The 67,971-nt window shown below is 56.3% G+C and overlaps 7 protein-coding genes across 7 annotated transcripts in view; 2 read left to right on the forward strand and 5 right to left on the reverse strand.

Annotated features, from left to right (window-relative positions):
- The window catches only part of VOLCADRAFT_77684 (uncharacterized protein), a gene marked incomplete at its 5' end in the record, with an annotated part of 8,392 nt that extends 3,733 nt beyond the window's left edge, over positions 1 to 4,659 (reverse strand). The window contains 11 exons of the mRNA XM_002957775.1: positions 1 to 92; positions 313 to 672; positions 808 to 1,005; positions 1,160 to 1,282; positions 1,477 to 1,642; positions 1,919 to 2,070; positions 2,598 to 2,674; positions 3,077 to 3,230; positions 3,897 to 4,346; positions 4,425 to 4,464; positions 4,598 to 4,659. The exon at positions 1 to 92 is cut by the window's left edge and continues 167 nt beyond it. Of these exons, the coding sequence (XP_002957821.1) occupies positions 1 to 92; positions 313 to 672; positions 808 to 1,005; positions 1,160 to 1,282; positions 1,477 to 1,642; positions 1,919 to 2,070; positions 2,598 to 2,674; positions 3,077 to 3,230; positions 3,897 to 4,346; positions 4,425 to 4,464; positions 4,598 to 4,659 (1,874 nt within the window). The remainder of the gene's footprint in view (positions 93 to 312; positions 673 to 807; positions 1,006 to 1,159; positions 1,283 to 1,476; positions 1,643 to 1,918; positions 2,071 to 2,597; positions 2,675 to 3,076; positions 3,231 to 3,896; positions 4,347 to 4,424; positions 4,465 to 4,597) is intronic.
- Positions 4,660 to 6,040: 1,381 nt separating this feature from the next.
- On the reverse strand, positions 6,041 to 11,341 carry efg4 (elongation factor-like protein; the record flags this gene model as incomplete). Its single annotated transcript, XM_002957776.1, has 11 exons — positions 6,041 to 6,208; positions 6,671 to 6,818; positions 7,115 to 7,293; positions 7,931 to 8,037; positions 8,265 to 8,388; positions 8,694 to 8,819; positions 9,235 to 9,364; positions 9,723 to 9,781; positions 10,246 to 10,318; positions 10,853 to 10,950; positions 11,210 to 11,341. Coding segments are annotated over 11 exons (1,344 nt in total), but the record flags the coding sequence as incomplete, so codon positions are not given.
- Positions 11,342 to 16,547: 5,206 nt separating this feature from the next.
- VOLCADRAFT_107818 (uncharacterized protein) lies at positions 16,548 to 19,748 on the forward strand. The gene is made up of 5 exons (XM_002957756.1): positions 16,548 to 16,692; positions 16,760 to 17,234; positions 17,507 to 17,610; positions 17,723 to 17,936; positions 18,091 to 19,748. The coding sequence occupies exons 1-5, from the start codon at positions 16,643 to 16,645 to the stop codon at positions 18,280 to 18,282; spliced, it is 1,035 nt and encodes a 344-aa protein (XP_002957802.1). The 5' UTR covers positions 16,548 to 16,642; the 3' UTR covers positions 18,283 to 19,748.
- A 4,781-nt stretch (positions 19,749 to 24,529) lies between these two features.
- VOLCADRAFT_121656 (uncharacterized protein) lies at positions 24,530 to 31,354 on the forward strand (the record flags this gene model as incomplete). Its single annotated transcript, XM_002957757.1, has 10 exons — positions 24,530 to 24,730; positions 25,001 to 25,420; positions 25,810 to 25,999; positions 26,528 to 26,673; positions 27,212 to 27,259; positions 27,604 to 27,762; positions 28,030 to 28,119; positions 28,498 to 29,683; positions 29,910 to 30,142; positions 30,413 to 31,354. The coding sequence occupies 10 exons, from the start codon at positions 24,530 to 24,532 to the stop codon at positions 31,352 to 31,354; spliced, it is 3,615 nt and encodes a 1,204-aa protein (XP_002957803.1).
- A 2,811-nt stretch (positions 31,355 to 34,165) lies between these two features.
- VOLCADRAFT_98939 (uncharacterized protein) lies at positions 34,166 to 41,152 on the reverse strand (the record flags this gene model as incomplete). Its single annotated transcript, XM_002957777.1, has 3 exons — positions 34,166 to 37,662; positions 37,805 to 40,666; positions 41,086 to 41,152. 3 exons carry the CDS (start codon positions 41,150 to 41,152, stop codon positions 34,166 to 34,168), a joined length of 6,426 nt encoding a protein of 2,141 aa, XP_002957823.1.
- Positions 41,153 to 46,653: 5,501 nt separating this feature from the next.
- On the reverse strand, positions 46,654 to 60,572 carry VOLCADRAFT_98940 (uncharacterized protein; the record flags this gene model as incomplete). Its single annotated transcript, XM_002957778.1, has 20 exons — positions 46,654 to 47,481; positions 47,947 to 48,104; positions 49,246 to 49,276; positions 49,743 to 49,801; positions 50,375 to 50,416; positions 50,842 to 50,941; positions 51,521 to 51,583; positions 53,372 to 53,428; positions 53,635 to 53,709; positions 54,048 to 54,389; positions 54,594 to 54,721; positions 54,758 to 54,964; positions 55,278 to 55,351; positions 55,892 to 56,039; positions 56,392 to 56,686; positions 57,333 to 57,594; positions 58,075 to 58,154; positions 58,420 to 58,524; positions 58,881 to 58,884; positions 60,370 to 60,572. 20 exons carry the CDS (start codon positions 60,570 to 60,572, stop codon positions 46,654 to 46,656), a joined length of 3,261 nt encoding a protein of 1,086 aa, XP_002957824.1.
- A 4,623-nt stretch (positions 60,573 to 65,195) lies between these two features.
- Positions 65,196 to 67,971, reverse strand: part of VOLCADRAFT_98941 (uncharacterized protein) — a gene marked incomplete at both ends in the record, with an annotated part of 3,963 nt that continues 1,187 nt past the window's right edge. The window contains 2 exons of the mRNA XM_002957779.1: positions 65,196 to 65,314; positions 67,510 to 67,918. Of these exons, the coding sequence (XP_002957825.1) occupies positions 65,196 to 65,314; positions 67,510 to 67,918 (528 nt within the window). The remainder of the gene's footprint in view (positions 65,315 to 67,509; positions 67,919 to 67,971) is intronic.

Consider the following 67,971-nt stretch of genomic DNA (forward strand, 5'->3'; position numbering starts at 1 on the left):
CCGCACAAGCCACCGCCGCGGACCATGTTAACCACGGCGTCGTAGCGGCCCTGCAGCAGCGCCAGCTTGAACATGTACTCGGTGGGATCCACCTGGACGTGTCGCAGGAGTGAAACCAGAGGCAGGATTAAGGAAAAGGCTGGTCAGGGAGGTGAAACATAAGAATTATGCGGAAAGCATGTGGGAGATGGCCAGAGTCAAGAAGCTGCGATACAAATAGTGATGATCAGCTTGACCAAGAACCAGCCGGCAGCTCTGGGCCCTATGGCTGGTGCAGTTACCGCTGGGCTGCTACCAGGGGACCCACCACACCTGAATGGTCCGGTTCTTTCCCTCGCGGTCCAGGGCATGCACCACACCGCCGGCGACGCGCGTCACGTAAAGCGGCGAGTCCAGGGTGCGGATGATTCCCGAGTCCCCGTTGGGCAAGCAATATTTGAGATGGTTGAGAGTGGTGTACAGCAGCACGCCGCTGTCGTCCCAAGCTGCACTCTTGACGCGAATGGTCTCATGAACAGTCTGAGCGCCACCCAGCCGCTTATCTGCGATGATGATGGCGTGCTTGGACAGCAGCGCCACCATCGACATGTCGCTGTTCCACACTACATACTTAATAAAGGGTGTGGCCAGCTCCGTGAGAGAGGTGCGCTGCTGCATGTCGTACAGTGTCACCTGACAAGGGAAGGGACAAAAAGAGGGGCTTTTCCTATTAGCTTGACCGACAGCGGCAATAAGGAAAAGCCGAGATAAGCTGATGGATTGGCGGCAAAAAAAGACAACTGTGCTGCGAGAACGCTGACACCGCACCTTGTCCTCCGAACGGCACAGCAGCATGCCGGTGCCCGCGTAGAAGATGGCATCGGTGGTGGCGCATGGAGTGGGCACCTTTTTGGTGATCTCATTCTGCAGGTTGCGGATCTGAATTGTGTTGGTGGACTTGTCCAGCACGGCGAAGCGGTTGCGGGCGATGAACACAGCCGAGGTTCCCAGGCCGCGCTTGGCCTCCTGCAGGGTCAATGTGCAAATAGCCGCACGTGAAGAAATAGGCGCGGTTCATGACACCATTTCACGAGAACATATAGCCATTAAGGATCTATGGCCCGAGCGCAGGAAACAACGACTCGGCGCGGCGTCATCACATTAGCACTGCTTCACTCACCGGCGCCGTGTCGCCACGAGCAGCTTCCTTGGGAATAGCGTACAGCTCGTACGAGCCGCCTTCCACGTCCGAGGTGATGAGCAGAGCGTTCTCCGCTGGATTGTATGCCAGTGTCTTGGGACCCTGTGGTAGGGCAGATCCGGCCTGTGATACACCTTGTCTAATACATATGAACAAGATGATGTTTCCCAAGGTGTCCAGGTTGGATGTCAGAGCTGCACCCATGTGACTTTAGAGGGGCTTTTGCGAGGGGTTCGGAACACCGCGCAACATTTTAACCAGATTCCAATCCCACGATGCAGCTGTGACACACGGACCTGGTTGGCGCCAGCGCTGCCGGCCCGGCGGATGGACATGAGCGGATTATCCCTCTGCGTCGCGAAGTCGTAGGTGCGCAAATAGCGGTCCTTCACGTAGTAAAGCGTGTTTCCGTGGGTGGCGCAGGCGGGGCGCTCACGCTCCAGCTTGAACACAATCATGCCGCTGCGGGTAAAGAAAGATGCGAAGAAAATGGAGCCAAGCGACAAGAAAATCCGGTGAACGAATAATGTTGGCTATGCGTATTCTTCCTGTGCATGGAAGTACTCACACCCTCAAGAGACCTGGGCGAACACAAAAAATATTTTGTTCCAACCGAACCACGACAGCCTCTAACAGCGTCACTCAGTGCGAGGGACGCACTCGACCCGCATTGATTGGAACCACACAGCAGAACCCCAAAATGCGCCTGCGGACCTTGACCAGCTTTCCACCACCTACCCATCGTGGCCAGCGGCAAGCAAGTTGATCTCCGGATGGCTGGCCAAAATCCAGAACCGATCGTGCTCGCGACGGAATGTCTGGACACCCGTACGCTTCGACATGTCCCAAACCCGGATGCTCTTGTCTTCCGAGTTGGAGATGATAAGGTCCTGGGGCTAGGAAAGGCAGGACCGACGTTTTGCCACAGGATAAACAACGCGCTACACCGCAAACAACCCTTTTCCACTTGGGGGAATGCGCACAGTGTTACGGTGCGCCGTAAGTATTCACAGTCTCCCATAGGCGATATGACCTAAGGGCTGAGCTCTAGGCGTGCCAAACTAGACCCAACACCAGACCCAGCACCGCATTGCCTAACCAATTTTTCACCCTTATCATTAATGATTTACAGATAAACACGTGCGGCACTCAGGAAATGGCAATTAATGCAAGCTCTGTTGTCGATAACGGGAGGAATCCATCTGGAGGGGCATACACGGATTTACATGCGGAGTGCATTTCCTAGGTGGATAGCATTCGCGATTGTTCCCAAGCGTCCCATCTGTTGCGCTGAGCCCAGTACGAGCGGTGGGGACTTGCGCGGGGGTCAAGTAGCCATGGAAAGGCTACATGCAAGCTGGGCCAAAGCACAGGCCCCAAGGGCTAATCCGGTCGTGGCAGAACATCGCAAACTCACCTGGCGTGCATGGAACATGACGCAGGAAACGTTGTTGGTGTGGCCCCGCAACGTGTCTACCTCCCACGCCTTGCTCTCTGCACACAACACAAAACCCACTATCGTCATGATGTCGTTTGCTTGAGCATAAAGCTGTGTTAAGTGATGCGCCTACGACCCGCAAAACCCGGCGCATGGAAACATAAGTTTGCGTGGAAGTGACGCACCGAGATCCATCGGCCAACTTCAATCATACGGTTGACTTGTTAAGGCCGCTGTGGCAACCTAAGAATGCTTCGAAACCAGCCTTCCAGTGTGCATACCGCAACGCCCGCCTGGCCCATCCCGTCAACATGTGTAGACACATGAGACCAAGCCTTCCTTGGCTGAGACCAAGCATCTGCTCGCCTCCCTGAGTCATTCACGTCTCCATACGCAAAGACGGTTCCCCATATGCTTCTCCCTTTCACTAGCCCCCTCCCATCCTCCTTAAGTCGCACCATTATAGCGCCAGAGCTTAACCTGGCGGTCATCCGCGCCGGACACAATGAGGGGCAGAGTGGGATGGAACGCCGCCCAATTGACGCCCCTGTCATGTCCCTCTAGCACGTACTTGACGACTGCATCGCCGCCGCCAAAGAGGTCCGCGTTCATCTGCGGAACACAATGACGCGCCAGTTAAGTTTTGTGCCGGTCCTCAAAGCATGTCTGATTCTAGAAATCGTGACGGGAATGGGGAGCCCAGCCGCCTGTCCTTCAAGGGAGACATATCCCACAGCACGCCGCCTGTCCTTTAAAGTCGGCCAGCCTCCCCGAGTTGCAACCCCCTGCGAATGGCCTCTACGCCGGATGCTAAAACTGCTGTCGCAAGTACGATCACTAATCCAAGCAATTGTTCATGTTCATTGCATATGCGTTACAGACGAGACACCACCCAACCTCATGCAATGTGGTAAGAAAAAATGTACTGTGGCCTCAACCGTTACCGGTGAACTGATGGCGGTTCTGTGATGTGGCGGAAAATGATATGCGACGAACAGCCCACAATAATTGACGACAAAAAAGGGGGAAAACATGGGACCAAGTCCAATAGACCAATCGTTCTATGGAGCTTTGACGGCCATACATGGGATCCCCGAAACTCCCTAAGATCCCTTACTGCATACCATCACGACTATCACTACCATTGCCGCCACTATCACTATCGTTGGCCCCACAGGTTAACCACGTTCATATCCCCGAATTAGCTCCCTGTGCCATGCCGGCACATGGCGCCCTCCAAATTTGCGGTAGTAAATCCGGCCAACCTTCCAAGCCTACCTGGGGGAGACGTAAGACGTCCTCTCCGCCCGGTGCCACAGTCTTCTTGCGGAGGCCACTGATATCCCAAACGCGGACCGTCTGATCGAGTGAGGCTGACACCACCAGGTCCTCTTTGGGGTGGAACACCGCGCACATGACGTAGTGGTTATGCCCCGTAAGCACCGAAATGCAGGTGCGCGACTGCCAGTTCCAAATTCGAATGGTCTGATCATCGCTGGCGCTGACAATCCATGGGTACTCGTGGTGAAACTGGACCGTGCGAATGTAGTCCAGATGACCCAGCAGTGTGAACAGGCAACGCCGCAGCTTGTAATTCCAAATCTTAATTTTATAGTCATCTCCACCTGACACAAACAAGGGCTGTGACTTGTGGAAATGTACGCCGCGCACAGGACCATCGTGCTCGTCAAAGCGGTCGATCAAGGTCCCCATGCGGTAGTCCCAGAGCTGCGAGGAATGATTTCGCAAGGCCCGTTAGCACAAGCTTTGCGGAAACGATGTGAAAGGTAAGAATATCTGTCTCACCTGGACGACGCCGCTGTGGAGCGACGCAAGGATCCATGGCCTGCAACAGCATTTGATAGCAGCCCCGCAATCAGCAAACCTCCATGTCTTTGCTATCCATGCGCTCAAACACAAAACCGCCCACATGGACGGCCAGTTGTCCAGACCATGTTCCCGAGCCGAAGTGTACGCACCGCTTCGGGTGGAAGGACAATCCCTTCACACGATTGCTCTTTGTCTCAAATTTTGTCAGCATTTTTGAAAGTGGCTAGTTCGGAGCGCAGCTGCAACTAGCGCACACCGAATAAGGCAGGTTGGATGTCAAGGCAACCGTCAAATAAAGATCTGCGTTTTATCGAGGTTAGTGGAAAGCCACTAGCGGCCCCGCAGGGCACAAAACTTCTCTACTCGACCGAAGATCGCTAGTTAGCAGGGCGTCACTGCACAAGCATCATACGTCCGCCCCAAATGTTGGGCCGGTACAGCAACCTTTTAGCTCTGCAATGGTCATGAGTACTATACCTAGCAACTGTTAGAAATTGTCGGGTTGCCGTACGCCTTTGTCAGTTACCGCCATAAAAGGAAGACGGGGATTAAAAGGGTATTCAGGGATTCTTAATTCATTGCCTCAAAGGAGAGGTCGCCGAGCTTTTCCATGAGATTTTGCGGACGGCTTAGGGTTTTACCGAGTCCTTTCCATTAGATGAGTACGGCTGTAACCACCCTTCCGTTACCCTGGAATTAGGGTCTTACAGCAGAGAGGAGGCTCTCAATGTTAGAGTAATCCAAAGTCTTCCATGTAATGAGTCCGCTTGTTTCGGACATAACTCAAGCGTAAGATCCGATGAGTGAATTTCTTGTGCACTTTCTCGTACGAGATAAAGCACGGAAGAGTGGTAAGCAAGGCCACGGGACGCGCTGTAGGAGAGCACCTGCGCTATCCGTACATTGCTCGTCCGTTCTGGTACCAACCACGGGTCGTTCGACAACCGCCACAGCATATACGCAATCGGGTGACCCGATTCGGGTCGGACCCGCAGATGCGCCGCCTTGACAGTGACTTGCGCTGTAGCAAGGGCGATATAACACAGAAGCTGTGGATGGTCAAACCAACTAAAAGTCGCGGGGCCCGGTAATTGTGGATCCCGCAACGCTACCGCGGCTTCGCAAATACCGTGCCGCCCATTATCCCTTCACCGCTTTACGTACTTTCAACCTACCCACTATAGCAACCCCCCCAGCAAGACGTGCACAACTCCAGCTGTTCTGTTACATAAACAATCACCCCACGCGTTCGACCTCCACGGGGCCCCTCATCCCAGCACCCTCGTGCCTGCACCTGCCGTAGTCCCCAACCCCTTCCCTTCGCCCGTGTTCATTCCTTATTCCCCCTGACCACTTCCATTGCCTAGGTTCAACTTCCTTGCCTAGGTCCAACTCCTGCTGCTTTGAAAACGTGGTGCCAACCACCGTGCAACCCAAGCCGGGTCGCCCACTCTAGCCGTCACAACATTACATTCGTTATCATCATGCGCAAAATGTAAGGGACCTCCGCGTAACGCCATTGCTATCCCTACTGCGTTAACACCGCCATGTCATGCTTCCTGGCCGGGCACCCCATACCAAGGGCACACTCTTCACTGCAGCAGCCGTGTCACAATGCCCACTGCCAGTGTACGGCCTCCCTCCCGCAGCGCCACTCGCCCGAGAGCTCGATACTCCGAGTACTCCTCCAGCACCAAACCGCGAGCCGCAGTCACCTCCAGCAGCGCTATCTGGCCCTTAGTCAGGCAGCGGGGACGGGACTGCAAGGGGGTGGGGGGAAGGAGGCCGACGCGGGAAAGCGGACCGGTCAGAGGTAGTGGAAGCGGAGGGGGGAGCCGGGGGTAGAAAGGTTTAAACACCTAAGAACGCGGTAGGGGAAGAGGAGGGCAATGCTGTGGAAGTGGGAATATAAACCAACCTCGAGGAAAGCTAGCAGTGGCGTCTTAAGAACCTCACCTCCCCGTTTTCTCCTTATTCCCACAAGGGAACTCCGCTACCCCGCAAACCCCGGACTCCCAACACGTAACCCAAGCCATGCATGGCACCTGGTTCCCAGCGCCAAGCCAATCACCTCTCGCGTTTGGCGTTTGGCTCTTATCACCGAACAAAAACTTCGCGCAAAAACCTAGCTCATGCCTGGCTCATTCACCGGAAAGCCCATCTTGCCGATCTTCCCGCTCCGTAAATCCTTGGCCCCTTTTAGGGCCCCCCATTCCGCCTACCTTGACCACCTCGCCGGTTCGCGGATCCAAAGTGGCGGTCAGGGCGGTGATGTGACCCTCCTCCCGGGCGGCATGTGCGTGCAATGTCACCACGTGGCCACGCAGCAGGGGAACAGGCGTGTCGAGAACCACCACTCGCAGTTCAAACCTGGGGGACAAGGACACGGCGGAGCGAAAAAAGTGCGAAAAAGCGCGGCGGATTCGTGCGATAAGGGTGTTTGGTGATCCCTGGCTACTGTTCTCGCCATGCGTTGCCCGGAAACGGAAGGTGCTGGAAGGGAAGGAAAATCAGCAGGGATGCAAATTATAATTTCTGTCGGGTTAGGTGTGTGCAATGCAGGGCCAAGAGAGAGGACGCGGGAGGCGGCCAGTTCGAGTGCCAGTGCCCTTGCACGGGGGAAGGGGCGGGGGAGGGCGCGTGCCGTGTGTGGATGAACGGCTCACCGGGTTACAAGCACGGCGGGGAAGTCTGGGTGGCACAGCACCGCCCCCGGAGCCACGGAGGCGGGGTCGAAAGCGCCTCCGCCTCCACCTCCTCCCCCCGCCCCGTGGTGATGGCCCCCCACCAGCGCAACCTCGCAGCTGTCGCTCGCGCGAGCTAGGTGAGAGGGAGACCCGCTGACCTGCACATACATACACACATACACATACGCATACACATACACGCTCTCTCCCACAAATGCCACAAAAGTAAGATTTGAAATAAGACGGGACCAGACGACAAGGTTAGGAAAGTGGTCACCTTTGCGACCCATCCACGCGGATGTGCGTTTAGAAGGCACACGGGGTGGGGTTGGTAAGGGGTCTTGGTGCGGCGTGAGGGGGAAACCGCGTCCAAGAGGGAACAGCGGCGATAAGAAAGGATGGCTGACAACCTACGGAGCAACCGCGCAGAGAAAACACGCAGGCCGTCGCGCAAAAAACGTGTGATTGCAGGTTATTACGTGGTGCTCCATACAACCACTTTCCTCCTTCCCCGCACGCACAGGCAGGCCCTGGCTGGTCTGTGTTAGCTCACACCCTTTGCGAAATTAAAATTATCTTCCCTTCCCGGCGGCCTTCCCCCTGCGACTGGAGCCCCCGCCAAACTACCCTCTCCTAGGCTGGCACCGACTCACCTCTATGGAGACCGGGGCTTTTCTCCTCCCTCCTACACATGCATCTATAGCATAGATATACACATGCGTCTTGCCCCCTTCTTGCGTTCTGCGTATGATCCCTCCCTCCGCAGCTCCTGGAGAACCCCATCTCGACGCGTACCTCGAGGCTTCTGACGGTAAATGGCTGGCCTGGTCCCGGCACCAGAACCACCTTGCTACCGGGCCGCAGTGCCCCCCCCTCCACCTTGCCGCCAAGCACCACCGCACCTAAGGGAGTTGGGAGTTGGACGTCGTTAGGGCGGAAAGGGCAAGGACCAGGCAAACCGATGATGAGGAGACTCAATGAGCATGATACACGAAACCAAAACGCGGCGCACACGTGGGACAGACGCAGAGAGGAAGGTTCTTTCGAGATTTTTAGCTTGGGAGGCATGTACGCTGCAAAGGAGTGTCTGGCGTGTTGGACATGTCTTTTCTTGACGTGCCTGTCCGACTCTTGAAGACGTCAGTGATGGGCATTCTCAGCGGTCGTGATGTCGCTCTCTCCCGGGGGATGAAGTTGTCGATGGCCGCTACCACACTCAGCCCGGAGCTCCACCAGGCAGCCAGTGCAGGGTCCTGAACCAGGGAAGAGGGGAAATGCTTTTTTGGTGTGTGTTTGTGTGAGAAGGAATCAGGTGCAAAAGGCAAAAAGACAACTATCGACGCCCGGGGAAATGGAGGGGTTGGGAAAGGAGGAGGACAGATTGGATCTGCACGATTTGTAAAAACGGGGCGGAAGGAAAAATGAACGACGGAGGGAATGGGCCCTCCGCCTTTTAGCTATCCGACGTAGGTTCCCCTGCTTGCCTTCCTCCTTACACCGTCGTCTTGAGTATCCCCCCCGACCCTCGATCCCCGCTGCGGCCCCCGCGCCTCCCCACCTGCGGGGGACCCACGAGGTTCTCCCCCAGGGGCCCCGATGCGGGCAGCCACTGCAGCGACGACTCCTTAAACCCCACGGACTTGAGGTACGGCAACAGCATTGTGCGAATGGCGTCGAAGCGGGCCTGTGCGCAAAGAGTAGTCAGCGGTCAAGCAACAAGCAAGGCTTACGAATAAATCAAACAAGCGAGCAAAGGAAGTGGAACAAAGTATGGAGGAGTAGAATGGCGTGAAGACTTCGGCGAGGGCAGTACTGGCGTGCGCATTGGGGAACGGGAGGATTTCAATCTGTGTGAGAGGACTGCGGAGCTGCGGGCGCCCCTATGGAGGGCAACTTGAACATGAAAGTCGGGGTAGTGCGGGTGGTAGGGCGATGTTGCCCTGGATGGGATGCTCCCAAACTCACTATCCCCTCCGTACACGGTCAACCCCTTGACCTCACAGTCGAACTTCTCCAACAACCACAACAACAACAACCAAAGGACCGTATCGCCCACGCACCCAATCCTAACCTGCACTACCCGCTGTTCGCAGTCGTACCTTGTCGTACCCCACGGTGTCGAGCTTGCTGACCACAATGGCCATCTGCTCTATCCCCAAGCTACGTGCCAGAGCGGCGTGCTCGCGGGTCTGGCCCCCCGGAGTGCCGTGCAGCCCGCCAGTGCCCTCACTAGGCACCAGGAGTGGGTTTGGGGGGAAGAGGTCGTCAGCAGGGCAACCGGTTGACAGGTCCGTAGTACAGTACATGTTGCAGGCCCGTCAGGTGGTGCCGAAAGTCGGCAGGACCGCAGGTCGACAGGGTGGTGGGGGTTGCAGGTCGTTGGAAGGTCAGGTCGTGTGGGTGAGAGGGAGGGTGGGACGGCGAGGGATGGAGGAGGGGCGTTTGTGTAAATACAGGCGACGTAAAAAAATTGTGAGGAAAGAGACGTGGAAGGGCAGGACGATGCAGCCGTGCTAGAAGAGGACTGCCCACGGTGCCCCATCAACCCCTGTACAAACCCTCACCCCGCCCCCCGGCTCCAACGCACCTGAAGCCCGCTTCGAAGCCTCCAGGTGAGCCATCCACGAGGAGGAGCGCTGCATCAGCCTGGGGGACGGGGGGAGGGAACGGCCGCATGTTGATGCCATGTCATGTACAAGTCAGAAAGAAGCAACTGCTCCGACGTGCAAAGCACCAACTGCTGTGGGAGTCCCCAAGCAGCGACGGGGCACGGAACCAGATGCAAGAAGTGTAATATAAAGATACTTTCGGTGATGGGCGTGATGGTGGTGGTGGTGGTGGTGGTGGCGGCGTCGGTGATGGTGATGATACTGACGTCGGTGGCCATTGTGAGAAAAGAAGCCTTGCGAGGAGCGGAACCCACTGACGTGTGGACTGCTAGTGATGTATGGGTGGGTGGAAGAGGAAACAGCCCGACAATCTTCGACAAATTTGAGTTAGGTACGTGTCTAGCAGATCTACATGCAAACGAACATGCAAAAGCCATAGAAGCAGACGAAAGCATGCACACACATATTCGCGCATTTGCGCGGCTGCACACACAAACGTACCTGTGCAGCTCCCGCAATCATGTTGGGCACAAAGTCACGGTGGCCAGGGGCGTCCAGCAAAGTCACGGAGAACCTGAATCCAGATCCACAAAACCGAAAGCCTCTCCTGTTCGTAATCGGGCTGTAGTGAGTCACATGCGAGCGCGACGGCAGGCGCACGAGCTCTCCTAGTCGAGCTGCAAAACCCAGATCCAATACCCGAATCATGGATCCAGAATCCGCACCTGAGCCAAGTACTGGGCAAGCCGTCTCCGCACTTCCCCGTGTAACACAGTGCGACAGCGGACTGGAGGACGAGGAGGACCCTCGAGCACTGGGCCGTGGCAGGCCCGAGAGAAAACGCTAGGTAACGTACCTAATCCTAATCAGGACCGCTGCGCTGTGTGTTTCATCTCCGCAACTCCGGCGTTATAAGTTGCCAGGGTGGATAGCTCCCCAGCGCACAACTGGTTGCAGCCCTCTACTCAACCGCCACCAGGACATACATATGCGCACACACAAGTGCATGTTTCCCAAACCGCCCCATCCCGTTTCCAGCCGCTCCTTTCCAGAAGCCCGCTACTTCCCTTAGTCCCCTGGCCAGGAGGGTCAGGACGACCGCACACACCTCCTTGTGGTGAATCGCGTCATGGCCACATCCACAGTCACACCGCGCTCCCGCTCCTCCGGCCGCTCGTCCAGCACCCAGGCCCAGGCAAATGAGCCCTGCAGGCAGAGGGGGGTCGCCAAGAGTCCACACGCCCAGCATGCAAGTTGGCCATCAGGACTGGCAGGCCAATCCGTTGCACACACATTTCACCACATATCCCACCAATGCACCATTTTCCCCCCGCATCCATGCGTGGCAAGGTTGCTTATTAAACCCCCTGACTACAGCCGCAACCTTTTCTTTTCCCACCGCATCCTTCCACCAGTGCACTCATCTTCCCCCCACTCACACATCACGGACAGCACGCCGCCGCACCTTGCCCGCTGCCGCGGCGTCTCGCTGGTACTTGTGCGCGTCGCGCGCCGAAACCAGCCCCAGCTCGTGCAATAAGCGGCCCATGAGAGATGACTTGCCCGCGTCAACATGACCCAATACCACTAAATGGAGAGGCGGCCGGGGGCCTGAGGGGGAGGAGGACGAGTCTGCTGCGGTGGGAGCGGCTGCTGCTGCTGCTGCAGCGGCCTCGGCAGCTGCCACGGCTTCAACCTCCCTGCCATGGGTCCCTCATCCGGGGACGAACAAAGCCGAAGGGCGGGGAGGGGCGGGGGAAAGACATGGACAGTCATTACGGGCCAGGTGCAAGAAGGTTCCCACACCAATTTTATGGGACATTATCAATGCCAGTCCTGCCGGGCACGTGGTGGCTGCGGTTAAGGAGAGGATGATTTGCAAGAGGCAAGGATCAACTGCCGACTCCAAACCGCGACTAGGGAGGGAGTGGGGTGGAGCATGGGCATTGGGTTGGTGCATGTGGCAGCCGGAGGACTTGAGGGCCGTAGGAGCAGCGCAGCTAACCAGGCCTACTCCTCGCGAGGGTTTGGGAGGGTAAACATGCAGCACGTGAAACCAGACACCGCACCTGGCCAGGTCGGATTCCATGACATAGTCCTTCACCGGCCGCCGTGTGTGCAATCCGTGGAAGCCGCCCGTCACCCCCACCACCGTTGGTTGCTCCCCCGTGCTGTTGTGACTGCCCACGCCGCCGGCGGCGGCGTGTTCCTGTCCGTTCGCGTGTTGGTTGTGATGATGATGACGGGAGGAGCCGTGTGCGGGCGTGGAAGTGCCTGCGGCCACAATCCGTACAAAAGTTGAGGGGCGGGCCCTCCACTAGTTGGCAAAGGCCCGTACAACCATGCCGGAGCCAAATCGGGTAGGGCAGCAGCACTAGGATGGCGCGGGGGACACGCTTCGACAGCACACGGGACGGACACCGGACACAATGACGCAGGGCACGAGTTCAGGTTCTGCTACAACTGCGCACGTACCAGCTCCCACAGAGGGCCCTAAGCTGAGGGCAGCAACACCGGCGGTTGCTGTCATCATTCCCACGGCCACCTCGCTGTGCTGCTGCTGCTGGCGCTGCTGTTGCATCATCGGACTGGGCCGAAGGAACGTCTTGTTCTGGGAAAGCGACGGCGCGGAGGACGCGGCTGGGGTGGACTGCGGTGGCGGAATGGCTCCTGTGATCAGCGCGCAGGCGGATGGGAACAGGAGGAGTGGAGCTGGTCGCGGTGTAAAAGTAGTTGTGCATGTATGTACATAGGCACGAGGAACCGGGAGACGAGGTCCGGACGGCTGCCGGAGCGCAGGGAGGGGTCACGCCGCGGCAAGGGGACGGGGATGCGGCTAAAAAAGTGCATTCTGTGGGAAGCCCTACAAAGGCAATTACAGTTGTCTTCGCCGCTTAGCGTCATCCCGTACCCTTGCCCCTACGGCTACAGCCCTTCGTACGACCACCATAATGTGAAGAGACGCTCTCTCCTCACCTCCGCGCCGCTCCTGCGCCTCGCGTACTGCATCGTCGGGGGACGGCGTGTCAAACCGGAAAGTCGCCACGACGCCGCTGCCGCTACTGCCGTCCGACGCAGCAGCAGCCGGAGATCCTGGTGCTACTGCCTGCGCCGTCGCCAACTGCTGCTGCTGTTGTGTTTTTGGCGCTAAATGGGGAGCCACGGGAAATGCAGGCTGTTGCAGTGCCTTGGCAACAGGATCGGGTTTGGCTGCAAGGAGTAATATTCCGGGTTGGGCAAGGTCGCCGAGTTAGAGGGTCGATCTGAAAAAGTGCGTGGAAAGAAACACGACACCGTTTGCCGTGTGCATGGGTGTGCATTGAAAAATGTTCTGTGGGAGCGTGGCTCTTATGATGGGAAAAGCAGGCGCAGGGGACGTTTCATGCGCAATTTGCAACCGTGTATGGTTGTCGTACAAGAGAGTACGGCATCGTGCAAGAGGAAAGCGGCAATTGCGCATGCGGCACCACAGCAGTAGCCGGCTGTAGGGGTAGCGAGCAATGGCAGCGGGTAGGAGACGTAAATACGGGGACATCAAGGAAATAAAAGCGCCTCTGTGGCAACAACACAATCCTAAGGCGTCAACGTCATGCAATTCGTAAGGAATAATCGCGATAATGCAATGGGTTTAGTCACGAAGCGAACTCAGGTGCACAACCCCCATGACTGCTTCGGCGTACCCCCCCTCTGAGTCTTGCCGCCCGGGCCCGGCGGCGGCGGATCGCACAGAAACTGCGCCAGCTTGGAGGCACCTGCTGCACGAGCTGGCGCGTGTACCACGGGCGGCGCCTTGACCTGCTGCATCTGCTGCTGCTGGCGGGGTGGGGCACCCCAGCCTGCCGGAGCAGCTGGGGGTGCCTGCGATGCGTCAGCACAACACAAAACCCGGTTGTTGCAGTTGATCGCTGGAAACTGATTTGCCATGGCTATGCGACAGCCAGCTGATTGATGTGATGAGCAGTATTCAAAATATGACATCCCGCTCATGCGTTCACCTGTTTGCTACGGGTTGAAGCAACATGGTCATCGTAGCCGCCGTAGTCATCTTGCTCATAGAAATCATCATCACCGTCGTCGTATCCATCATCAAGGTCATCATCATCGTAGAACTGACCACGTTTCCCTTTCGTCATTGTCACTGCAAACTGCAATAAAGGTACACGTGGCAATCCTTTGGTGGCAAATGATCCGCATTCGAGGTAGATGCTTCTACAATTGGCGAACGGAAACTTTGTTCGCGAGGGTTGTAGCCCCGGTCCGGAAGTGGTTTCAACTGATTGTTTCGTACGATTCCCGGGACCTGTTATGCCGAAGGCCTATGCTGAACGAGATCTCAACTTGAATATCTCTTGCAATTAGGTCTGGCTTTCTCACAGACTAACCGGCGCAGTTAGCCATGTTAGTATGGGCTTTGGGGCGCTGTCCCTAAAGGATTGCCAGCTTGGCAGGAATACCCCATGCTGTCCATGAAGTACCAAGCCCCATGCTTTGTACAAGAACCCATGCTTTGTGCAAGATGATCGCCGACCTTATCTTGCATCAGTGTTTACTCATATACAGCAGCTCCTGGTCGGACAGAGGCGAATTGCAGTAGCTCGGAGGGTAGGGTCCCGTCGCTGGAGTAGATAGGGTAACGGGATGTCCTGGGTAAGCTAGGTATGTTTGTCCAGTGCGTAGTCCAGATCACCAGAGGCGAGGAAGACCCGCCTCAGGTTACGCTGTCGAATACCCAGATTACCCAACCGGATTGGCCACAGAAAGCCAAGAGACACTATCCGGTAAGAAAAGTCATAGTAATGCGCAATCCACATACTATATCCAGATTCGACTGCCGCGTCAAAGCTCACAAAGCTGGAAGGGGCTGTATGTGTGGTGCCTCAGAAAGGAATCCCACGTTATCTGCATTACAGCGCAACTCCGTGCACGCGGTTGGGGGACGGAATCACCGTGCAACACTGCATCTGCTCGCATACGCCTATCTTTAAACAGCAGACAGTTGCAATGCTGGGGGCGTGGGTTCAGTAAGATAGGGCTCTGGGATGCTGGAGGTACCTTGGAGGAATGTATTAAACCCCTCTGGATCTCAGCTTGTGCATCCAGGTCGTGCACTTGATAGCTGCATAAAATTTGTAAGGTTTTACTGGGGTAACCCAGGAGACATTGAGGAAACGGGTTCTTTTGATTTCGGGTACCGCACTTCCCTTTCTGGGCGGGGCCCCAGCGCGAAGCGCCCAGGGGGGCCCCGCCCTGTAGGATTGTCCATGTCCGTGTGGCAGTGTGTGTATGTGTGTGTAACGGACCAAACATAATATCTTGCCCGGCTGAAATGCGGTAATATATTGCATTCTCTATTGCAAGGTATCTCGCCGTAGCCAACAAAAATCGTATGAGCACAAACAAGTTTGGTTGCCTCCATTGACCGAGGCCAAAGTCACATCAACGCCTCTCGGGCTAAATATAACCTCAAAAGGTGCCGCGTATCTCATAATTGAATTCTGAGATGATAGCGTATGATAACTCGAACACCCAGCTCGAACACCCAGCACGGGCATTCCGACTTGCCACCAGCAGGCCGACAAATTTGCTTTCAATTCTCTATGAAATACGCAAGCTGCTCGTTTATACATTTACTTTGGCCAATGCTCGGGGCCTCCAAAGAGTTGCAGTGTGCCGCGATGAAGCTCGCGGCTGTGGGGCGGATTCCTGAAGCCGCTGGCGCTTCGGGGATAAAGATCACAGATAGCACCGGACTTCACCCAGCTTGCGTTACCATTTGCCCGCACGCGCATTCTGACTTGCGGTCTGCCGCACTGTCCGTGCGGCATGCACCCGGGATGGATGCGATTCGCGTGGCGCCCGCAGGCGGTGCTGACGATTCCGCCGGTACAAGCATAGCTCCCACAGCATCTGCACTGCTGCAACAAATACACCTCCCACCACGTTGACACTACCCATCAATTGTCACACGTGCCGCCGTAGCTACCGGCCTGTACGGATGCAGGGGTCCCCGCCCTTTTTCCGGCTTCGAGGAAGCCGACACCCGGCTTATCAAGATACATAACCTTGAGCGCGATGCTGAGAGAACTGAGAATGTAGAACGTCCTTCCGCTCTTTTCCGGTCGATGCGGGGCTGGCGCCGTGCCTTGATTCTCCAGAACCCTTTCTGCAGGACATCTTCATCAAACGGGGCCAAGCGGGCCATGACGCAATGCTGCCTCAAACCGACGCAGCATGCGGTACGGTGTAGCATTGTGTGGAGCACATTGCTCGACATGGCTTTACCCACGGCGGTTGCCCTACCCTGTGGCTACCTCAAACGTAACGGTGTGTATATGGCCAGCGCCAAGATCAAGCACTATGCCATTTGAAACTTTGCCACCTTTCGAGACCTCGCTGTATGTTTGCTCTCGCCGGCTGTGTGCAGCATAGGCTGGCGTAGTGTCTGAGCCTCGCTATGTCCTACGATGATTTGCGATCTAAAAGGGCGCTACTATTGCATAAAAAGATGAAGGATAGAAGCGATAAGCAACTTGGAGTTAGGAATTAGCTTCTTAACTCGCACGAGCCTGGTCAACTGCAGCGCCGCGTTCAGCGCGCCCAAACCTCAAGCAATAAGAGCATATGCCCAGCAACAACATGGGTCATAAAACTAGCTTCCCCTTCGTCAACACAAAGCAAGAGGTTCTCACTATTGCAGGTATCGTAACGAATGGCTGTACATGGGTATATCGTGTCCGGACGGTCGCACGACACCGGCAAAGGAGCTACAAAAAAGCGGGATGCTTCCAGTTAAATTGCTGTTGCCAATCATCGTTTTCACATTTAATATTTGCGTATCAGCTCCACGCTTCATATATTGGTTACTTTGCGATCGCACGCAACTGCCGCACCCAGAACAATGTCTGCCCCACTTGCTGATCAGCTGGACATTGTGATCCCAACCATCAGGTTAGACCTTTGCCGCAAGGCTGTGGCAGTCGTAGGCTTCACACCGGCTGAGTTGCTGGTCATGCAGGAACCTGGACTTCCTTGAGGAATGGCGTCCTTTCTTCCAGCCTTACCACTTGATCATCGTCCAGGATGGTGATCCAACCAAGAAGATTCACGTCCCGGAGGGCTTTGATTATGAGCTCTACAACCGCAATGACATCGAACGCATCCTTGGCGACAAGGCGTGGGCTATTTCGTTCAAGGACTCTGCGTGCCGCTGCTTTGGGTTCATGGTGTCGAAGAAGAAGTACATCTACACCATCGACGACGATTGTTTCGTTGCAAAGGACCCCTCGGGCAAGCCTATCAACGTCCTGGAACAGCACATCGAGAACCTGCTGACGCCCTCGACGCCATTCTTCTTCAACACGTTGTACGACCCCTACCGTGAAGGCGCCGACTTCGTGCGTGGCTATCCCTTCAGCCTCAGGGAGGGCGTGCCTACGGCCACTTCCCACGGCCTATGGCTGAACATCCCTGACTACGATGCCCCCACGCAGGCAAGCGCCATTTTTTTGAGGAGTATGCAGAATGTTCGGACGGGGGGTTAGCGGGAGGGCAACAATGGTTTGAGAGGAATAGCGTAATACCCTCAGCTTTGGTTACAACGGTGTAGGTGCTGCCTACACAGCTTACTTGTCAGTGCATGTCGGCAGAGCGTTAGCGAAATGCCCATTGGAACCCCAATGGATGTGGTTATTTCAAACGAAGCCCTGGTGTGGCTCTGCTTTCCTGTACAGCAGCATTAACAACGTGAAAATCCGCCTTGCAGATGGTGAAGCCGAAGGAGCGTAACCAACGCTTCGTGGATGCCGTTATGACAATTCCCAAGGGCACGCTTTACCCCATGTGCGGCATGAACCTCGCTTTCGACAGGTAAGCTTGGACTGCGACCCAAGTTTTGGCGTCCATGCGGCTGGAGGTTTAGCTCGGCATTCAGAAATCGGATAAGCTAACTGCTAACTGGTTTGCAAATTTTCACATGCAGGGAACTGATTGGTGCAGCCATGTACTTCGGTCTGATGGGCGAGGGCCAACCCATTGGCCGGTACGATGACATGTGGGCTGGCTGGTGCACAAAGGTTATTTGCGACCATCTTGGTATTGGCTGCAAGACGGGCCTACCATATGTCTGGCACAGCAAGGCCAGCAACCCCTTCACGAATCTCCGGAAGGAATACAAGGGCATCTTCTGGCAGGAGGTGCGTTGGGTGGGGCGTGAAAACGTCTTCACAAATGACGACATACGTTGATTTGCGACCACGATGGCCTGTATCTTCTTGTCACCTCTTTGCTGGCTTCTGCACAAAGCAGGTAGAATTTATAACGTTGAATGTGCCACATCCGGTCGCGCAGGAAATTATCCCATTCTTCCAGAACGTGACGCTTAGCAAGACCTCCACGGGTGTGGAGGACCTGTATCTGGAGCTGGCGGATAAGGTTCGCAAGGGCCTTGGACACATTGATCCCTACTTCTCTAAGCTGGCGGACGGCATGGTGGCATGGATCGAGGGCTGGCGCTTGCTCAACCCACCCAAGGCTGCCTAGATTTGTGGGCAGGAGTGTCAGCTGGCTTATTCTGTGGCGGCTTATTCATGTTCGCAGCCATTTGCAGCAGTTGTGATGCGGTGCCGGAGCGTTAATATACACGACCGCTTAGCGGGCTGCACATCCCCACCGCGTGATTACTGCCTAATCGATAGGTTATTTTGCGAGTAACGCGGGTGATGGTGTCGTGTTGGCCTAGTTGCATCTGTGTATGTCTAGCAAAGGACGTGACCTTGAAGCGCGTGACACGACTCACATGTGTACGTTGACCCGCTCGTCTTAGCATTGTCATTAAATCGTAGGCTACAGACACGAAGCTAGTTGGCTTTTGTGAGTTACGTGACGCGAAGTGTCTTTTCATGATAATAGTGCGTACAACGAAAATCTAAACACATATGATCATGGGTGTTCTCACGAATAGACTGAGATTAATGTCTAATATTCTGAAACTGCCATGCGTCCTAGATTCTCTTGTAAGCACAATTGTCATGAAAAGATAGTCTTGAGTCATGTAACTCACAAAAGCCAACTAATTTCGTGAATTAGCCTACGATTTAATGACGATGTTAAGCCGAGCAGGTCAATGCACACATGTGAATCGTGTCACATGCTTGAAGGTTACATCCTTCGCTAGGCATACACAGATGTAACTAGGCCAACACGACACCATAACGAGCAAGGACGTTTGGGCCCAGGATACAGGGTATAAGAGCATTTCAAAATAGTCCTTGCAGCAGCTTGCAAATTTGCTGGCAGGGTTAGCTACACCCCGATCATTAGCAATCACAAGGGTAGGGCCGCAAGGGTTGGGCCGCATTTATGAACATCGTAAACGTTTGGGGCATCGTACGCCATGTGTTGGCAAACCCAAGCTGATTTTGCAACAAGTATGTTCAAACAGCACAGCATCTGCAAAATACGCTTCCACGTCGAATGCTGCAGCACGTTTACGCAGCTGATGTTGAATTTTCTTCGCCTCAAGCCGCAAAGTTGCAACATGACTCCACCATACATCTTCGCACGCTGAACGAATTGGCCCTTCCCCGACGTGCTTCAGAAGTAGCCACCGGCCACACACAGAAGTGGCCACACCACACAACCACAGAAGCGGCCTTAGGACCCAGCCGCGCATGAGTGCCGTCCGGTGGCAAGTTCACAGCGACAGTCTGGTTATGGCCTTTTCACAGGTATCCACTCAAGTGACCCCGGCAAGGCGCGTGCAAGGCATAAAAGTTCGCCTTACCAGGGCTGGTGGGCTAAATATAGCGTGCAGACGTGATTTGTGGAGCATGGCGGGTAAACATCAAAAACCACCAAACAATATCGTATGAGTCACATGTCACAGCCCGACAGCAAACTCAGTCTCAACTGACGGCAACGCTCTGTGCAAAGACGGGAGACAAGCAAACGAGCCATGCACAGTGTCTATACCCGGCAGTCCCCCGCTCACACGCTATCGCCATCCTACAAACACCGGCAAGCCACAAAACGGGCACCTTGCCCCGCCATTTACGGCGGCATGGTGGCTGCACGGCTCCACAGAATGGATTCGAACGTGCGCTAGGGGGAAATGTACTTTGGACTCGGGCCCATAGCCACTCATACAGCCAAAGCACCAGGCAGCGAAGTACGGCATGAATAAGAGCCACCAATGTTTAAAGCGGGCCACCAGTTCATACACAGTCACGGCCAAAAATAAGGCCCTGTGCTGAGTTCTGCCGATAGTCCCGCCGTAACTACTGCTGACCATGCCTCAGCCTGCAAGTCTGAGGATCTCAGAATTGCAAGCTGCCACGCATTCACTTCATCATCGATTTGTCCAACATATCGTACAACACGCACGAAAGGCGCTAGAATCTGAAATTCCTCATCACGGCTAGCAACATGGGCAGGGCGCCCTGTGGGGTGCACTCTGCAGCAACCAACATTGAGCCGGGTGGTCAACTCCCTAGCGACAACAAGCATGGAAGCCCGGTCGCTCAGCCCAATTCGCGGTTCCGGTACAGCGCATTGCCCCATTCCCTAGGTCGCTTGCCAGGGACTGTAATGGCATCCGCCAAGCCTCGGTATCCACAACCCTGCCATGTACAACATCTCTGTACACACCTGCAACACGCCAACCAACCTTGGCGCGCTTATTCTCACAACCTACAAGGACCTGACCCAGTGAAAGCTACGAATGTGCTCTTTGTCGCACGACAGATTCATACTCACTATCACTGCTGCCGGTTGTCTTGGGCCTTATCGGCCAAAAGCGGTCTGCGCCTCATCAGAGCACCACAGCACGCTGAAGTGCCGGCAGCCTCGCAAACAAATCATGCGTGCGAGAAGCAGCAAACTGCGTAGCATGTGGCACAAGTATGTGGTATGGAAGGTGACGAGACGAGAGCATAATTCAGGTCTATTCCCCTCTTTTAGGGGAATGTGCTTCCAAAAATCCTCTCGTCACTTCCCTTCAACCGTTCGTTGCAACCGCTCTTTGCAACGGCCGGACGTCATGTGCTCCCATATCTCGGGGGCGCAGTTCAAGTTTCAAAGGTCAAGAGAAGCGCTCGCCTTAAAGGCAAGCTTATCGAAGCATGCAGTTGACATGCCTCAGAGCCCTACTCCAATGCTTTACGCCGCTATCACACGCCGCCTACGCCCAATCGACCGGCGGCCCCGCGTCTCAGCGGGATCGTACCAGCCGAGCGTGAAGCACAGGGTGGCGGGAGGAATCCATGTGTCCGGAGCGCCCGTTGCCACTGCTCCCGATGGCGCCGGCTGAGCCGACGATGGCCCTGGTTGTTCTGCGGATGCCGAAGTCGCTGCTGGCGGGGACCGGGGCATCGGTCGCGTCCTCTGCCGAGACAAGACCCATCGCGAGACGTGCTGCGCAGATGACGACGCATGCGCCGTTTCGCTCGATGGCGACGCGTGACGCACAGTCGTGCTCCGCTGGGACGACTCGGCCTGTTGACGGGCAACCTCGGCATCCAGTACCTGCTTCCTTTCCTGGACTTCCACACGGCGCCTCTTGACCTCCTCAGGAAAAAAACGCTGAATAGTCTCCCGCAGCCTTAAGCACACGCCTGTTGAGGATAAGTGCAGTGCGCATCGTCAGAAACGCCTAGGCTAAGAGCAGCTTGACATAATTCGCACGACGTACCAAGTTCGCCCGGTATTGGCTCACGGCACAAGGGGCAGGCTACGGTCGTGCTCCTGGCGGACTTGGACGTGGTCCGCCAGCGCCAAAGGCAAAACTGACAGTAATCGTGGCCGCAAGGCCCAACAACCGGGTCCAGGAGCAGGTTCTGGCATATGGCGCACTCATATTCGCTGGGGTCCATGCTTTAGGCCTAGGCCCGGGTTTCGTGAAGTCGCCGGTTTACTTTGGACGCCTTCCGAGGCAACCGGGAGGCGCAAATGCCCAATGAGTCACAAAGGTTGCAAAAATACCATTACTGTCCGTAAGTGCAAGACAATGACCGACGCCATTGGGAGCATGGCAGTTATCAAGCGTACGACGGTAGTCCCTTTTCAACGCCTTCTCGCAAGAAGCTCACTACCTAGCTTCAATTCATTATTACAATAGCACTATAACAACCTCAGGTATTTCGCAGGTCATGCCTTATAAAGACGTTTCTTGCAATCGCTGGCGAAGCACTTCGCCTGATGAGAGGTTTAGACAAGTTCAAATGTTCCTGAATGCAAAAATTGCTTTACTTCAGGATTTGAGCGGATATGGCGTTTTGGGGGCTTGTGGGTGGGCAGAGGTGCTCAATATTTTTCACTTGTTGCACTGGGCCACCACATGCACCGGAAACCGCATTCCATACGTGGGTTGGCCCAGTCAACCAGCCAGTAGAATCCCTGGTCTCGTTCCCAGGGAATGCTTGCGGCGGGCGCTACCCCGACGCCCCGATATGGACAAAAGCTCTTTCTCTGGAAGGACGTGTTTGCCGGTTCTTCGGAGTTGGCGGGGGCTAACGGCTTTGGAGAGGAAAAAACATGGACAGCGGATTTGGCAGGAAGGCGGATGGTACAAAGCTTTACGAAGGAGTTATGCGACAGAGCAGCGTGCCTAGCTACGACAACCAGCTGAGCTGAGCTAGTTGCCGGACGGTTGCGTGATGAAGAAGTCATGTTGGCTCGACTTTTGAATGCGATTGTTACAGTGGACCCCGAACGGGTCGAGTGCAGCGCCCCTAGGAACGCCTCCCGCACAACACTGACTTTTGTCTGTAACGCCGTTAGTCAGCCTGGTCTTCTATGCCGTAAAGGACGAAGGTCGTACTACGTCCCATGCACATAACGCTCTGGGGGAAAGGAAATACATTCAACCACCAGCCAGCAGCTATCCATTTTATTACATGATGGAGCTTTTGAACATAAATATCCAGGACATCTCCCAGCTGTGAAATCGGTCACTTACAAAGCCAAAGACACAAAAGATGGTTCGCACAAATGTGTGTACGAATGGATGAGAATTACGCACGGCAATTGCATTTGAGAACCATGACAGGTATTATGAAAGGGGAATCGCTCACCTCGATCTGCTCCCAACGGTACTGCCCGCGTCAACACAGAGCATAAGCTAGCAGAGGCCCCAGGCGGTACGATAAACCCCCAGATCCCCTTTCAATCTAAATTTGCGGGACTCCACCTGGCCTTGCTATGGTGGTGAAGGACACGTGTCTGACGAGAGGCATGTGGTGTGAAAGTTCTGGGCCCAGCCGTCCGTGGTTCTCTGGATATTTGGTCTGGCTGTGTCCCACTGCCCACCGCACTTATTCCCTCACACTTCCCGAAGCGGAAGTAAATGGATTGCGATGACCTACGTCCCATGTCACCACAAGGTTACAGGCGTCCAACTTTGACCGGAGCCCATTTCCGCGTCCCCAGACACCTCCTGCCACTGACCGCTAATACCTGTTTCAGCCCTGCTACCTCTGATACCCATCTTAACATCCAAATATCCAGAGTTCGCGTGCATGCGCTTACATGCATTCATGCTACTGTGTGGCAGCTCCGGCTCGCGTTACCCCAGGTGTTGGCTGAGGGCTATTTGAGGCTATAATGCTTCTGCTTGTCGACATCTGTAGGCATGTCTCCGTCCAGGAGATGCGATCAAATACGCTGCGGTGCTGTTATACATGGCTTGAGATGGCGCTGAAGGCCTGCGGTGGCAAGACCGTCCCTGCCTTCCGGCCAGAGGTGTTTGTCTGGCATTATAGCACGTGATAGGATAAGCAGGCGCATTCTGTGGGAATGGTCAGTAGTACGTCTCCACGCTCCACCAGCCGTGGCTTGCGTGCTGTGTGCACTAGGTCACACTACATGCACCTCCTCGTGCCTTGCTCTTATTTCCTCGTATCTCATAAAACCAGGCAGGAGAGCATTCACTGACAAGGAGCATGGGTTAACTTGTATCCAACCTTCTTCCTAGTCTCCAAGTTGCAGTTAACTAAAGGCCCCATGTCAGGGTGCACAGGTCATGAGCGTAAAACTGGTTTCGTTTCCGTCTATGCATGCGGCAATACGTCAAGCATGGAAGGACCGTACAGCGCCGTTTCTGCTTGCCAACTGCTGACCGGGCCATCGGGCTGCTGGAGTTGAGCTGTTATCCTGTCAGAGTTATGCACACCTTTTCTTTTACAGCTAAGATAGTTAGCAATATGGGCATAGAGAAGCTTGGCTGCGGTCGCTAGCTCCCTATCCAGATTCTCAGTTTTCCAGTCAAGTCCTTTGTGCATTTCACATGATTTATTTGGCGTAGGTATCCTTTATCCACTTACACGCTAGCAGGTCGCTCTTTCAACATCTAGTCCGACCTCTGCTGCATAAAGCCCAGTAATTCGGACTGATTCTGATGGACCTGCTTCGGACTGAGTTATGCTTTGGTTAATACATTCTTAGCGTTTGTGCTTCAGGGTGAGTTTTGAAACTAGTATTATTGCCAGGTCCCTGTCCTTGACTGCGTACTGTGCATAAATACGTGCCATCGAAGCCCTCGAGCTCGAGCCCTTTAGCCCTGGAATAACGTCTTCGCTCTCAGTCGCGCAATATGCGTCCTAAACTTGCATGGCTCCCCAACGTCCCTTCTGCTGGGCCACCACCGGCGGCGTTACCTCCATTATTGAGTTATGCACAAAGCAATGTTTTGCAGGTGGAACCTTGAACCTGGCTACCGCGGGATATCATAAGGACGCTGGCCCTTAAGCTTGGGTCCGCCGACGGTCCAAACAATACTTTCAATGCAACCAATATGATTGGTCGCACTATTCGGCCAAGGCCCCTGTCTTACACCGAGCGCATTCCGGTGATCTTCTTACACCGTCCCAAGGGCCCCGACGACGACGACAGCCCGCCGATAGACCCGGCCCTCGAACAGTTCCTACGGAACTGCGAAGATGAGCGGGAGCAAAACGGCCTGCTTAGCGGCTTGGAAACAAGCCGGAGACGCCGGGTAGGGCATGTTGACTGTGCCCAGTCCCCTCAGGGAACAGGCTTGCCTATGTCAGCTCTATACTGACTTCAGCTTGTTGGACTGGTAGCAACTCTTTTAAAGCAGGATTTCCACTGTCGGTCAAATTGTTGCCTGGGTACGCTTTTCGTTGAAGAGCAGCAAGCCCCGGTGGGGTCCGTCTCTCTCGCCCCTTAAGTGCCCCTCGTGCTGCGTCTGGCAGTTGATCGCCTGGCACTTGGTCCTAAACCATATACTTCTACCTGCTCGTAGAAAAATCGACACCACCGGGCGGCACAGCAGCAGCAAACGCAACAACACCAGATACCACAACAGCAGACCCAGACTCAACAGCCGGCTGTGCTAGGTACGGGCGACGGAGCTGCAGATGCCTCTGCCATTGCCGTCCCAACCTGGCGGGAGATTTCCAACTATGCCAGCAACGAGGAGGCTATGGCGCGCGCGGACTCACGGAAGACGGCTGAGGCAGGACCCAGCGTGCCGCCGCTGCTGGCCGGGATTTTGCCAGATGTGTCACCTTGCCTGACGACGCAGAGTGGTCTGGGTTTGGACGCCGCCGCATACATCATATACCAGGATCTTGTTCGGGACCGGCAAGCGGAACCGGCGCTGCTGCAGTATGACATGGATGACGTGGACGAGAAGGCGCTGACGGCGATAAACGCACCGCGGGTGCGTACGCTTGCGGCGGCAATACTGAAGGGGGGACGCATGTGATGAGCGCATGAATGCAACAAGGACTAATATGACGGGGGCGGGCGGACGAACTAGGTTGTGGAGTTGGTGGGTGAGGGACTGGATGCGTGGGGACCCGTACTTTCCAATTCTGGCCTAAGGGACCCTAACGTCCTCCAAAGGTTTAAGGTGATGCTTCAGTTGCACATCATTCCAAGACTGGTTTTGGAGCGGACTGGCTTAAGGAGTTTTCAGGGCTTTGCGGCAAAAGCAAGAGGTATCGCGCCCGGATCATGCTGGTCTTTGGATCGCTCGCCGCTGGCATGTCCCCATCGTCTTGCCCGCTGATCCGTATTGCTGCCCTCCGCCGGACCCCACCCGCGCAGCCACCTCTTCCCAAGCCAGGGCACACTGGCGCTTCCAGGACACCGCCGGCGACACGCGCCGCTGCGGCGGCAGCCGCGGCAGCTGCAGCAGCGATTCTTAACGAGGATGGCTTTGAGGCTCTTATGGGCGCTCTGGAAAGGGCCCACTTCGAAGTGCTACAGCAGCGGCGGGAGCTCTGGCAGGCGGATGGTGGGTGGGTGGGTTGGATTAGCTGCGGGAGAAGCGAAGGGGTGAGGGTGTTCCATATGTGGGTCAGGAGCAGGAGGAGAGGAGACTGCGTGGGTCATGCCTAATGTGGATCTTGAGTGGCAAGAGATGCGGGATGGGGACCTGGTGGGTCAGCAACAGGACGGGCAGGGTATTTCAGGACACGTGCAAAGTGATTCCCCGGAGGTGGCTCTGTTTTCCACCTCAAACCCGCTCGTTGGGGTCGTTCGGGTTCTTTGTGGGAAATTTTAAGGAATTTGTCGGACTTCCGAAAGCAGGCCGACAGCACACGCTTTGGGTTTGGTACTGTTGCCATCCTGGGTCGTAGTCTGCATGTGTCCTACTTGATGTGGGCACACGTAAACACGAGATGTGATGCGACTGAATGCCTCTCCCCCTGTCTGTCACATTCGCTTTCACCCTCTCCTCCCTTCCCCGCGCTGCTCCTCTCATCTCGTCCGGCACATGGCATCATCCCACACGCATCCATCCACCCATCCACACGTGCAGTGAAAGCGGGCAAGGTGCCCAAGCTGCCGGCTACGGAGAAGGTCCTGTCTTGGGAGGCCGCGGTGGCGGCACTGAAGCAGCACCAGCCGCCGCTGCCGCAACTGCCGCGCGCGCTGTATAACCACTGGCTCAAGCGACGGAAGCAGGTGAGCCCCGCGGGAGCGCTTTGGTTGGTAGGGCTGATCAAGGACCATACAGCTCGGGCGACGGGAGCCACCTTGCACGGTAGCGGAGGGTGGAGCACTGAGCGGTCTCACATCAGTGTATTGATGCGCTGACACGCACACTGCTGCTTGGACTTGTGTAGGGGCAGACGACCGAGTCTGGGGCAAACGTGCGGGGTCCCTCTGGGATTGCGGGGACGATCGTTGTGTTGGCCGGGCGACGGTAATGGTACACGCAACTCGGGGCATTAAATGGGGAATGACGCATACGAGTTTGCCGAGGTGGTGTCGGGCTCGATTTCGGGAGCGGAAATCTTTACGCTTGGTGCTATTGCGCTGTTGGGTGTCTAGGATGAGCTAGTCCAGAGACACCAGCGAGCATGAGCGCACCAAAGCAAAGACACACCATGACACGGCTTGTGGTAGACCACTCTGTGCCTTCATCAGCCATTGCCGTTATTTTACCCCCTCGTCGTCTTGCCCTCACCCAACTCCCATGAATGCCTGTTCGACGTTCCAGGAGGGCGGGCCCCTGCTGGAGTACCTGTGGTACGAGCAGCCTTGGAAGGTGTGCAGCGGATTTGTTTGGTCCACGTTTTGATGGGCATTGCTCGTAGCAGCGCTCGTTTATGCCGCACACAAGCCTCCTCTTTGATCGTTGCTTTCCCAGGCTGGACTTTCCAAACGCCTAACCCATTGGGATGGAAGCTCAATGTGTGCTGGCTGCTAGGTCTGCCTGCGTAGAAGGAATATTGCCTTGCGTGAAAACGAAGCGCAAGTAATATGATATGCAAGGAATGTAAGAAAGTGTGACATCAAGTGGTCCGTCTATGCCGCTTCTTTCCCTGCTTACAACAATTGCCTTCCTTTCATGGTTCTCTCCACCTTTCTTTCACACCACATCACACTCAGGCGATCTGCTTCCAGGACCGTGAGCATGAGGGCGAGCAAGGCGACATGCCTTTTATGGCCACGGAGACGAAAAATAGCGCACGAGGTGGCTGGAATCGGATCCGGATTGACAAACGGGAGGCATATGAGCGGCTGATGGAGGTTCGAAATGAGTTTGAGGTAGGTAGATTGGTCTGACAAGCGTGATAGTGGAGAATGGCTGCAGGGAATGGCTTCGGGTGTGGATGTATACGGGGATTTGCAGTTGTAAGGAGCTGAACCCTGCGCAGGTCTGTCCTTGCTAGATGGATGGATGGATGGATGAAAAGGAAGGTGTGGGTGGCTGGGATTGGGGGCCCATGCCTGGTTTGGGCATGGGCAGCCTGCCTTTTACCTCTGCGATTTCCTATCTTTACCCCTGGCCCTCACATCGTCCTCTGCCTCCAGTTACTGCGCACGACGGCGGACCAGGTTAGGAAACGAGAGCGGCTCAAGAAGCAGCTGCTGAAGCTGTATCGGGCGGAAATGGCGGCCAAGGTGGGTGGACGGATTATGTATGATGGAAAGGGGAGAGCGCGTGCATGAACTCATTCCCAAGTGGCTTCGTCTCAAATTCCAACGGGCTGGGAAGCGGGTAGGTAGCAGATGTATGAGTGGAGTCCTAGCGGGATACTTAGGACGAGGCTGCGGCGTCATTGTTAGGGGCCTCACGTTTGCGGTTGTGATGTGCCTGTACACCGTTATCATCGGAAGTCTTGAACTGGGCGCTGTATTGTGGCTTGCCGTTGGACTTCCCATTAGTCAGTTTCCCATCTGGACTCTCCAAAGTACACACACGCCGCGGCTGCTGCTGCTGCTGCTGCTGCTGCCACTGCTGCTGACTGGCCCTCTTCTCGTCCCGCGTGTGCTATACAGCTGGGTTTGAACCTTCACCACAGCAAGCATGCCACCGCCGCAGCACCGGCATCAGCGACTGGGGCGGCAGGGACGCAGTGTGCCGGATCCGCGCAGATCCCGGCAGGTCCCAACAGCGCAGTTGCCAGGGCAGGCACCGGCAACGGAGCGGTGGGTGCTGACGGCGCAGTTACGGCCCGTGGGCCCCGTTCAGCCGCAGTAAAGGCTCCGGCTGCAGCAGCGGTTCCAGCTCGGGATCGTTCCGCAGGTGAGCCGCCGCCCAACAAACGTCGCCGGGTTGCTGCCGAAGCAGACGTGCTGACAGGGACTGCGGCGGCATCAGCAGCAGCCGCGGCGGCCCCGGAGCGAAAAGAGTCCAAGAAAGCAGCAGGTGCAGTCCTGGCGCCGGCCAAGGAGATCGAGCCGAGGAGATTGCGATCGGCAGCCGCGCAGCCGCGGCTGCCCGCGGTGGGAGCTCCTGTACGGGGTACACAGGCGGGAAGGGAGGCGGATGATGGGGGGAAGAAGGCTGGCCGTCCACCGCCGCCGCTGCCCTCGCCATCGTCCACCTCATCCTCCGCATTCGCCTCGGGCTCTTCCAGTTCGGATGGCGAATCCGATGGTGGTAGCACCTCAGATTCTGATAAGTCCAAAGAGTTTATGGGCGTCACGGCGGCAGGGCGGGGCAGAAAGCCTCCAGCTGCTGTGGGAACGGGTGTCCGTGGGAGGGCGCGAACTAGAGCAGCAGAGCGGTCTCAGTTAGCTGAGGAGCGCAAAGCACCACCGGCGGCGCGTGCTGCCACTCATGGTGGCGCAGGGAGCGGTGACTCATCCTCCAGTGGGGGTACATCTTCCTCCTCCACAGCGGATGACGAGGAAAGGGAGGAGGGGGGGAAAAGTGACGACCATGGAAAGGTGTCCTCGTTATCACCATCGACATCGTCGCCGTCGCCGCAACGGCAGTCTTCCTCAGCATCGTCGTTCCTTTCCGAAGAAGGCAGTGAGGCAGAGGTGGAGGACTCCGGGTCGCCGGACGCGTCGTCAGGAAGCAGTAGCAGCGACGATGAGAGTGACGCTCAGAGCCAGGGTGAGAGCAAGGAGGCAGAGGCGGAATTACCCCCCACGTCATCGGATGGAACGGACAGCGACGACGAGGAGGAGGAGATTGGAGAAGGGGAGGAGGAACATGAAAAAATGGCTGGCGGAGGTGAGTTTCACAACGACGATTGAGTCTATTCACCAAGTTGAAATATGTGACGCTCTTGCGTCGCCCGGTCGCATCCAGGTCCTCTTGGCGGTGTGCCTGCTTGGTTAAGATGCCGTGCGATACCGTAGATTGTTCCTCATGTAATGTGCCGCGTCCGATTCCCATCTGGCTGCCGATCTAACGGACTGCCAACCGCGCCATCCTGCATACCTGGTCCTGGCTGCAGGTGGCGGTCGTGGCCGGCAAGTCAGAGGGCGCAGCCGACTGTGGGGCACCGGGCACGGAAAGGCGGCCCGGCGTGGTGCCGGCGGCGCCTCCGGCTCCTCGGACGGCGACAAGGAGGAACGGGGAGAAGAAAAGGATGGCGTTGCGCGCTCTGGGAACGGCAACAGCCAAAGGGCCCGACGCGGCGAAGGCGTCAGAGCGAAGGGTGGCGTGAGGAGGGCGCGTAGCGCATGGGTGGGTCGAGCTCAGCAACAACAGCAGCGACCTAGGGGCCCAGTGCGAGAGCGCTCTTGTCCAGCTTCCCAGCCGATTGGAAGAGTGGAAATGGAAGCGGCGGCCGCCTCTTCCCCACGCTCTGTCAGCTTATCCCCCGTGCAATCGTCGCCCAAGACGCACTCGTCCTCACCAACCCGTTCCAGCCGCAGTCGGCCAGAGAACTCGCCGGCCTCGTCGTCGTCACCGGAGCCATCACGTTCCACGTCGCGGTCGCCGCCACTACGGCAGGGCCGCAGTATTTTTGCAGAGTCTGCTGGCACGGTTGGAGGCTGCGGTACCAAGCGTCGCGGTGCGCTATCACAAGAAGCACGTCGTCGTCCGTTGCCTGCTGGGATAATACACAACAGCCGCCACGCGGTGCGGCAGAAGGCGCGGATTCCGGTCAAGCTGGCGAATGGTGGGGCCCCTGGTGGCGGCGCTACCGCTGCTGCTGGAATTCCCATGCCGCCCCGTCCGAATCGGGAATTGGTGGCCTTACTTAAGATGCAGCGCGGTGGCGACAGTCTTGCAGCTGGTGGCGGCGCTACCGCTGCTGCTGGAATTCCTAAGCCGCCCCGTCCGAATCGGGAATTGGTGGCCTTACTTAAGATGCAGCGCGGTGGCGATAGTCTTGGTATTGCTGCGTTTGGCGGCCGTGCCAACCCGGGTGCGGTCGTGGAGAAGTCGAATCGAGACGACGCATCGGGATCCCGAGCTGTGCCGCGGACGGAACACAAAATTAGTATCGGCGAACATGTTGCCGCACCGATGGCCGCTGCAGTGGCGGGACAGCGTACCGAAAACGCGGTACGCAAACCCCTTAACAACTGGAGCGCCGCTGGATCTGTCCCGTCGCCCCGGTCACCACTAGCTGGCTCCAAGCGGCCGATTGAGGTGGCCAACGGCACCGCGGCTGGTACAGCGAATGCAAGCGCGAACGGGTGCTCGCCCAGCTCTAGCCACAAGAAGACCAGGGTCGGCTGGCGCAAGGAGCTGGCTGCCCTGCTGGGCAAGCCCTTGGCCGCCACGTCGCGGTTCCTGCTGCAGCGAAAGCAGGTCCAACCACCACGTGCGGTGGCAGTAACGGCTGCGGACCCTGTAAAGGCAAGCGGTGGTGGCGGCGACGCGGCCCGCGGGTCTGCCCAGCGGATTTCCATGCTCCGGGAGCGGAACGGAACAGTGATTTGTTGAGACATTGGCCGCCGCTGGCGCTTGCGTTGGGCTCAACAGCCGAACGCGTGCCTGGTATTGATATGATGGCTTTTCGCATTGCCTAACCCATAAGCATATATGGCTGCCACGGCTGCGGCGCCTGGCAGCGCCTTGGCCGTCCTCGGGAGGATTGCGTTTGAAGAATGCAGTGTGCAGCGTGCGCCGAGCTGCCGGCTAACCAATTTTCAATTAACATGGTTGGACATACTTGACGCCGAGCGGTGTACGAGCCGTAGCTTGTCGAACCCTTTTCAGGCAGTTGTTCAGGCTGCGAAGTGGCCGTGCCTCTTCTAGGGCCACTACGCCAGCTCTTTTACCTTAAACCCTTTCTGTATGTGACATGGCGTCGCCCTCGGATGTTCAGCGAAGCACTAAGGCATAGGCATGTACCCCAGCATTCGTAAGCACTGCCGTCCTGGCAGCAGCTGCATTGTGCCGATGTTCTAGTCCATGAAGCCAAGAGACTCCTGCCATCACGTGTGGAAGCATTTAGCGCTTATGTAGAAGGCTACGTACGGGCTTGGACTTCAGGGCGTTTAATTGATGTATGGGGTAGGCTAAGCACAGGGCCCGCAAACCCTGTTTCAGGCGGGACACTGTCTTGGCGTGGGCCGGGTAGGCTGGCTGTCTGCGGTGGGTGTGGAAGGCGGTGGGACGGTGGAGGAACTGCGGGCTGGACGCACGCACAGCCGTGACACTGGTATGAAGTAACCTGAGGCATATCATAAGGGCAATATGCTGATGCACGCGACTGGCCTTGGAGGCGCTTTAGGGTCCAGTTCGGCGCTTTGCCTGGGGCGTAATATGGGCCTGCTGCTGAGCAACTGCTGTCGCCGACCCATTTTCGCGCTCAGGCCGTACGGCGTTATGTCAATCGTTCCGCGGCTCGCCGGACGACGTCCTTAGGGTCCATCCTGGAGCTGCTGACGGGATGCGGTGGCGGAGCCGCTGCAGTGCCGGTGTAGCTGCCATCAGGAAAGGCAGCAGCGGCAGCAGCAGCAGGCCTGATAGAAGTTGGGGTGGGGTGGAGTGTGTCCTGTGCCTGGACGTGTTCACCACACCTGTGTTGGGAGTGCAGCTGGACCTCTGATCACATTCTCAGATTAACACAAGATAATGGCTGTACCATACTTCGTTCAGTCTCCGTCCGAGACGCACCTCTTGCATACTCGCTGACAATGACAAAGGCCAGAGCGCTGCACTCGTGCTGGCGTATGTGTGCAAATAAGAGGTCATGTAGGCTGCCTTGAAGGACCTTAATTTTTTCCCACCTGACCAGGTGTGTGCCGGTGTTCGCCCTAACCAATTGGGATGCTGGCCAGGTGGCCATGGTGTCCGGATCAGTGTAAATACGAAGGTAAGGGTATTCTGTCCGCTGTAAGGCCAAAAGATCATGTCATCTTTTACCTCTACTCCAGTTGGGGAGGACCCTACCAAGTAACTCCACACCAAGTAGCTCCTCCACACGATCTCCGCCGCAGGTTTAGGTCAAGAAATTGTCGTTGCCAAGACGCAGCACCCACCCGTGCAATAGATACGAGAGGGTTGGGCACATTGCCACCAACATCAACTGTACAAATCTAGCCTCGGTACTTCAACCTTAAGATTTTAGATCTCAGCAGCTTTTTCGCCATTGCCTCATGCTGCCCAAAAATGTTTTTATCTCCAATGGAATCAACCCCCTCCTCGAAGCGGCTCAGGAGGGTTGGTGCCCGTCTGTCTGCATCCGTCTCTACCTACCTGCCAGCGTATATCAGCAAAACGTAGTACGCCACACCGGATTCTAATTGTTAAGAATTGCTTTATTAAAAGCCTTAACATAGAACGATTAAGTTTTCAAGGCAGGCCGGTTGGTAGTCGTACGGCTCAACCCAGCTCGGTCGCCTATCGCAGCAAACACGCAACCTGAAGTTTAGCGCCGACTCGGCAAGCATTCTTCGAATGGCCATGCGAAATGTAAACACGTTCAGTTTGCCTGGGGCTTCGCGCCGCATGGCCACATCAACGGCTTCCCCGCTTCTATCCAACCCCTTATGCCTCCTTCAACAGACGGAGCCCCGACACAGCAACGGGCGCCGTACACACCGGAATCGGGAGTCCCGTGTGCATATTCCTGCCAGCGCCCTACCAGCAGCCGCTCAACATGCATTACTACAACTTCCGCCGACATGCGTTGCCTGAATCCATCGCATAGCTTTCTGTTCCTTCCTTTAATATCTCCTTATTACCGCTATGCAGGAACTGGTGCCCCGACCGTGTGCATCGGCCAGCGGGTTACCGTCCCAGCACTGATCGCAACCGTTCAGATGGGGACCGTCGCGCCAGCATCCTGGGGCGTGAGCATATGCAACTGGGCTATTACCAACCATGTCGCGTATTACCGCCGTCCAACCGTCGTCAGTCACGCGCAGTCACGTTGCAGCGCGTGGCCCTGGGGTTACTGGGTGCAACTGCCTGCGCCCCGTGCGGCCAGCACTGAAGGGGAAAACATGCTTGCTGGAGCCTCGCGAAGCCGAGCCGTGCAGCGCCCCGCGTCGCAGCGGCCAGCACCCACACTTGTGCAGAACCAAATTTCATCTCACCTCCACGAACCCGCCCGCGCGGCTCCCTCCTCAGGCAGGAGGATAAACCTAATCGGCAGCAGTCCCCCTCAGTCCCCAGTCCCAGCACCGTAGGACGTCTCGCTCCACCCGCACCTGCTTCTACCATACTACAAGTATATGGCACTCCTGCATCCCTGAATCCTTACCTATTGCCGTACGGCTGTACACGCTCCCTGCGGCTCTACCCTCAACACAACACATTGGAGCATGGGCTCCCCGAACATGACCTCAAACCGACGGCCTCACATGCGCCCACAATTTCCGCTCGCATCTCCCGCAAGTCATCCTCAGAAGCCGGTCGGCCCTCCGTCACCAGCCTCGTCAGAACCGCCAGAAGCCGGGGCGACGGAAGTAACCCCGACGGGCCCAGCAACACCTCGACGGCGCCGTATTCCAGCAACGGTGGTGTAGATGCTGCCGTCGCTGCTGACCTCGTACGATGCTCAGGGAAGGAAGTTGCCTGCACTTCCTTCCTGTCGGGTTGTACGGCAGGTCTGGCCCGGAAGGCCTCTCGCGTCTCATACGTCAGTGCGCGGGTCAGGTTCATTAGCACCCATTGGACCTGCGCCGCGGCATACAGCTCCCAAGGGGGCGCTCTCACCGCTACAGGCAGCGACTGCTGAACGTTAGCTGCCGCGCTGCTGCCCGTGCCTTCCGAAGCTGATGCAGCCGGTGTTCCATGCCGGTGCTCCTGGAGTGGGTTCTCGCGCTTGGCCTTGGTGTTTGTCGCCGGCGCCGCTGCCTCTACAGCTGCCTGGCTCTGCTCCAGGCCTTGCAAACCCTGCACTTCTTCCTCACATCCCCTTTTCCTCCCTTCTGCCGCATCCAATACTACACCCATCCTCGCCTCTGCCTCCGCCTTTGGCGTTGCTTCCGCCTCCACCGCCCCTGACTCCGCTGTCGTATCCGCCAGGCTCTTCGGCTCTGCATCCACCTCCATCTCCGCGCCCTGCGAGGCCCCCTCCCTCTTTGCTCCCGGCAACCTGCCCACACCAGCCCCAACCCCTGGCCCTTGCTCCCGGCCAATCACTGAAGCCCTATCCTCATAGACACCTCCACCCACGTGCGCCTGCTCCGAAACACGTGACATGTGCCGGAGGCTTAACCGCCGTATCAGCAGGCCCAGCAGCGACAGGAGATCGGCCTTCATGGCCTGAAGATGCCGTACACCTTCCCGCCCAGATGCATGCGGTGAGCCAAACGGAAGGTTTGGGAGGGAAGGTTTGCGGGAGGATCCTTCGTGCTGCCGTACTGGCGTGCCGCTGCTATCCATTGATCGGAGGAGCTCAGCGCATGCCGCCGGGGCCCCCTCGCCCTCGTGGACATGGACTGCCGCCACCGTGTCTGTCGTGTAAGTCGACGCATTCGTCACTGGCGCTGGTGATGCTGATGCGGCAGCGTGGGCCACTGTGCCGGCAGGTGCCCTTGCGGTTGTGGCGGCAGCAGCAGATACCGGCTGCGGGGCAGCAGCAGCAACAGCGGCGGTGGTCGCAGCCGCATTCCAGCTCTCGCCCACATCGGGCGGGATGTACCGCAGCCATCCCACGGCTGTCGTAGCCGCCGTGAAGAACAATTCGTCAGGCGCCCAGCCAACGCTCGGCACCGTCGCCTCCGCCTCCGCCAACTCCGATGCGCTGTCTCCGCCTTCGCCCCGGCAGCGCTCCTCAACGGCTACAGCCGCACGCATCAACGAGCCACTACTGCCGGCACTGCAGCCCCTGCCGAGTTCTGCGTCACCGCGATGCCAATCACCACCCTCGCTCCCCGCCGCCGCCGTCGCCGCCGCTGGCATCACCATCGCCCTGCCGGCTGTGACATCACCATCATCATCGTACGGCAATAGGCGTACAGCTTGCAAAAAGACCGGCAGTAATTCCCTCAAGATATGGCTGACCGCCTCGAACAATTGAACCTGCGCGACCCTCCTCGGGTGAGGCTTTGCAGCAGCGGTGGGAACAGGGACCGCCGGGACTACATTGTGTGCTCCGGGGCCGTCCTCCGTCGTCGGGACACCAGGGCAGCTGGTCAGGTGCACATTGGCGTCGGCGGCGTCAGTACGGATACCGACGGCTCCGCCAGTGACGTCAGCACTGGTGCAGGCGGACCCCCTGTTGGTGGTCATAACACCGCTTTCCGCCGGCATGTTAATGCTGTTGCCGCCGCAGTACGTCTCCTCTGTACGACAGCTTTCTCCGCACACTGCATTTGTGTTGACAGCATTCGGTCCTTGTCTCTGCCCTAGCTCGTGCCCATGCCCTTGCTGCTGTTGATGCTGCTGCCAGGGCTGCTGCTGCTGAAGGAATGATCGCGGCTGCAGTCTATGGCCATCTCCAGCACGTCCGCCAATGCCACCCTGCAACGACGACACGCGGGTGCGGGCCTCTTGCCCCTCCTCCGCCTCCGCCTGCTCCTCCCGCGCCATGCGCGACGTCTCGTCACCATCCGACCTCGAACCCGCCTCTGGCCCTCTGCCCTCCGCTGCCACCAAATGCGCACGCCAATGCAACGTAGGGCCCACGAGACGTGACGCCACCGCCACCGCAGCCGCCAAACGCTGCTCCTCCCACGTCTGCTGCCGCCGTGCGCCGCCAGCGCGTCCTCCACCCCCCTCTCCGCCTCTCCGCCCGCTTTGCTTCCTGCCCTGCGTTGTGGATACCCCCCCCTCCCGGCAGGCCTCCGGTGGCTCTTCCCTGCTGCGGTTACAACACGATGATAACTCGCTGACGTCGGTGCTTCCGTTACCGTTACCATTACCGTTACCGCAGCTGCCATTTGCTCCAGCTACGCCACCGCCACAACAATCCAGGAGCGGCACCGCCGCCGCTGCCGCCGCCGCTACGTCACTAGTTGCTGCGGAAAGGCCACCCATGCTCCGGAGCAGCAGCATTCGCACCACCTCCACCAGCTCGGTAACATCCCGTGGGTCGGTTGCATACGCCATGACCTGAGTCCACGTTTGGGACCATGCTCGTTGCCTGGGAACGACGCCACTACCATTACCACCACTACCACCGTCGCTACCACAGGCGGCCACATCGGCCCACTTCTGAGTCAGAGGCAGCATGCGCCACAGCGAAACAGAATTAGATGCTGCGGCAGGGCAGGCGCCAGCGGCGGCGGCGGGAGTGGGACCAGCGCCGGGTGCGGCTGCTCGCGCTGCATCACCGCCAATATGCGCAGCCGCGGCAGCGTCGGTACCGGCGGCGACGAAGACTTCCGTATCTAATCGAGGCATCTGCGGTAGCGGCGGTTCCGCCACCACCACCGTCAGCAGCATACGCCGTACGGCACGCAGCCAGTTTGCACTCAGTGCTGCGGCGACGTCAAGGCTAGGACTGCAAGGCAGGCTGCAGTGCTCAGCTGGCCGGGGGTTCACGCCATCGGGGCTTTGGCCCGCAACAGCAACGGTAGCCGCAGCAGGAGCCTCCCAAGTTCCGTCCTCCACTCCACCGCGGCACCTATCTGCCGCCGGTCTGGCTTCTGCCGTTGCTACCGCACATCCCGCCGGCAGCCGGTGGGGTGGGGGAAAGGGCAGGTGGCACGACAGGGAAAGGAGGGCGGAAGGACGGCAAAGAGCAAGCGAGTACAGTTGCATGCGCACATGTCGTCTACCAGTTAGAGCGGGTGCACACGGGAAGGTGGTGTGAGTGTGACGATGTTGATCATGAAGCGGCCAAATGTGAGCTGGAGCCGTCCGGGGTGGGCAGCGTTAGCACTGCGGGTCCCGGCTCGTCCCAGATTACGACAGTAATAGCAGCAATGGAGCTGGTGCCTAGCCGGCCGTACGCCCTCACCAGCCTCCTGTCTTCATCTCCCAGACGCTCACCGGGTAACCCGCTGGCCGCACCGCCACCGCCACAACCAGATGCAGCACCGCCACCGCCAGCACCAGATGCGCCACCGCCGCCGCCGCCACCGGCGCTACCGCCGTCAGCACCAGACGCATCTCCGTCGCCACAGTTGATGTCCAACAGACTCGAGGTTACCATCCCTACGACCTCCTGTGCGGCCGCAACCCCCGCCCCCTCCACAAATCCGCCACTCCTCATTCCGGCGGCGCAGCCTGGGTGTCCGGCAGCCGCTGATGTTACCCGGCGGAGCGCCTCCCCCCGCGCCGCGCCCTCGACTACAAGCTCCGCAGCCTGCAGAAGCAGCCCCCACCACTCCCGCAGACGCCGCATCGTGCCCAGCGGTGGGGGCGGCGGCGTCCGGCTAGGCCCGCGGCCGTCGCCCAGATGGCTCGGATCACCCGCCCCGGCTGCTGACCCGGCCGGCCCCGCCAGTGCCGCCGCTGAGCCCTCTGCTGGCTCGTGTACTTGCCGAGGCAGCCCCTGCTGCGCATACGGCTTAGTGCGGTGATACGCCTCATGGACCCACAGTGCAATCCTAAGGACAGCACGTGCGCAGCGCAAGCTGGATGCCACCACCAGTGGGGCCTCCGCAGCTGATAAGACCGCTTGCGGCGGCGTCAGCGGTGGCGGCTGCTGCCCGGCCGCTGCGGCTGCCGCCTCTGCTGGCGCCGCATCCCCCGTCGCGGCGGCAGTGATGGTCGTGTCCGCCAAGGGTGCCCTCGGCAGTGAGGATGGCTGCCCCGGGGCATCGGGACTGGGAACTGTTCCGACTGAACCCACGTCCTGACGCTGTCCCGACGCAATGGCGCCTGTGGCAGCGGCGCCCTGGGGTTCCGAAACCGGCGCCTGAGGCGGTGCAGGAATGGCGGTGGCGGCGGCAGCCAGTGTCGCCACTGGGCCCTGCGAATGGGACAGATCCGCGGGTCGGCACCCCGCGCGCCAGGAAGCCAGGGCCGCGCGGCAGAGGCGCATGCACAGCGCATGCGTGGGCTTGTAGGCGAAGGGCGGCACGTACATCCACAGAACGGATTGGATCAAGGCCCGCTGCTTCTCCCAGTCTGCCACGCTCTTTTCGATTTCGGGCTCCCTTGCGGCCAGGTTCTCCCAGGCTCGATCAAGTGAAGCTTCCATCTTGTCAAGCTTGTAGCCGTAAGGCGGCTTCGGCGGCGAGGCGGCGCCAAACCTCATTTCCACCAGTCGAATGCGCGACTCTGAGATCTGCATTCGCATGGCGGCAAGGTCTCGCCAAACGTCCTTGTGGCACTTGCCCTGCTCGCCCAGCGCCCGAGCAACCTCCAAGCTCGGTGCCAAGAGCTTTGCCCTTATGTCCGCGGGCCCCTTAGGTTCCTGGAGAAAGACTGCGTCGCCTGCACCGCTACCACCGCCACTGACTGCTCCGCCGCCGTTGATCGCAGCCAGCTGGGACGCAGTGGCCCTTAGGGCCGAGAACCCAAATAGTTGAGCTGAGCCCGCTGGCTCCGCGGCCAAGTCTCCGGCAACCGCAGGGTGCGACGACGCGTGTGCGTTCCAGACGGCGAGGGCGGCGAGGGCCAGTTGCGCGGATAGGACTTCTGGAGGCTTCTCGGCTTCCGGAGGTTCACCGCTGCCGGAGTGCTGGGAGTGGCTTTGCGGGGGTGGAGGAGTCCCCGGCGGACAGGCTTGCTGAGCCCCCGCGCTGAGTCGGATTTCGGTGTGTGCTAATGGCTCTAATGGCCTTGGGTCCCCTTTGTTCGAGTGAAGCTTGGCACAACGCCCCTTCGGGTCGCTGTCATTTGGGTCGCCAACCGCCTGGGTGTCCTGGTGGATTTGACAGGTAGTGTGGGCCGGGCTGCCGCCCTTCTTACGGTTCCGGTCCCGCTTCGAACTGCGAGCGATTTGGGTCAGGGCCAGGGCAGTGGTTTCTGCCGGCTGCTCCTTTCCCGCCTCAAGACCACCCTGGACATGCTCAGAGGCCGTGGCCTGGTTTTGACACGCCGGAGGGGTGCCCCAACAACTGACGTGCCGGCTGGGTTTGCCGTCGGGTCCGAACAGAGGCAGCACGCTCGCTGCGGTGCCGGATGCCGGCGCCCAGCTCCACGCCGCCGCGACGGCGGCACTGTGCGGCGGCGTCGCTTCCCCCAGTAACGGCGGCAACCCGTACGATTGGCGCTTGCCGTCCAGCGCCGTGCAGAGCAGCACGACGTTGCTGCAGAGCAGGTAGTTCATACAGGGTTTAGGGGAGAGGCCCAGCCAACTGCTGCGGTGCGCGGGTATGGCGCTTTGCTGTTGTTGTCCCTGCTGATCCTGGTGACCTCGTTGCAAATGTTGTTTTCGGTGCTCAAACTTGCGCGACGGAACGCGGGTTGCCGCTTCGTAAAGAACCCCCAAAGCACGTCCAAACTGCAGCATCTGGGTCGCGAGCCGCGGACGAGCCTCCTGAAAGTGCGAAAGTTGCTGCACCAGGACTGACACATGTTCAAGAAAAGGACTGTTATTCAGCTCGGCTTCCACATCGGCAAGCTGGCCAGCTGGCGTGGCCTGGATCGTATTGCTAAGCGCACTGAGGATCGACACGCACTCCGCTAACAGCCCCAGCGCGGAAGCCAGCGTGCCGGCACGAACTCGCGCATCCCTGGAATTTTGAGCGCCACGCGCGGCTTCGGTGGCAGACGTCAGCAGCGCACAAAAGCATGCCAAGGTGTCCGAGGCTGTCAGAGCGCGCATGACGCGGGCTGCCAAGTCCACCACAGGGGGGGCTGCTCCAGAGAAGCTCCCGGAAATAGATACGACAGCGGCACGAATACTCAAGTCATGGAACGCAGCTACGAGGCGGCGGCGGAGGAGGACCGCAAAATCTTCTGCGGGGTAGCGTAATGCCACGGCGAAGAGAGCGAGCAGCCCGCGCTGAGATGTTTCACCCTTCACAACTTCCCCGAAAAGCAGTTTTGATGCTGCTGCTGCTGCGCCACTGTTGTCGGGGTTCCGAGGGTTCAGGCGGGCCAAAATTTCTGCTGTCGTTCGAATTTCTGAGATCGGAATACCGTCCCCGCTAGTACAGCTTAGCACGGCTTTACTAGCAAGGAGCTCAAGCCTTAGCGCGTCCTCTGCTGGGTTGTAAGTTGCGCCGGCACTTGGGAATCCAGTTACGGTATTCATGGCGGCCACAAGGTGTGGTGTACCTACATGGCTATGAAGGTTGCAGGCCATAGCCTCTAATACCTCTCCTGATGGTACGTTACATGGTCACCAGTTTGATACATATCACCGAGTTTCTAACCGACAGTTGGCGGTTGAAACTTGTAATAAAAGCTAAACTGAAGCTCTAGACTGTTATAAGTGCACATAAATGCACAACAAGGCACCATCAACAACGAACATCAGGCTTTTATTATTTTTGCGATTTCCATTTGCCCGGGCTACACGGCCGCCTGAACGTCAAGCATCTCCCCAGCGCCACGGAACGTGCCCTCGCCGCCCAATCTCCCACGCATGCGCAAAACGCTATTGCTCGGCCTCCGCATTAGGAGCAAGGTATGCATCCCGTGGTCTCGGGTTTCTGAGACTTCCCTTTGGGTTCGCTTTCTGCTGTCTAGGTGACTTGCGTTGCCTGGTCTTGGTAGGCGTCTGCTGCCCTGGTCCTCTCAGGTGCAGTGCACGGCCAGCTGGCCCCCTGGCTCTCCTCTTCACGAGTCTGGAGCTCACTGCTCCCCCGCAACGGAGAATCGGGTGAGACCGAGCTTTCTAACAGGGCTTCATGCCTAATAAGGAGGGGTAGGGTATCTACAGGGTGTCCGGGTTTTCTCTGTCTTAGTGAGCCTTCACCCCAAGAGCCGGATCAGGCTGGGATTGGAGAATAGTCTTCCCTGGGGTTCTCTGGGAGCTGGTGTCTACCTTGGGGGCTTGGGGCTTACCTGGACATCTAGGCGAGCGCTGGACATCTGCACGGAAAAAACATGACTCTGTGCAGCCGACCCTTTAACATGCACCATGATAAGGACTCATCAACAGCCGCTGCAGAAGAACAAACAGGGGAGAGCGAACAAGTGGTGCATGAAGGAATGCCGCATTGAGTTACTGCGCAGACAAATACAGACGAACACAGAGGCGTGATACAAAACATTCAAATACTCTCCCACTGCAAATACGTACTACGCCTGTCGCTGTCAAGCCTTGCACACATCCCATCCTTCTTGTAAGATGGAGACTCTTTTAAGAAATATCACAAGCGACGATCGATTGAGCTTCTGGTCTCGGAGAACAGATGACACGACTTACGGAGCGCATAGGATCTTTCTTTACTTTCCACACTCATCGCTCTTGAAGTGCATGAAGCACACATGACTGGAACCCCACCAAGAAAGCGTCTTCAGGGCTCACTTCCTGCACTTGGGGAGGCCTAGGGAAGGCAGTCACCCAAACCCCCCACAATAACCCAAAACTTCAATCTCCCCCGACCGGACTTTATTGTTCAAGCTGCTTCCAACTGCACCTCATCTAAAAAGGCCTCCGACCCTGAGAAGAACCCTACTTAGACATACATACACCAAGACTCGCGCCATAGGCCGCGACCGCGATCACATTTCCAAGTCAGTCCGAGCTTCGGTACATGGGCTGCCGTACACGACAACAACTACAATAACCGCTGCAACAACGGCAGCTACAAGTGCCACGCCTATAACCACACTGCACCTGCATGGTCCTCAACTCGGGTTTGTTTAACTGATGACCAGGAACGTGTCTCCTCCGTCAGAAAGAGGAAGCATGCTGATGGCAGCTCAAAGCAAGTTTGTAGTTTAGCAAGGAAAATGTGCCGCGTGTTTTGGGTTGCGCACAAGAGTATTGATGACAAGGATGAGCCTCACAGGGCGCACGCGTGCATACATATAGCGTTACTTAGGAAATGGACGTAGAGCCGGAACCCCCTTTCAGCAGTCTCTTCAACGGAGGACGTAAGCGAGGTTCCCTCCTAACATGCCTGTGCAAGGACATACGTACACACGTACAGACAGACATGTGGGGCCAGTGATGCAAGGAGACCTCCCAGCCGCCGGAGAACTTTGAAACTGCATTTCTATAATTGCCGCCAAACTTCCCCTTCAAATACACAACGAATAATGGAAATACGTAGGAAGTATTCCTGTCGTGAGCAGCACACTCTAGGGATAAAGCCAAGCCAAACCAAGGAAAGGAGAGGAAAAGGCAAGCGCCTAGAACAGGAAACCAGCCGGTAAAGCGGCGCGACCCCAACCATTAACGAAGGTCTACCTCCCTTCACAAGCACACACTTGCGGTTTGTTGAGGCTGAGCACCGGTGTGTGTATAGGGGGCCCGCCTATATGCGTGTGAGTGTGTTTTCATATATATAAATGCGTGTATGTGCATCTGTATGTGGATGTGTGTCTCATGTCGGACAGGGCCTGACGCCGTGCGTGTGTATATATGTATGTCTGTATGTGAGTGTGTGTGTTGTGCGAAAAAAATAACCCACAAAGTCATCGCCGCCGTCACGATTACCAACAGCACTAGAAGGAACACGTGCAAAAATGCCATCTCAAGTTGAACGACTGGATTGGACACCTCGTTATGTTGTGACCCGGGGCCCAGCTTTGACAGCTTCGGAATGGCAAACGGATGGACAATCTGAGGAGCGAAGACGCCGCCCCTTTGCAGGCACTAAGTACAGTAGGTAAGGTGCAGCCAACACGACCACATCGACAGCCGCAACGTCATGTGCTATCTGATATGGCAACGATTACCAATGAACACCAATCACCGAGGAGCTGCGTTGCTGAGGGGAATCCCCTGTACTACAACTGTTATTGCCCTTACGTCACTCGGCTTTTCGGCTTCCCCCCTAACCTGACTCAACATAGGCACATGAACAAGCGGGACTTCCCGAGGGGGCCGCAAGGAAAACATTCCAAGTCTCTCTCTGTCCCAAACACATCATTTATAGCGCGGATAACGCAAGAGATGTTCCAAATTATCCAAAAATATTGGATCAGACAAACCAACCTTGCTTAGACGTTTCTAGGTATATAGTTCATACTGCGCAATAAGAGAAACCGGCCAAACTGCTAGCTGCTATACTAGCCTCTTGCTCAAGCAAAACTAAAACTCCCTGCCCCTGTAGACACGTAAAGGAGAAGAGAAGACTGCAAGCCAAGGCTGGCCCGCTCGCCCTGTGCCCGACGTTGCGCTGTCGTACAGGATATAATAGCCGTAGTACAGGATTAAACTCCCCCAATCCCAACCGGAGTCCCCAGCAGGATTAAACTCCTCCGTTTGTCTCGCCTATGGATGAGAAAATAGTGCGGTCTTCGTCATGTACCATAATCGATAATTCCCTGCCTTGTTTATTAACGTCGGCCGCACTGAGCGGTGCAGTTCAGCATCAAGGAATTCCGCCCCAAACGTTCCACGAAAAAGCAACAATGCAGCCAAATCATTACGCTACCCGCATCCTGATTTTTTATTGCGTTAAACGGACAAGAGCTCAAGATGTGTTAAACCAGCAAAGGTCCAAGAAGACATCCCGCGAAGCAGATCATTGCAAAGAATACCCGTCGTCATGACAACCATTTAGGCTTTTCCCCATGCCCAGCACTTTCCGGTCCCCTCCACTAAAGTTAAAATGCTCCGACCTGCGGCCCAAGCATCCGTGCTTTTGGGAGCCATGGAGCCTCTAGTTCCCTCCAATAATCGCCCAGTCGCCATCCAGTTCTCCCTCCGCCATTGATGCTGCTCCAGGAGCAGGCACGCCAACGCATTCCCCAACCGAATCTACAGCACCGTTGACCACCGCCCCAAACACGACAACTTCGGCATCTGCTGGTAATTCGCACATCTGCCGTCCGCAGACATACAGTCAGACAAACAGGCGGACATACAGTCAGACATACAGGCGGACAAACAGGCAAAAAGGTAGGTACACAAGCAACAAAGGCATTACAAGCAGAATACGAGCAGTTTGCCAGCCGGGCACAACAGCGAATAAGCGGAGACAGGTAAAACAGACAGATAGACAGGCAAACAAGCACACAGCAGACTGTGAGGCACGCTGACAGACAGGCAGTCAAAAAAGCAGGAAGACAGACCGAGAAACGAACAGATGGACAGACAAAGAGACAGATAGTCAAGCAGGCCCGCTCGACCGGCCACCTCGGCCAGCCTGGACGACTGGTCCCAATGGCTATTAGTTGTCACTGGCGGGGACCTGTGCATGCTGCTGTGGTGCTGTTGGCGTCCTCCACCCCACCCGTCTAAACGCGGCCCCCACTGCCGCACTTGCCCCTCTCTCCGTCCCACATCCGAAAATCCCCAAACCAAACACACACACACAAACACACGTAGTCCCCTCCCTCCCTTCCTGTCCTCCAACAGAAGCACCAAATGATTTAGACGCGGTGGACATCTACTTGGCTTGTATTGCCAGCTCAATTCTCTTTGTCACATCAGCACATGATTTTTTAAACGGGACGAGGGCACTTTGCCACTCTTGTGTCCGGTAGTGAACACGTGAACTGTACGTTAGAAGGTGGTCAAGCAAAATGGCAGCACATGGCAGCAAACAAGCAAGAGCAGTGGGGGGTTGTTCCCGCGGGGAGCTGGACGTGCAGATATGATTACTGCGCGGCAGCGCCGCACCGCAGCTGCTCTCTTCTTGAACTGCCCATCCACTCAATAGTGATGATGATGATGATAATAGCAATCCACGCATTTGTTTGGCACCTTCAGAAAGGAGTGAGTGCCAACAAGCTTCAGCATTGCTTTGCACATACACGAACAGCATACCCGTACCCAGACCACCCCGCACACCTCACACACACACATGCAAAGGCGCATGGCATCTTTCCCGAGGGCACCTTTCATTCCATCATAAGGCCGGCTTGACAGGTCAGGTCGGACTGTATACTCCTGCCAGCTCCGGTTCAAAGTCAGCCCCGGTCCTCTAAAACTCCAGTCCTCTTCCTTACCCTTCACGCTCTCTTCTTCTGCACACCGAGGCGTGCGAGAACTCGTATGCTTCTCATAATATCCTTTGGAGAAAATGGCTTCCCCCCCCTGCAACATCCCCTCGGCTCATCGCTGACACCGACATCCACATCGCCATAGACCACCAGTTCAAGATCAAGATCCAGGATCAGATCCAACACAGCTCTAGATCCAGCTCTGTAAAACCAGATCTACATCCATACTAAAAATCTCATATGCATATGTACATATGTAAAATCGCGCTAACAATAATATGGCTCCCAGTAATCTCAAGTCCTCAGGTCCCAAGCATTATCAAATGGTCAAACCCCAGCATCCAACCCCCCAACTGATTGCGCGACACGACACAGAGCCCATATGGCGCAACACGTCTCTTCCTTGTCATCTTTTTCGAGTTCCACGCACACCCAAAATGGTCAGCTCAACAGCGGCAAGGAAAATGGCTCTCTGTCTAGTCCTGGACCTCCTTTACTGCTCGTAATCCCACTCGCCTCGTCGGGGAACGCACGGCACCTGTTTTCGAGTTCCTGTCCAATTTTGTTCCTGTCCAATTTTCGAGTTCCTGTCCAACTCCCGTCTTGTCCCCAAACGGTATTTCCCATTTCAAGCCGTCATGGGCGTCTTTTGATACCATTTTTATTTTTTGTTTCCATCATCGCACAGTGCTTACGACACCCATTGCTCAAGACAGTCGCAAAGCCCAAAGTGGACCCCAGCCGGCGTTTACTTGAATACGCATCATTCAACATTCAATACAACCTTCCGAATCACACTGGGGCAAAGGGCAACGCGGCCAACGACACTGCATTATCGCCGTCATACATGCAAAGGGGCCAGCGGACGTCAGGCGCTACTGGTTTGGTGGTCTCTTCAAGAATGCTGCAGCATCTGCTCCTGTCGCTGTTGCCGCTGTCGTTGTTGTTGGACCCACCATCACACGGACGGACTCTGCAGAGAACCACCTCGTGCGACCGAAGGAGCCGGCCGACAACGATACCGGCGGAGGAAGTGGACTCAAGCCAGGGGTCAGCCTCTCTGGGACGAAGGGGACACACGAGCCGCTGCTGCTGCTGCTGCTGCCGCCGCCGCCGGTAGGGTGACCACAGCCCACAGGACTGCTGGGGCCGGAGCCCAAAGCACCATGGGCTGCGTCAGCTGCAGCTCCGCCATGAAGGTCGTCCTTGTCGTACAGCGAAACCTCCAAGAGGTCCCCTGTGCTAACGCGCGGAATGACGGCAGCGGCGGCGCTGCCAGCGGCGACGTAGCTGCTTTGAGGAGGAACGTCCCCATCGCCGGTTATGCCTTGATGGTGGCCTGACCCCGCCGCCGCTGCCGTCGTCGCACTCAATCCAACCGCTGCTACAGCTCCTGCCAAAACCCCCACATCGATGCCCTGATACACGTCACTAGCGGCAGCGGTGCTGCAAGCTGCTCGTGCTGCTGATGCACCTGCTACAGGTGCTTTAGCAAAGGGTGCCATATGGGCGTTGGCGTCTGCAGGCACGACGGCGACGTCCTCGAGTGAGGCGGTGCCTGCCACCGATGTCGTACTGGTGGCCGCCGCCGCCGCCGCGGTCGCTGCGTCTTGGTACTCCCGAATACGATTCAGCACGGAGTGCGGTGAAGTGGCCATATACTTGGCATCCAAGTCGTTCCTTCTGGTCGGACATTCTTGGTGCTGCGGGATGGTTGGATCACGGAGGAGCATTCGACATGAAAGGAGTGACAGAAGTAACAGAACTGAAAGAAAACAGATATTGAGTGCGTCCAAAATTCGAAGCAGCCTGCGGGCAGGACGCGGTGCACGTAAAAGGCAAAAGAAGCAGCAGGCAGACCCCGCCTCGGAAGCCCAGAGCCGACAAAGCGCTCCTTTCGGACTCTTCTGGGCGGTCCAATGGCCAAAGCACTCCAGCAACAACGCGCATGCGTGCAGCACGCACACATGCGCGCAGCCCTTCAACTCAGCAAAACACAATAACTCGTCGTTATAATCATGAACATCTGCATGTGCGTGCGCAGTAAACAAGCGCGCACGTCGAGCTTTGCACACATCGCCCTGCGCATCCGCGCATGCCGAAACACCTACCTACCTACCTACCTATTATCTTACCTACCTACCTACCCACCCTACCTACTTCCCTACCTGCATAATCAGCATTATCTCTTTGACAATCTCTGACGCCGCTGGCCGACTATCCGGGACCCTGTCCCAGCAGCGAATCAGCAGCCGCTGCAGCCGCGGGGGGCACCGCCCGGCGGCCACCGCGTTGTCCAGGAGCAGCCGCTCGTCCAGCAAGGTTACTACAGGGCCAAGCAGGAGAATCGGACAGACGTGCGTATGTGCGTGTATGTGTATATGTACATGTATATACACAGATATACACACAGATATATCCATATGTACATGTATGTATGTTGTTACAGGGTGGTTAACTTCGCCAGCGGCCCCCTTTCCCGGGGCAGTCCCTGCTCTCCCCTGCTAGAGGGGCACCCTAATCCGTCACCCCATCCGACTTCAGAATGTATTCGTTGGGTTCGGCAACTCACCACCAGCATCCAACCAAATCTACCGGATCAACGGCGCATCAACTTAGTTCCTGGTCAGCTCGCAAGTTGATTTTATCACGTCCTACATCGTCCATATGATGGGCGGCCACCTCCCATTTCATCACTCCTCGAACACCCGAGGAGTCGGCAGGCGGATTTGGACCCGGGTCGGCCGGGAGCAGAAGTCAGGCCTTAACCTCTGCCAGCCGCCTGCCTATAATGTATATATGTATGTATATATATATGTATATATATGTATGTATGTATGTATGTATCTGCATGCATACATGCATGCAGATACATACATGCATACATGTGTTGTATGGTCGGGGTTACGTAACCCGACCTGCAGACCTGCTGCCCGATACAGGCCCGGGGTCCAATCACGACACCACAAAGAAGGAAAAAGAATGGAAACATGGCCACATGCAACTGAACGCTTTGCACCAAACATACGCGAAGGGAATTTAGCCTTCAAATCCCGGTGAGACCAAATACATCCGAACAGCCTGGCTATATGTTCATGCAAGATGCAGCTAAGGAGATGTCGTCCAGATTCCTTATGGCCGGAGACCTCGTTTCCTATGCTGAGACATCTTATATGCCACAGAGTATGCAGAAGGGGCTGTCATGTAAAACGTGGGTGCACAACAAGCTCATCCTTACACCGGAGGAAAGGTCTAATAGTCTAGAAGGTACCTTGGGCACAACAGCCATAACTGCACGGCGGCTACCCCCCATTATAAGGATTGAACAGGCCATTTGCCATTTGGTTGTCTGTCTCCTGCGGTCCAGCCCACCCCAGAGCATATGCCACGATGAAGAAAAAAATACGGGGTGACCAGAGGCCAAGACAACCCATGTCCGATGTGTGTATACATGCATAGTGGCGTACCTCGATATGCGATCTCCACGATCCCGCAGCCCTGCGTGATAGGAGGAGGAGAAGCATGAGAAAAACGGCGGGGGAAATTATTGGGCAAAACCCAAGCGTGGCACGCAGAGCAACACACCAGGTCAGTTTGTATATGTGGCTGAGTGAGCGGCCGTGAAGTCAGCGCAGGAGCCCTAGCTACCGGCACCCGAGCCACGTGGCCACGATGGCAGGACCCTACCGCTTCTAGCACCACCATTACAGTCACCACCACTACAGTTGCGTTGATACGCAGGGAGGCGGCGACCCATGGGTCGGCCGCCTGATGTGCGCACTGCCCCCCGATTAGCATAACAGCGAAAGAAGACCCATCTCCTGGAGTGGTGAGGGCAATAACTCCCAGAGGATTTACATGCGTGAAGCTCTAATGGAATGTTAACGGCGTGAGGGAGGCCTTTCCATAAGGGCAAGCCCAGAGACGAGTGTGCAGGACATGGAGCTTTGCGGGCTGGACTCACCTTCCAAGGTTCAACGCCACACAGCATCGTCCACATCACCACCGCCCAAGAGTAGATGTCTGGTGCCGCGAGGTGCAGTGCGGTGGGCGGGGGTGGGGCACTTAAGCGTTTTTGAGCCCCGGCAAGGGCGGCACGCGGCGGTGCACACACCCGCCCGGGTTGACAACAACACGGGACGTGTGCATGCGTTGGTGGTGTGCGCTCTGGTCCGTTATCGTAAAACGCAGGGGTACGGACCGCGCGTCTCGCACTACCAATGTGCGCGCAGAACACCCCAAAATTTGGCTGTTAACTTGCATGCAGAAGGGTCCTTTAAATACGTCTGCTGGTGGCTTTAATGCGGAATCCTGTGCTCCCAAAACCTAGGCAGTGTAAGCCAAACACTGGCATGTACACGGGCAGGTGCCATTTGGAGAGGAATGAAGCACACATGCTCAATATTTTCGCTCAACGGTTCAGAAGAGGAAACCCTGTGTGGGTTCGAAACCCTAAGTTAACTGACTTCTCACGCCATCGGCCCTCCCGGGCCTAAGCCCCTCCTTAGCAGTGCGAATGATGGACTATATTTAATGTCTCCGAAACCTGCCGAGTGCTGACCAGCTATCCCACTGTCCCGCTACTCGGCAACTTACCGACATGATGTGTAATGCACTTGTTACACAAGTCGAAACATTCTGCAGCAGGTAAAACGGGAGCGAAAGGGTTCGATGAGAGCTCGGGTTGCGGAGGGTTGAGGAGGGAGTTGCCCCAAAAAAAGCTTGTCAGGGACCAATGTAATACAATGCGGTAGCAATAGGATTGGATGCAGTAGCAGTAGCAGTAGCAGTAGCAGTAAGTCTGAACCGTTCAGAAGAATCGTAACCTCGCAGCAGCAGGGGCAACGGCCCACTGATAAAAACTACTGCGGGCCTACGACATTGGTATTAACACACATTATCTATTGCTACTGCCGCCATATTCTATTCGTTAAAACAGCAAATGGCGCCAGTGGCAACGAGCCATGGCACCAAAGTGCAAGGCATGAAGATGTCGGCAGTAACAACGGCAGCTGCGGCGAGGCGATTGGTGCTGTTACTTCCGACTGTGTCATTGGGCTCACTAGTACTTTTAACCAGCGCCACCAGCATCACCGCCCCAGAGAATGGTCTGAGCAGCCTACCCTGGCACCCCGCAGATACGCGCTCTCCGCATGTTCGTCCCTGGTCATCCGGATGAGACCATGTGCATGCAGTAGATCGCTTGTCGGAAGTGTTCTGTGCCACATCATCACCATCATCATATCCATAATAACTATAGTAATAATTACTATATATTGTTGCCCCTAGCCCTTTGTCCCAAGTTTACCTGGAGCCATGTACGATGGCTGTCGTACGGCATATTGTACCGTGAATGCCGGGCATCGGGGTGTGGCACCAGGAGGGGTGAGGGGTGGGGGGAGGCAGAGAGCACGGGAAAAATTACATACCATGCTCGGGTGGGCACGGAAATGCAAAACAAATAGTTTAGATTATTGCCATAAAGGCGTCCCAGGGTGCGATACACCGCAGGCCACCTTACTCGCCAGATAGCATAACGTTCGAACACTCACCCCAATCCATCCGGACATCAAACCGCAAGGCTCATTGCCCCACTCCATCCCTACCCCACACACGCAACGTCACACCACACACTCAGACTTCCATTCCCTTTCCCCCACACACACACCCACGCAAGTATACACCTGTTCGCATAGTATTGCACACAACTAATCCGAACCCACCGCTCCTTACAAAACCTACCGTGCCCGCCTCGGGGTGCTTCGTGGAGGCGACGGTGCAGCGAAGCCTGGATAACCCAAAGTCCTGCGAGACGGGTTACAGGTTGCGATCTGTAAGGCGCCGGGACTTCGGTGGCGGCGAGGAGGCAACAGACCAGCAGGACGAGTCGGCAAATGGAAGCTCTATTCCGTCAAATAATCAGAAGGACAGTAAATTACAAGGAACTGGAGATGCTGGAGGCGCAGCAATCCATATCACGTCGGCTTATTATATACCGCCATTTAACCATATAGCTGAAGCTACAAAGTAAACGCTTTGTCAGGAGTTCATAAGTTAAGGTGCAAAACTGTGAGCGACTCAGTCCCCAAGGCATGATGAAACTACTAATGATTAGTTTCCCCTTAGTGAGGGAGAAAACGCTGGTCCGCACTAAGCGGCATACCTGGTTCCGCTTCTCTGTGATGATTACACTTTGCACGAGATGGGGGGCCTAAGTAGGAGCTTGTTTTGGGGAGCTTCGGCCCCTTATTGCAGGGGGCCTGGATTGCGCACAACGCTGACATACTTGGCCTGCGTGCCAGTGCTTGTCTGCGTAGGTGTGTGCATGTGTGTTGTGTATAAATGTATAAGTATTAGCGGCTCGCATGAATCACTGAAAGGTTCTTAAACAGTCCTGGACGTCAGTGTTGCTGTGTGTTTGATCAGAAATCCGTTACGACTTCAGGCACGCAGTGTGTTCGACTTAGGGGCACGACCTTAACACTTGTGTCGCCACAACCCCTGCACATGCTTCTAGCATGTTGAATAGATTGCAGGTTCATTGAGGCAATGACGTCCTTCGCTCTAGCGCGTACAGGGAATAATGTAGAAACCTAGGCGTGCAGGATGCCTGAAGCATATCTTCAGGACCAGCCGTAAGGTGATAGTTGCAGTTGCAAATTGCATATGAAATCGGATTCCGGAAAATCATACAGAAGCAAATGAAGGATTTTGCCGCAGGGCGACGCAGAAGCAACGTGTACAGAGCGTAGCGAAGCATTTCAGCAAAGTACTTCGCTACTTTAAATGCAGGTTGGTTTCATGACTATATTTGCTAGGTTGCTCGGCCTAGGTTGCTCGGCCAGCGGCGGTACGGAGCGCGTTCCGTGCTCGTTCCGCGCCTCGACCCAAACTGGCAACACACAACGTTACGCACACTAAAGCCATTTCCCTCTTTACAGGAGGTGTGCCTGCGCTGACTAGAGCGCAAGTCTGTGATTTTCTTTCAGCCGGAAATTTGTTGTACAGTAATGTACACGTGGCCAAAGAGCCCAAACGTTGAAATTTGCAATGAGCACTAACGACCGTTCCCTTATGATCCACAACACAATCCACCCAAGTCTATCCATTACCAATTGTAGAAAGGGCCCGCGTGTCGAAATACTTTGCGCGCGTGCATTGTACTTTGCCGCATGAAGTGGATCCTTGCCTTGCCGCAGTAGCCCAGTTGGTCAAAAGGTTGCTTTGCAGGGCACTAACATTGGATTTTTTACTTTTATGCATGCCCCAGTATCTACAGCAATCCTTTTCGCGATTTCCGATTTCCGTGCACCTTGGGTGTACATGAAGTTCTGGCCCTGAAGCTTATTTGCTGCGAAAGGCGCTGGAATACGTCATCGTCAGATACATGAACAAAATGACCCATAGTCCAGCGTCCATAGACATAATTCCTCAACGTAAGATACAGTCACTTAGCGCATAACACTCTATCAACTATTTTCTTCTACGTTGCAACGGCTTGAGCCGTACCAAAGAAGCCCTGAACATTTCCAAGAACCATTTTTGTCCATTAGGAGGCTCAAACACTTGCAACCAAAGCATACAAGGACTCACCGAGACTTTAACAATAGGCTCCGGCGTGTTAACCTTGCTGAGGAGGACGTTGTCGGGCTGCCATCCAGGGCAGAAGGGGCAAAAGGGTCGCAGGCAGAGAGAGTTGGATGGGATGCGCAAAACACCGCCCAGAGAATCCAAGGCGCAATTAAAGAACGCCCAGAGAGAGACAGAGAGAGACAGAGAGAGAGAGAGAGAGAGAGAGAGAGGGAGAGAGGGAGAGAGAGAGAGAGGGAGAGAGAGAGAGAGAGAAAAGATCCTACCTTCAGATCTCGGTGCACGATAGTGGGATGCAAGTACGCCAGAGCTTGTGCAATTTCACATCCTATGTGCAGGACCTGCAGCATTAGCAGTTAGCAGTTGGGCCGTTATGCTTCGTTGCTTTGTGTCAAAGCAAAATGATTCGCATCAAAGCATATTCCACTCCAGGGTGGGACGTGGCCATGGACAGGCTACAGTGAATCATAATAGCAATTTGGGTCCATTAGCACGCCTGCCAGAACTGCTGTGCTGATGCTGTCTGTGGTTCTGCTAAACGACCATACCACACCACACCTACTTGCAGACGAGCACAGATGCAAGTGCGCTATTCATATCTGCAGTCCCCACAGCAATTCGAAGTTCATCATCCCCCACCACCATCCAGCGATCCCAGTCCTGCTCGACGCCACCTCACCATGGGCAGTGGCAAGAGCTGCTTCTTGGTGCCCCCAAACACAAGCCTTTGCAAACTCGTCTCCATGAGCTCCATCACCAGGCAAAACTGCGGCGGCTGGATGCACGCCGCCAATAGCCGGACAACATTGGGGTGGCAGCACCGCCCCAACACCTCAACTTCCTGCGCAAACGTCTTGGCGATCTCGTCCGATGCGCTGTGACCGTTGCCGGCAAAAAACTCACGAACCAGTTTGACCGCCACACGCTGATTGCCGTACAGCCCTTCGCACACCTTGCCATAGGAGCCCTTGCCCCGTACGGTGGGCAGCAACGTCACCTTCTGGTCAGGGTCTTGCCACAGCTGCAGGTCCGGCCGAAGCGGCGTGAACGGTGTCACGACAACGTGTCGATGGTGCCCTCCGCTGCTGCTGCTGCCGGTGCCGACACTGCCGGCCTCACTGCTGTGACCGTAGCCAAGCGCACCATGCGGCTGCTGCTCCTGCCGCTGCGAGGATTCCCGCTGCTGCTGCTGCTGCTGGCGCTGCAACTGTTCCTGCACCTGCACCTGCACTGCTCGAGCCTGCGGCGCTCCATGCTCTGCACCAAAGGCTTGAGCTTGTTGCTTATCTGCAGACTCCTGCTGGTCGTGCTGCAAAGGAGGCGGCGGCGCCGCCGCCGGCTTAAAGTTGAGACCTGTGAGGAGGACGCTTGAGGTTGCCGAAGCATCACCTGCGGGACCTCGCGACGGGTGCACCGGCACATCGCTGCCCAGGTCACATTCGCTGCTGTTATTGCCTGTAGTAGTAGTGGCGGCGTCGGCGCAATTCTTATCTCGGCCTGCGGTGATGACGGCCGCCGCCGCCGCCGCCGCCGCCATCTTCGCATCGACCGCCAAGGCCGCGTCCTTGATACCCCTTCTCTTCTCGCCGACATTTCCTGCCGCACAACGTAGAGGGGCGACAACAGACACTGTTGCCGTCCCTCGCCACCACACGACCACAAGATATCCAACCCGCAATCCAAAGCACTGAAAAAACACACTGAAAATCGGGTCCCTAGCATGCCAACACCGTAAAGTCCTGGTAGGTCAATAATGGCTCCAGTTCCGCTCAGCTCCACAACAGATGGGTTCCAGGGCTCGTACTCCAGGACGCATTCAACAAAAGTAACGAGCCGTACACGCGCAGCCGCTTCTGCCGCCCCCCCCAACCACATTGGGTTCACCTATCCGCTTACAGCCCCCACGTACCTAAGCCCTGATCGGGGCTGCTCCTCAGTCCAAAGGAAAGGCATCTCTCCGACGGGAATCTGTTGACGGAGCTCCTGAGCCCGGGGAAGGGGGTGGGGACAGGTGAGGATGTACGTTGGTTAAGAGGCTAGCGTAGAGATGAGTGCGCCGGGATGCAACTTTGCTTTTCGGGACTGTAAAGTTTTCAATTGACATACACAAACATCCTGTAGTAGCCGTACACAATACGGCACCTTGAACAACTACAAATACGTGTGCTAAGCGCTTCACCAGCATCTCGAGAGGCCTTTTCCGCGGCGGCCAGGTACTACACACCCATACACATATGGATTGTCCGCCATCGGGGGCATTTAGCGCATCACGTCCAACACTTTTCTTGTCGGCACAGCCTTTCTTTCCACAGCTTAAAGACGAAGCTGCACCGCAAGTGAGCGGTAGGCACGCCCGGACGCTGGTCTTCCGCCTCCCCCACATCAAAGCCACAGAACCACAGGATGGAATTGGTGTTCATTGAATGACAGCGGCAGCGACGCCCTTGCATCACGGCCGTCCGTCGTCACCGGCAGAGGGGCTGTGTTGGGGGTCCAGGCAGTGCCGCCTTCCGTAACTCTTACCCGGCAACGGCCATAAAATCGCACATCTGGCTGTCGTACGATGAGCGGCTCTCCTTGGCTGGCTGCTGCTGTTGCTGCTCCCGCCGCCGTCGGGTGGAGATAACGGCAAAAGCCGCTACCGCCGCTACCGCCGCCATCATCGCGAGGCCTGTGTAGCAGGTACGGACGCGCATGTGTTCCGTGTTTGTCCGTATGTCCACCATCCCAATGAGGACAACCCCAGGGGCCGTAAATTCCGGGAACCGTCTCAAGGGTGGTGAAATACCTATCCGATATCGGCTACAAGCGTATAACGGGAAAGGAGGAGCTCAACCTTAGGTTAGGTTAGGTAGAAATTACGAGACCAACGACGCGTTCGCGCTCTAAAATGAGGGCAGGAGCTGCAACTGCTAAGGTGGGGCGGAAGTATGAAATGGAAACACGTCATCAACGCGCCTAGGTCTGCCGGAAGACCTCAACCCGTTGCTGAGCGGCCCCTGGTACGTGTGGCACCACCTTACCCCCAACAATCGACCCTGTCAGCACAGCCGGCATGGCCCTTTGGAGGTGCTCTCCGCTGGGCGCCTGGAGCGCGGGATCAGCTGGCCCAGTGCCGGAGGGCACAGGAACGTATCGGTTGGCGCCCGGCACTGACCCCCCTGGCGCAGCTGTGGTGGTGGTGTTGCTCGTGTTGTTCATGTTGCTGCTGCTTAATATGATTTGCTGCCGCTTTAGACAACCGTAAGGTGAGTAGATGATTAGGCATGACAGGTCCAGAAGCTTTTTGCACAGCATGTAAGTATCGACCAAGTGCACCTGAGGAGGAAGCGGCGGCGAACAGGCGGCGGCGGCGGCGGAGATCAAAAGAGGCGGCGTCATGGGAATGGTCTGTCTGTATTCCAAAGTGTCGAGAATCAAACAACTGGTGCATAGCATGTGCATGATACCTTGACAACGCTTACCTTTGAGCTAAAGAAGTTTAGTTTTAAGTACAGTTGTCAGTTGTCAGTTGACATGGTTGGTGTTCATGGCCAACCGTGATCGGAAGGAAGACATGGAAGGAAGCTAGGGGGGGAAAGAGCCCTCCATGCATCTCCGCTAATACGGTGATGCTACCGCTAACATGGATATGTCACGACTGTAGGAATGATTAAGGAAAAAGTTAGAACTTGAATAGTTTCTAGATAATTCACAAAACCTACTGTTTCAGTTGCTGTGGTCGCTGCTTCTGCTACTCGATATCTGTTCATGCAGATCGAACGAAGCTCCCCTTACCAGCAGTGTGGCTTCGCTGGGCGCTTCCACAGCCAAAACCACCCGCCGCCAGGGTCCCGCATCCCTGGCCAGCCGGCCCCAAACCCATAATACGCCGCCACCTCCACCACCACAGCAGCACCACCACCACCCGGGACCTCCTTTCCGATGTCCTAGCTAGAACGGGGTGCATCCACAACCTACTCACCAGGTAACCGTTTCTCACGTATTGCCGGTTTTCATTGTACACTCCGCCGCGCACGGCGAAATCTTGGCAGTACGCAACGTGACCCCAGCACCGGCGCATCGGTGGCGCGAAAATGTCCGTCGTACAACCGACGGCGGCACCAGTGCCGACGCCATACAGGCCTCCACCCATAGCCCTCAAGCCACCTGGAATGTCTGCCGAAGCATTGTAGGTATTTATGCCTGGGATGGAGTCAGGCCGCGCGCTCAAACCTATGAACCCACTGTGGATTCCCATGGGCCGATGCATCAAGGGCCATTTAGTGGTGGTCGTCAGTGTTAGGCTTTACAAGAAAAAAATACCGCAGAAAGGTTTGTGGTTGGACCATTAGACATGTGGACAGGCATGGTACTGCACATGCATGCACGGGCACACGGACAGCTTCGCCGTGCTGCAGCCGCCCGTACACCAAAACATGCATCCAGTTACTCATGCCCTTGTTTACCAGTTCCATACTGCTCTATAACCATGCACCCATACATTTACATCCATGCCCACCACCGTGCCCATGCAGCCAGCCCAGATGATGAGCCTGCTACGACGGGTGTATTGGACGGGGGGGGGATACGCGCGGGCTTCTAGGGCTTATTTCACCAGAACGCCTGGCATGCTAACAAACCCATACAGCAGGAGAGGTCTTTCACTCTGCCCCGCTCCGCCCTTCCCAACTCGCACGCGTAGCGCCAACGGGCTTCAGGCTCACCTTACAAACTCCGGCGGGTAGCACCACCCAGCCGAATAGGCAGCGTGCTGGAGGGCCATGGTACCCACCATGCCGTCCGGCTGCGGACGGTGCGACAAGCGCCGCATGGACGCGCCGCAGAGGGAAGGAAGGGTGTCAAGGGGCAGCGATGACGGAGGGGCGCTTCTAAGCCAGGGAGGGCGTTAAGAGGATATACGCGGTATCGTCAGTCCAGTCGGGGTCGGGCATGAGGGATACCGTGGGCGGCGACATGGAGCAAACAGCTCTAGGCGGCGTGCACGAACACACACCGTTGCGAATGTCCCGTCTTTATTTCCTTCATATGTACGGTATCTGTATCCGTACCATTTGTGCAAAGAGCTCTGTCGACGCGCCGCTGCTAACGTCGTCAAACAAATCCAAGAGGATCGCCCAGCGAAGTGTCAGAGTTACACCGTTTCCGAGGCGCAGCTGCGTGGGGCGTTACGGCAGATGGGTAGCAAAGGTTTTGATGCATGCACAACCATGTTCGAAGTTGCATTTACGTTCAGACATACCATGGAAGACCCTCGTTTGGTTCTTAGATCGCAAGAATGTAATTAGGCACCCTCATAAAAATCATAACACCTAGCACCGCCGCAAGCAACGAGGCCGAAAGCACCTCACCCGCACCCCATCTCCCGCCACTACGGGCGCGTATCGACCGGGTTTGGGGGTTTGGAAGTGTATTTCCGGTGCCCGCCTTCCGCCGCATCTTTCAGCCCCGTCCCCTGCCCCCCTAGCTTTGAGTACCCCAGGCCAGTCCCTTCCCAGACTAGAACACACACCTTGCTGTAGGACACCGCATCACGGAGGTCCCCGCACAAAGGTCAGCGAGGCGGTTTCCACGTCATGCAAGCGGCCGTAACGGAGCATTTGTGGATTCCGCGAACAGCGACGAAGGACGAAGCATGTGTGGTTGCCATTTTGCAGTGCAGATTTTCAAGGCAGGTGCGCGGAATGGTGGTGGGTCCAAACATAATGAGACAAGTCCAGGGAAAGTCCAGCACAATTCAAGGAGTTCATGGCAGATCCCAAAGCGCAGGATAGCATAGTGGCATCCAGCGGCCCTTGGATGCCAAGGCGGTGCAGTGGCAGCGTTGGTTCAGTCCAGAGCCCCAAGTCTATGTAGCTAAGTGAACTGCAAATTCCGGCGTTTCACGACTAGCGAAGGATTCTAAGGATTGAGCACCAGACGCATTAGTTTAAAATGCGAAAGCAGGAGCTGGGCGTTGCATGTGCAGGGATGGCCACGTGGATGGACCGGAGCGGCAATCCCTGGAGTCAAGTGAGGGTAGTTGGCAGGATGCGAATTTGAATCGCATACTTGCATTTGAGACTGGACCTGGCAAAGGAACAGGAAAAGGAATCCTGACAGAAAACGCATGCTTGATTGCTTTGGTGCTGCAGTTGATGCAGCCGTAGCTCGTGGATATAGAAAGTCCAGCCACTGGCCGACTCATCCATTCCCACTGGCCTGCCCATCCAGCCGGGAACCCCACTGTTGTTTCCAGAAGCTCCCCTCACCCGTGAGGCAGTGAGCAACCCGCATATACACGGCCAACGCCGTCTACCCACACGCCCATGGCCCCCAACACATAGGCAAGCCCGTCATCCAGCCGGCAAACATCCTCCTCCGCCCAGCCTCTCATCCTCACCCACCCATCCGCAGCCAGCTAGACATACCCACCCGGCTACTTACACACTCCCTCTCTCACACACACACGCACTCCCCCCTCTTACACATACACGCCACACACACCAGCTCGCCCGGATTCCCAGCCGCAAGCATAACCACCAGTCCTCATGAGCCGGGAAAAGCCCAATCCTACCTTTGCATGTGAGTGGCGTTAATTGCTGCCCATCGGTCCTGCCTTCCCTCAATGGTTAAGTTGCGTTCCACGATCACGGGGAGCCCGAAACTGGCCGAGAGCAGGCCGAGAGCCAGAACGACGGCGGCGGGGGGGCAGGTGTATGGTGCGGTAAGGAGGTCTTGCCAATCGGCAGGTGAAGTGCGCTGGAGCACGTGTGCACTGGGCGGATAAGACATGAGTATGGCCGTATCGAGTGACGTGAGGTGGTTTTGACCGACCTTGCTCCAATCCTTTCCTGTACAGTGCGTCATGCACGCCTTACATTCCCTCGCACAAACACGTACAAGCATCCAGGTACGTAACCCCTGAAACACATATAGCCGCACGTACATGCACCCGCACGTGTAAGACAGGGTGTGGTTTGCGTTTGTGAGGGCGCGTGTGTAGGCACAGGCGCGCTTACCCCGCAAAATCCGCCGCCGTGAGCCATGTGTAGTCACTTGCCAGCAGCAGCGTTTCAGGGCCCGACGTGGCCGCGATGGCCTTCACCAAGTCAGCTCCGGAATAGATTTCAAGAGAAGTCGCGTTTCGGCTCTGGCCTTGCTGTGCGTGCACCAGGCTCGCGGAAAAGAGCCATGTGCAAATTGTTATTAGGATAAAGACCATAACAGAGGGACGCCAACCGTTCTTGCTGTGTGTCTTTTTAACGCTTATGGTGTCAGCATGACATTCTTGGAAGCTCGTCAAACACGATGGTCGGATCTCTAGACAACACCATAGCAGGAAAGGAATCACCAGGTACAAGCATCATATGTGTTCTTTGCAGAACCGTCGCCAGGGCTGCCATCAGCATCGTGCAAACGAAAGATGTACTAAGCTCCTCTGTACGAAAATGTTAAGGTTTAATGCCCCACATACAATTTAGTAGGAAGCAAATCCCAGAGGTCCTTTTGAGCCTTCAAATAGCACTAACTCAACCAGCCTGTTGTCGGGTTTTGTGCTTCCGACCATTGTACTGTTTCGTGCTTTCAAAAACGCAGGTCACTAATGCAAAACAGAGAATAGCACATGTTTCTGGATACAGGTGAAATACACCTTACATGAGCTCTGACGTTCCCGTCGGACTTATGATGTAAGAATACGAGAATTGTACCGCAGAATGCTGGCTCGTTACGATACGAGAAAACCCCATCAGTATATTATAAACATCAAAACGGCATTACTGATAAAAATCAATTTATCTTCTTGTGCCTTCTAATGCATTCCGGTATATAATATCGTGCATAAATATTGCAAATGACTACAGCACAACACGCAAGCCGCACAAGCCGCACACAAGAAATGGATGAACACTAGAATAACCTGGTACATGGTGGGCCCTATTACCAATGCTCATTTTCTGATTGTGATCTGTTCCACAGTAACTGGCCTGCGCAAGGGCATAGATTGGTTCCAAGTGTACCGCAATGGGCAGCCGATGTCCTTCATGGTGCACAGGTGTAACTCATAACTTAATACAAAATCCTTGCAGGATCCGCAACTGTCTTAGGAATCAAGCATATGCTGTCAGAAAAGCACTTGACTTTTATCTTTTACGGCACAAAAACCAACTTGTTGTCAATCAATGACTTTGAGATGTTCAGGCATAGCGGTGCTGAGCGCCCCACGATGCAAGCTCCTGCAGAAGAGCAGGACGGAGCCGGAGAGAGATGTTCAAAACGGAAGCACCCCACCGAACTTCGTGCAATTACAGGCGCCCGCTGTGCTTCTCGCAAACCTAAGCAGGTGCTTAGGCTGCAGCCGCGTTCAGACCGCGAGACACGCTTCCCACGTCTGTCGACTTACTCAGGCACAACGACCGCTTGTGCCCGAATAACCGGAGCCCGAAAGCATCGATATTGGTTTCCCCGGACTGTACAGAAAATGGCGTACGGGAGCTTATGAAATCCATTCTCCATATGCATAAGTTTGTGACGTGGTCTTTCCCCCCGTTTGACTTTCGAGGTCAGCGACTGTACGGATCAAGCTTGGCGGGGACTATATGCCGCTACTTCTGTGGCACCCTCATGCTTCGACAGTCCCATCCTGCTGCTGTTCGCTTTTTTCGCTTTTGGCGGATAGGACTTGAGCAGTCGCCACTGCATGCCGCTGAACAACCCAAGGCGAGTGCATTCCATTTGCATCTCCTAAAAATTGAAGATTCCAAAAGGCTGTCCTGACAATAATAAGGAATGTTGTCGGTGACGATGCAACAGCAGCCATCCCGGGCAGCCATGCAAATGGTGCAAATGGTGACGCCCGAGGTGGGCGCCGTCCGCGCACTTTTTGTCCATGGCCCCCATTAACAACTGCCTTCAACGCCACCGTCGTTTAGGTTTTTTTGCATCTGCGTTGGGAAGCTTGGTGAGTAGTACGGGTGATGATTATGGGGGGGCAGCAAGCGCAGGCGCTTGACTGTGAACCAAGCGAATTAGCTAGGAACAACAAGGAAGCTCAGGCATTGGGCCGTGATGGGGGAGTCATTGCAATGGACGCTTTGCAAAAGCTCTCATGCCCACGGTGACAAGTCGGGTGTCGGCTTCCTCGAAGCCGGGAAAAGGGCGGGCCCCCCCTGCATCCGTACAGGCCGGTAGCTAGCCCGGCACGTGTGACAATTGATGGGTAGTGTCAACGCGGTGGGAGATGTGCTTTGTTGCAGCAGTGCTGATGGTGTGAGAGCTAAGCTTGCACCGGCGGAATCGTCAGCACCTCCTGCGGGCTCCACGCGAATCGCATCCATCCCGGGTGCATGCCGCATGGACAGTGCGGCAGACCGCAAGTCGGAATGCCCGTGCGGGCAAATGGTAACGAAAGCTGGGTGAGTTTCGGTGCTGTCTGTGATGTTTATCCCCGAAGCGCCAGCGGCCTCAGCAATCCGCCCCACAGCCGCGGGCTTCAACGGGGCACACCGCAAGTCTCCGGAGGCCCCGAGCATTGGCTAAAGTAAATGTACAAATGAGCAGCTTGCGTATTTCATAGAGAAATGTAAGCATATTTGTCGGCCTGCTGGTGGCGAGTCGGAATGCCCGTGCGGGCAAATGGTAACACAAGCTGGGTGTTCAAGTTATCATACGCTGTCATCTCGGAAATCAATGATGAGATACACGGCACCTTTTTGAGATGAAATTTAGCGCGAGAGGCGTTGATGTGACTTTTGAGGTCGGTGAATGGAGGCAGCCTAGCTTGTTTGTGCTCATACGATCTTTGTTAGCTACATGCGAGATACCTTGCAATAGAGATTGCTATATAGTACCGATAACGCGTTTCAGCCGGGTGAAATATTATGTTTGGTCCGTTACACACTCAAGGCCTGGGAGTTATCATACGCCGTCATCTAAGAATTCGAATATGAGATACGCGGTACCTTTTGAGATTAAATTTAGCCCGAGAGGCGTTGATGTGACTTTGACCTCGGTCAATTGAGGCAGCCAAACCTGTTTGTGCTCATACGATTTTTGTTGGCTACAGGCGAGATACCTTGCGATAGAGAATGCTATATAGTACCTATAACGCGTTTCAGCGGGGCGAGATATTATGTTTGGTCCGTTACACACACACGGACACACACACACACACACACACACAGTACCGCGGCCCTTAGGCCTTTGGATACGGAGATAGTATGCCGTTTTAATCTCACTATTCATCATTAAATAGTGAGAGTATCGAGATTTGTTCGCGTGCAGCGGAAGGTATTGGCGCCCCTTCCCAGGCGTTGGCTCCGGCCGCCCCTGTTCCCCCGCTGGCCACGCCCTGTTGCTCGCCCCCCTTGGTTGGCTGCTTGCCGCCTGGTGGGCTGCCGGCGTGTCGATCACTGATGTCCCAGACAACATTCGAGTCCTGAAGGCAGTCCACTGCGGTGGTTCGGATGCTGAACTGCTTCCGGCAGGTTCCGCAGTAGTGAACGGGTACCTCCAATTCAATAGGCTGGTCCCACGTCACCACGGTGATCGGACAAGACAGTGGTTTGCCGGAGCTCTCAGCCCGGCACGTAGGGCAGGTACTGACGTCCGCTGCGGCGACTGCATTCCTGAACGTGACCCCCGCCTGATGAAGCAGATTCTTACGTGATGTAACGGTTTTGTGGACGAAATTAAAGTATACCTCTGCCACTAGCTGGCGGGAGTTCGCGTCCTCACTGAGGATGATGGGCCTGGCAGGCCCATCATCCTCATCGGTGTCCGAACCCTCACCCGATGATGCATCCTCCTCACCCACGGCATTCACATCATCATGTATACGATTAGTATAGAAACACTCTTCTATGGATTACAGAGAAGAAACGGTTCGGGGAGTACGTTTTGAACCGTCGTTCATCATTACACCTAATAAGCTTGCTGCTTTTACAGCATCAGAACGTTTCGGAGCTGCTGAAAAATTACCAAACAAAAATGCAAATTGTTGCGATTTTGACGGGGAGGGTTTACATTCCCCGTGTGAGGCCTTGCACCGTTCGTTTTGGGGTCCCCGTTCCATGACTCTCACGTGCACGGGGACCTCGCTATAGCTCAGGTATTTTAGCAGAGAAAAAAATTCAGCTGCGTTCAGCCCTGGTTTTGGATTGAAGACGTAGATGCAAGACCTCGTTTGTTACATTTGTCGGTTTATGGCCAGTCAAAAGTCAGTTGGAGAACCCTTCATGTTGGTTGTCCGTATCCGCGCGTTGACTCCCATCTCTGGGGAAGAACCCCCGATTAACCGACTCGTTAATCGATTACATTGAGATAGCCAAGATAGTCAATATAGCCAAGATAGTCAATATAGCCAAGATAGTCAATATAGCCAAGATTGTAGTTTCAGTAGAACCCGAATGGCTCGAGTTCCGCACTGAGTCAACGCCCTGACAGCCAAGCACTGTGAGCTTCACATGGCCAAGCATACGAGCCTCTCTAGCAATACCGCACTAGATTGCAACCATAAGTACATGGCTAGAGGACGACGCAACCGCCTTGGCAGAACGTTGCACATTGGGGTCTTTGCGCTGCGGGCACGAAGCTTCAGGGCGGGACCCGGGAATCAGCCTCTGTCACGTCACACATAGCGCATGTCCGACAGAGCAAAAGTCTTAAGTAAACAGTCCGTTAAGTGCACTGAATGTGCAGCCGTCGATTGCGTTGCCAAATTAAGCACGCACCCAAACAGGCACCAACCCACCCAACACCGTTGCACTAGCGCTACACTAAGTCCACACACCAGCCCACAATGTTCCAAAGATAGTGTGCGCTAAATTGGAAACACCCTGGATTGAACCTAATCAGGACCCAGCACGGCCCACGAGCCAAATGTCTCAATAAGACCCATCAGCACTTCTCCCAGTTGGCGCTCCTCTGCTGGGTACATCACCGCATGCACGGCGTGATTATTGCCCCCTGTGGGGGTGTAGACGGGCCCCCAGCTGGGCACCGGCACACATGCCGCACACCGCACACTGAGCCAACATGCTGACTGTTCCGAAATCCAAATCATATCGTGCAGTGGGTCATTGATTAAGTCGGGGTGCAAGTGGACTGACCCAGCACGCGCCAGCAGGACTGTCGGGCCTCGCTCCGCAAGAATTGCCGGATGTGATTCGGGACATAAAAAGGTCACTGTTTTCACCGGCTGAGGTAATTGGGAGCATTCCCAACCCATGGGCATCAATCCCCTTGGAGATTGCCGTTTGTACCACGCCCGGTCATCTGGATGTGATGCATGAAGCCATGGAGCACAGCCTAGCCTTCGAGAGCTCCGGACCGTCCGGGGGATGGGGGCCTTCGTGATGCGCATCTATTAGGGGCGCCCGCTCTTAGCTAATCCATTTTTTGTAGCCCTAAGTCCTGTTCCCCAATCCCAGGCCCTGCCCTTCTTTGGGGAAGACGAAGGTTCCCCTAAAGAGAACACTTTAGAAACACGAAGAAACCTTCCCTTTCTTCGTCCCAAAGGGAAGGTTTCTTCGTCCCAAAGGGGACAAGGGGGTTCCCCTTTAGGGGAAGAAGAAGAAGGGGACAAGGAAAGCCTTACGGCTAATGAACATTCCAACGGACCACTCGCAGGTCCCTAGTTTCCTTTTCTCTGCGTTCTCTTCACTGCGGTTACTCTGGTTGCCTGAGGACCTTTTCGGAACAATGGAACGACGTTTGCCTTGACACCTCTTAGGGTCTTTGCAGGCCTGTATTACATTGCCGTCGGGTTACGTGGACAGTCCATCACACAGGAGGTCCGGCAGGTCAGATCCATTGTGGCGTTATCCATCTGACTATATGCGTTCGAATTCTGCATATGTGCGCGCAGTATTGCGGTGCTCCGTCCTAACATATGCCGTCCCTGCGTTTTCGTTATTGGCTCTTACGCAAACACACATGTGCCTGCCGTCTGCTCGTGCTCGCTGCGGCAAAATATTGCCGCCGCTGCCATGTTGAATGTCGCAAGCTGCGGCCGGGGCCCCCCTCGAAGTGCTTCCTCCACCCGGCCCCCTTTCCTCGGCCCTTGTCCGCGACATCAGCTCAACTCTACGCCTTGAGCCCCCAACAACACCACGGCCGTATATCTTGAACACCTAATCTCCCAAATCCTGAAGCCCCCTGTGCCTGGCCCGCGTGCCGCCCTTGGCTTGCCCGGCGCGCCGCACACACATGGGCCCTCCTCACACACACCCTGTCATCACGGCTCCCCTCTCCTCCTACAGCTCCAATGCATGGGCGGATGCATGCGTCTGCGCACCAAGCCACCAGCCTACCACAGCGTGGGAGAGTCTGCGCGCGAGCCACCTGCTACTATCATGCAAATCTTTCCTAGAGCAGTGAAGCAGCTACCCTAGCCACCTTTATCGTCCGTTTTCTCTAGGAGCCCATCCCCTTGCGGGCCCGCGGGTACATGGACATGCCCACTTGCAACAAGAACCGCCGTAGCCGGACAGTATTTTTAGCTATGTACTGAAGCTTCCTCTCTGGCACAGCGGAGGACACAAAGCTCCTTCAGGCCTCCACAGAATCCCGTCACGGCGTTCCTTCCGTTCACGTACAGATGTCGTCAGGGTCTGTATTTCTTTTCCTGACTCTCACCCTCTCCTCCCTCCCCCAAACCTTCCACATCTATTTTCCACATCATTCCCCCTCCCCATCCCGCACAGAGTCAGGTGGCCGCCCCTGACCTACAGACAGACCGACCGAACCAATCGACAGACAGACAGACAGACCGGCCCGCACATGCACATGCACACGCGCGTTATTTGGATACTGGTTTCCATGAAGGGCGAATAGCCAAATAGCTTTCCCTTGGAGCTCCATAACTGGCCTCGGACGCCTCGGACGCCCCGTCCCAACCACACCGCTAGGAAACCCTCTTTCGCCTGTTCCTGCCTCCAAGGGAGCTACAGGCAGTCCCATTAACAGCGGTCCGCACATACCCAACACCCACACATCCCAGACACCCCAGAAATCCCACGCCGCCGCCCATCTTCCCCCCTCCCGCATACACATCGACAGCCTCCGTGTAAAACCAACCAATCCAGCTTAGCCATTATTCGGACCGTCCTCACCCTCGGCTGCTCCCTCTTCCTCGTCCGGAGCCGCCTCACCCTCCCCACCTTCCTCAGGCAGGAACTGCTCCTCCTCATGCCCGTCATTAGGCGCCGGCGGCTGCGACGCCACCGCCGAGGCAGCGGCCCGCGCCTCCGCCACGTCCTCGCCGCCGTCACCGTCGTACACCACCTCATCTGCGCCTTCGCCCTCCTCGTCAGCCTCCGCCACGGCCGCCAGCCTGGCGGCCTCCGCCTCCGCCGCCTCGGCGGCAGCAGCCTCTGCCGCCGCGGCTGCCGTACCCGCCAGCATGTGCGCCATGCCAGTCCCGGCGATGCCGCGTGTGCCGGCGGTTGCGGAGAGGGTGGCGGCGGCCTGCGCCGCTGCGGTCTCGACGGCTGCTGCCGCCTCCGCTGCCACCGCCTCGTCTTGGAAATGTGCGACGACCAGCATAAAGGAGTCGAAGGTGATACGGCCCTGCCAACATGCCGCATGTGCGCACGAGAGATGCAGAGTGGACCAGGAAGACG

The sequence above is a fragment of the Volvox carteri genome (assembly GCF_000143455.1).
Source record: "Volvox carteri f. nagariensis unplaced genomic scaffold VOLCAscaffold_79, whole genome shotgun sequence".
NCBI lineage: Eukaryota > Viridiplantae > Chlorophyta > Chlorophyceae > Chlamydomonadales > Volvocaceae > Volvox > Volvox carteri.

Excerpts from the sequence above, each read along its gene's own strand:
- VOLCADRAFT_107818 (XM_002957756.1), top strand. The coding sequence starts at position 16,643 with ATGTCTGCCCCACTTGCTGATCAGCTGGACATTGTGATCCCAACCATC. Across the intron at positions 16,693-16,759 it reads ATTGTGATCCCAACCATCAG|GAACCTGGACTTCCTTGAGG; the intron begins GTTAGACCTTTG and ends CTGGTCATGCAG. Across the intron at positions 17,235-17,506 it reads ACTACGATGCCCCCACGCAG|ATGGTGAAGCCGAAGGAGCG; the intron begins GCAAGCGCCATT and ends TCCGCCTTGCAG.